Source organism: Sinohyriopsis cumingii, unplaced genomic scaffold (genome assembly GCF_028554795.1).
Source record: "Sinohyriopsis cumingii isolate HCF-2022 unplaced genomic scaffold, ASM2855479v2 utg000426l, whole genome shotgun sequence".
In the NCBI taxonomy this organism is placed as follows: Eukaryota; Metazoa; Mollusca; class Bivalvia; order Unionida; family Unionidae; genus Sinohyriopsis; species Sinohyriopsis cumingii.
This window is the reverse complement of record NW_028315897.1, coordinates 3,861,915-3,934,003: the sequence shown is the minus strand read 5'-3', so window position 1 is coordinate 3,934,003 and position 72,089 is coordinate 3,861,915. Positions and strand designations below refer to the sequence as shown.

Sequence of the window (72,089 nt, the reverse complement as noted above, 5' to 3'; positions counted from 1 at the left end):
TGTGTGATAAAGGTATGGTAGTGAAGTGACCTTGCATCTGATTGGCAGAGTTTCTTATGATTTGCACAACAGTGTTTATGATCCAATTTAGATCTGACTTGTTTAATTATTTGCTTGTATGTCTGAGGCTATAAGCAAAATCTATGCATATAATGTGGTGGTTCTACATCTCACTAGCCATTCTTGCTACTGCTCTTAAAACTATTTCTCATTAATTTCATCAGACTTGGTGAATAGATTTATCTCATCAAGATATAGCAAAAGAGCAATTTTGTAAAAAAAATATTCATTCATATTAAACTCAAATTCTGCATCTGATTGGTTGACCTTGCAAATACTATAAGGGCTCTATTTCTGACAAAAAGATTATTTTGATCTAATGTAGCAGAAATGCTTATATGATCAAAACATTGAACATATTTGATGACAAATAAGAAATAGTTTTTCATGCAAATTTGATAAACATTGATAAATCGGTTCATATCATTAAAAGCTTGGAAGAGTTTGATTACATGTGAGACCATCACATATTAATCATTCTTTATTTAGAGAATTATTTTTGTCAGGATTTAGTAAAATATGTAAAATCAATATGGACTGGTTTTGTTATGTACAGCAACACTAGTTGTTTACTGAGTACTGAGGGAATTGGAGTAAGGCAAGGGTACATTGCAGTAGGTAACCTGGTTGACTTGATAACAGGATTTTAACACAAACATTTTTATCAGGAGTCTAGCATACTAACCATTGATTCACTGCAGATCCTGCCCCCATTAGTTACCTTTTAATACATAAAGCATTTGGGTTTTTTATGTCACAAATCCCATAGGGATTAAAATTAACATCATAGGTCTCACTGGATAGTTTCGTATTTTGACATCCCTCTAATTTTTAAGGTAGAAGGCATGAACCTAATTATCACAAGCCTAGCATTTATAAATTTACACATAAGCTAAATCTATAATGTGGTTCAGATTTACTTTGAGTTAGGCATGGAAATAGGTTGGCTTGTTGGTGACTGCCTGTCACAGTTAGATGAGCATTGGAGATCATATGCGTAACTTAGTCTGCAAATGAGCTGCCGACTTTTATTTGTGTCTGCTACAGAGGTAAATATAAAAAAATCTTCATGGTAGAGGGGTGACGAAAAGTATGCTAATTTGTTATAGTACTAGTGAACTTTATTCATGCATAAGGCACATACTGATTCTTTTAGTTGCCTTGTCACAGAAAAATATTGAAAATAGCTATTTCTAGTAAAAAATGAATGTAAAATGTACCTGCATCCTTTGACCCTACCAGAACCAAACTAAAAGCTCAAATTTGTGCAGCTGCTTTTGCTCATCACAAACATAATTGGGAGTATAACTGCTAACCCTACCCTCTAGCACACATTTCATTCATTCATTGGATTAAAGTCACGTGCACCTTTCGGTATGTGCGACTGTTTAGTTTGTACACGTTTGTGTACTTTTTGAATTTAGCGATTAACTTATACAATGCCCCCAAGCAAGCAAGCCGAAGCCCAGGTGCCCCAAAAGGTCCCGCCCAGGCTCTCATCGCTGCAACCTTCTCCATCGTTGTACTCCGTTGGTGGTCTGTTTCTGCATCCTGCATCTCCTTCCTCTCTCATTTCAGGCAGTAACCGAAGCACACCAGCAGCAGTATTATGAAATTTTCGTTGCAATCAATGCCCAGTTCCCTATATTTATTGGGCTATTCCTGTACTATCTTGCCAAACATGTGATTGTCACATACGCTTCAGATATTCCTGAGTTGTGAATTTTCCTATCTTTTGTAAGGTCTATTAAATTTTGTGTACTTTGCGTACTTGAATTTTCCGAAAAATTTTTCACATCTAGTAGGCTTTTAGTAGCCCTTTATTTTGTTTTGGAGATCTCAATTTGGTTAAGTATTTCGTACGTGTGGCTTTAAACCAATCAGTGTGTTTCAGGGCCAGTAAGTTGTTAGTCAAAAGAGGGCTTTCGTGGGTCAGAATGAAAGCCCTATGTGGTAAAATTTGTTTGTAAAAAAGAAAAAAAAAAAGAAAAGAAAAGAAAAAAAAGGTGGGTAGGGAGTGTGTATGCTATATTTGTGTGATGGCTATAGACATTTTTGTTCGTTTTTCTGCTTTTCCCACATATCCCGACAACACACATTCACGCTCACTTTCTCATTCACACTTATAAGTAGATGTGGGGGGGGGGGTGGCCTTATTTCTTTTGTTTGATTTCGGGAAGGCAATTCTTTTCATACTGGGGGGTGGGGGTGGTTTGATTATTTGAGGCATACTCTTTTCATTGTTTCTGCCTTCATTCCCCAAGGTCTGCAAGTGTCCTGTTCTTTCTTCTTTTACTGCCTTAGGACGTTTAACTTCATCCTGTGCCTTTTCCTGCTCTTCTTTATTTCAGCTCTTTCTGCCTTATCCCGTGTCCGTTTCTATTTTGGTCTTCTCGTCCTTTTGATACTGCCATGTTCGCCGTGAGATGTTTTCTTCGAGGGAAGTGGTTTGATTGCCTTTGTTTCCCTTCGCTTTGACCACTTGGCTATTTACCTGTTATTTTTGTTTAGCTTAGCTATTTGTGATTTATTTTAATGTATATTTTTTTTATTTTTATTTTTTTATATTTTTTTTATTTTTTTTTGATCCTACGGGACCTAGCATGCCGTTATAATTCCGAAACAGTGATTTTGTAATATTTTGTCCTTATCTGGTTTTTATTGTTCGGGTTATGATCGGCTGTGCCAGTCTGTGAACCCACGATACCGAGCCAGCCGTCACAATTCCCAAACAGTGATTTGTAATATTTTGACTGGTCTTTGATTTACTTTTTAATATTTTTTTTTTTTGTTTTTTGTTTTTTTTTGAACCTACGGGGCCTAGCATGCCATTATAATTCCAAAACAGTGATTTTGTAATATTCGTCCTTATCTGGTTTTTATTGTTCGGGTTATGAGCGGCGGTGTCAGTCTGTGAACCCACTAGCCCGAGCCGGCCGTCACAATTCCCAAACAGTGATTTGTAATATTTTGATTGGTTTTTTTCTTTTTTGGTTCGATCTTTTAGGTTTATTGGTTTTAATTTCTTTACATGGTCTCTCTTTATACCCAACCCTTCATTCGGTTTAGATTTGTCCCCTTTTGCCTATTTTGTTAATGAATGTCATGATGTTATTATAGGTCATTCCTATGTTATTGTTTTTTGCCACAAGTAACTCCGGGTATGTCCACCGTTCTCCTATTTGTTCCTGTTGAGATTTTAGTTCGGCCCTTTCCTGGTTGTATTTGGGGCATATATTTATTAAGTGTGCGATTGTTTCTGGAGTTGGGCAGTAGGGGCAGTTTTCGGTTGGTCCCCTTTTTATGTGTTTCCCTGCGCATCCTGCCAATAGTGTTTTACCTGTTCTTATTCTATTTATTATTGTTATATCGTATGGATTTTTGAAGGTCGGACTTTCGACTTTTCTACTTACTTTTTTCATCATCGTGTGTATTAGACTGTTTGCATCCGATTTTTCCCATAGCTCTTGCCACATGTCATTGATCTTGTCCCATGTTATTGATTTCAGTGACGCTGTATGCTATATTTTGGGCTTTTGGTTCGTTTGTGGCGTTTTTTGCTTCTGCATCTGCTTTGTCATTGCCTGGGATTATGGATGTGAGAGGGTATCCATACGAATTCAACGTGTTTGTTGTTTTTTTCAATCTCTTTAAGTAGCGATCTTGCATGATTAATCATATTAGGTCTGCTCTTGGATTGGTCTGTTGCTAACGATTGTAGTACACTGTAAGAGTCGCTTAGAATGACTGCCTTAGTTGTGGGGTATGTTTTGACGTATGTTAATGCCATTAGTATTGCCATGAATTCTACCGTGTATATAGCGCATTGGTCTGGGAGTCTTTTTCCAACGGCGACATCTAATTTTGGGATCACTATCCCTGCTGCAGTTTTATTTGGATTTTTGGTTTTTGATCCATCTGCGAAGATTTGCGTGTATGTCTCGTATTTGTTGTCAATGTACGTTAGTATTGATGCTCTTAGTCCTATCGGGTCATTTTGTTTTTGTCCTAGTTTACGTAAGCTAAGATCTATTTGTGGTGTGGGACAGGTCCACGGGGGGTCTGGGTAGTACCTTATTTTTTCTGGGTTGATATTTGCGATTTGAAATTTCCTTTTTAATTCTATAATTATTTTCCCACTAGGTATTTTATTATTTTTTCCTTTTGTATCGAATGGTTTGTCGCATGCTAAGAGGGCTTGTAGCGTGAGGTGGTTGGGTTGGTGTATTGATATTCGAGTCGAGTATCGCAGCATCAATTCCTTCCGCCTTAGGTCTAGCGGGGGTTCTCCTACTATTATTAAGATATCTTGTGTGGGGGTACCATTTAGGACGCCGGTGCATACCCTTAGCGCTTTTGATTGGACTGTGTCTAGTTTCTTTAGTAACGTGGCGTTCGCCGCTCCATATACCTGGCAACCGTAGTCCAATTTTGCTCTTATAAGTGCTCTATATAGGGTAACGAGTGTTTTTTGATCAACCCCCCAATTCACCCCTCTGAGGTTTCTGTGGAGGTTGATGTCTCGTTTGCACTTCGTTACGAGTTCTTGGATATGAGCTGCCCACGTGAGTTCGTGGTCGAATACCATACTTAGGAGTGTCGCTTGTTTTTCGAATTTGATGGGTACCCCCTTTAGGGTTAAGTTTGGAGTGGGTGGGGGGTGGCCACCTCCCGGATTGAAAACTATGCCTACTGTTTCTAGAGGTGACAATTTAAATCCCCATTTATCTGTCCAATTTCCTATATCATTTAGTCCTTTTTGTAAGTGCTTGGTCGTTTCTCTGCTGGCTGGGTTGCCAGTTTTCCATACGGCGCTGTCATCGGCGAATTGGGATAAGTCAAGGTGGTTGGGTTTTACCGCTGTTTCCAGGTCGTTTATCATTATATTAAATAAAGTTGGGCTGATTACGCTTCATTGTGGCGTGCCATTTTCCAGTTTGTATCGTTCGGAGTAGTCTTGTCCTAGTCTGACTTGTATCTTTCTATCGGTTAGGAAGTTAGCAATAAATTTGTATATATTGCCAGTTATTCCGTATGGTTTAAGTTTACTTATCAGTCCCTTAGTCCACATTAGATCATATGCTTTTTCCATGTCTAAGAAGATGGCTGTAACATATCTGGATTTTTAAAATTTTTCTCTAGATGCTAATTTGACAGCGGTTTCTAGTCTCATGAGTTGGTCTATTGTGCTTCGGTAGTTGCGAAACCCGCTCTGTGTATTAGCTAGTAGTCCTTTGCTTTCTAAATGGTATTTCAGCCTGTTGTTTACCATAGTTTCCATTATTTTACATATATTGTCTGTTAGTGATATGGGCCTGTATGATTTTATATCGCTTGAGGGTTTTCCAGGCTTAAGAATCGGGACCACTACTGCCTTTTTCCATCTTATAGGTATGGTACCGGTTTCCCATATTTTATTAATGAGGTTAAGTGCAATTGTGACAAGTTTTTTGGGTAGGTTCTTGTACATTTCATACCCCAAAGTATCCTCCCCGGGGGATGTGGTCTTTTTGCCGGCGAGGGCCTTTCTCCATTCGGCTTCTGTAAACGGAAGGTTTAGTGGGCCGTCATTATTTCCTGCTTCCTTTATGTTGTCAGAGTTGCTTTCCTCAAATTGCCTTTTATGATTTTTAAACTTATCCTCTAAGTTGGTATTGCTACACATGTTGGCGAAATAGTTTGCGAATAATTCTGCCTTATGTTTGTTGTTTTGTCCAGGTATGTTGGGGGTTATTGATTTAGTTTTGCCTCTCATTTTTTTAATTCTTTGCCACACCTCCTTCGATTTTGTGTTAATATCTAGTTTTGAGCAGAATTCTCTCCATGAGTTTTGTTTAGCTATCATAATAGTTTGTTTGGCAGTTTTTTCCTTTTCCTTGTAGTAGTTAAAGTCCCTATTATTTTTAGTTCTTTTGAATTTGTTTAGAGCTCTTTTTTTCTCTTTAATTGCTATTTTACATTCATTATTCCACCAGGGCACCGTGGGTTTGGGTGCTACTCGTTTAGTTTTAGGAATTGTTTCTTGGGCCATTGTGTTAATGGTTTCTATTAATTTGTCATTAAAGGTGTCAATGTCCCGGTGATATATGGTTTCTGGGTCGATTGAGTCACCTATCTGTTTGAACCTAATCCAGTTGGCCTGTTCGTATTTCCATCTTGGTGTGAAGGACGCTTTATTTTGAGGTATTCTAATTTGTATTTCTATATTTATAAGGTAATGGTCACTTCCCATAGGGTCGCTTTCATCAACTTGCCAATCAGAAATGCCTGTTAATCTTGGTGTGCATAGAGATAGGTCTATTGCTGATGTGTGGCCTGTTCTGTCATCTATCCGGGTGTGCATTCCGTTGTTTAGAAAAACTAAGTTGCATTTTTGTGCCCATTTTTCTACAATTTTTCCTTTAATGTCCGTCTTTTGACTCCCCCATAGTTCATTGTGCGCATTGAAGTCCCCGCATATTACCACCCATTCTCCACAGTCTTTAATCATTTTGATTGTTTCGTCTGCACTTAAATTGCGCTGCTCATTTGTTTCATAGAGGTTAACGATTAGTACCTGCTTAGTTTGAGCGGTTATTTTGACTATCTGTATTTCGAAGTCATTGGGCGGTCTACTATCTGTTAATTTATGCATTTCTGATGTAATTCCATCTCTAACAAAGGTTGCTAACCCCCCTCCTCTTGCTGTGGGGGATCGATGCTTTAGGTATTTGGTGTTGTAGCCTATGATGTTTGGGATACGTGAGGTATCATTTAGGTGGGTTTCCTGTATGCATATAACATCTGGTTTTCTTTCCTGTTCAAGTATTTTGTTATTTAGTTGGTCAGCGTGGGCCCTAAGGCCGCGTGCATTCCATTGCCATATTTTGATTTCTGCTCTGGAATCCATCTCTAGTGCAAAAAGTCTTAATAGTTTGTTTAATTTACTGTTGTTTTCGTTTTATGCGTGTTTCCTACCAGTGAGGGTGCTACCTGTTTATTTTGTTTTTGGTATCCTGATTTTTGTTTTGGCCTGCTTATAGTTTACCCCATGGGAGATCATATATTCGACTATTAGGGCTTCTCTAAGAGCCCTGGGGCATTCTGCGTGGTTTGGTTTGTGGTTACCACTACAGTTAGCGCAGTGCTGATTGGTGGCGCTACATGTTTTCCGGTCTGGGTGGTGAAGACCACATTGATTGCACCGGAATAGGTTTCCGCAACTCTTAGAGTAATGCCCCCAATTTTTGCAGTTGCCACAGAACCGTGGTTTGTTTTTGAAAGCAAAAATTTTTTTAGCCTTGAGTTTTTCGGCTATTTTGATAGTTTCTGGGGTGGCGCCCTTAAAAAAGAGTACCACTGCAGTGCTATCCTTTCCCCTTCTTGTTTTTAGGCGGATTGCTTTCTCTACTTCCTGTCCTTTACTCCTTATGTAGTCTACTATTTCATTGGTTTTATTTTGAGTTGATACGTATATGACTCCTTTGTTGTGTGTTTTTGGGGGGTTTGGGTCTATGTGTTGTTTTGTTCTGTTGTGTCTAGTGACCTGAACATTTATTTGGTCTATTCTTTCAATTTCCATATATTTGGCAATCTGTTGTTCAGTGGTGCATTTGATTATCAGCAAGTCGTCTCTAGTGCTTTTAAGCGTGAATTCTCCTTGGTGATGTTTGTTCAATTGCCATGCTATGGTTTTAAAGGCTAACTTCGTTATTTTGGAATTTACTCCCTTGACGAAGAGAGTCAGTTCAGCGGGGTGTTTCTTGTTTTGGATATTTTGCAGACTGGTCTTTTTTCCCCTGGTGTTTGTCTCTTTAGCTGACTTTCTTTCGTTGTCCATAACCGGCTTGCTGGGTCTTGTATTCTGACAGTTAGTGTGTTCCTTATTCTTTCTAACTGGTATTTGGGATTTGGTTTTCCTATTATTCTTACCTTTTGTTGAGTCGTGTGTGACTGCTTTATTTGTGGTAGGGTGAGGGCGTTCTGTTTCATCTAGTAGGTTCTCAGTTTGAGTCCCCTGGCTGCTAGTGTTTTTAACCAGCGTGGTCTGGGTTGTTTTTGTGCTTGTTGAGTATTGTTCCTCAGTTTGGGTACTCGTGTCGGATGTAGTTTTGCGGTTACTCGGTAGATTGTCCACATTCTCGTTTACGCTTGGTGACAGGTAGAGTCTACTCATCGAGTCAGTTGGGGTCGAGTTGAAAATTGGCGTTAAGAACTGTATCTGTCGTTTTTCTCTTAAGGGGGATGAGACTGCTTCGGAGTAAGTTTGCCTTAGTTTATCTGCCTTTAGGTTGACCAGGCAGCTGAGATAACTATTTGATGATGTGACATTAATTTTGTTGTTATCCACCTTGAGTTTCTTTATTTGATGTAAGGTATATATGACGGGATATTTCTTTAGTTTTAATCCTGGGTTTGTTTTGATTTCTTGCAATTTATTTGAGTTTAATTCTAGCTTAAAGCTATCTGTCTTAACTATACTTTATTCTACTTAGTACTATGAAAAAGCAACAGCTGTAAGGGGATATGCAAATAGCTTTTATTCTGATTTGTGTAATTAATTATTATATTACTATTATCCAATTTAAACTTATTGAAAATTATTTTCTAGCCAAATGGTCAAAGTAAAAGGTTTTACTTACCCCGATCCAATTTTCTTTTTAAGATCTTTAGAGTTTTTAAATACAGCCTTCTAATTATACAAGTTTCATTACATTGGTCAATAATTAGTCACATGTGATGACACTTGTAACTAATCAAACCACAGCAACTGAGAGCAGACTAAGCACTGATATTTATATGGTACAGTGGCAATATACAGTCTGTCTGCCGCAACACATGAAACAAACTGGACAAATCTGAAAGCCTTGAATTTGACTTTATTTATCTGTATGGTAGAACAGAACCTGAGTTGAAAAGCTTTTAAAGAAAGACCTTGATATCAAACCTAATAATAACTGCAGGAGTTATATTATGGATAATTAACCATTCTCTCAGTTTCAAACTGGGCATTCCATCCCATGGGGTTCTAAATGTAAACCAAGTGTAACTGATATCCTAATGAACTGTAAAGACCATAGCAGCACAACAGCAGGGGACCAGGTATGTCCAGATCCAGAAATCACAGACCAGTTTCAAACTGATGATGAACCACATAAAAATTACACATCTGCTAGAACTTATGTTATGAAGATAACTTAAATTGCATTATTATTAATCCTCCTCCTCACATTCATCATAATTGAGATGCATCATATATGTTTTATTGTAAAATAGTTTATGCAACATAATTCAGTGAAGACCTTTGCTGCCAATTTACCAGTGAACCATTTGTTTCAATGAACATATTTTATGTTGTAACAAGGAGCATCATTTAAACATTATGATACACTTATCATACCTGTATATGAAATCTTAATACTAACACTTATACTTGCAATACTACTACTAATAAAAACACCTGCATTGATAATTTGATTATGTTCAATTGGACTTGTATCTAAATGATCACCAGCTGTATGAAAAGACATATTTTAATATATAGATATTGGATGGAATACTAGTTACCACAATTGAATAGTCATATGATAAATGATATATTATTTTAAACAATTTATATTTGCAGTGAAACATACTTTTACATTATTTTCACTTAAATTTCATTTATAGAGCAGTATACTCTGCATTCATTAAATTACTGAAATGGTTATAATACAACAACAAATACTGCAACTTCCAGAATCACAAAAATCAAAAGATATAAACAAAAACTTCCCTACATGTATCAACAGTTGTCACTTAATAGACAGAACTCTGAAGATTTAGAATAGGATGTTAACAAATTAGGTATTCAAGTTAAAAAGAAAAAAACACCAAGTAAGCTTACTACCAAAAAATCAAACAATAACAGTGAATTTTAGTACATTCCCAGGAAACAGAATATATGATTTTTCTTAACTTGATCTGATACATCTTAAATCTATAGAAAATGATTCATATTGTATGACTAAAATATTATGTAAACAAAAATTCCATCACTTTTTTCAGATGCAACATGCATACCCCAACCCATCCTTCTTGATCATAAAGTATACCAGCATTCCACTATAAGATGGGGAGCTGTAGTGGCTCAGTGGTTAGCTTTCTGGACCTGTGAAATAAGGTAGGTTCAAATTCTACCATCAGACCAACCTGGGTTAGCTACCATGGTGTGTCCTTGGGCAAGGCACTATACTTAAAGTGCCTTGGCACTAAATAACTTACTTGTGTTGGTTTACCATAAAAGGCCAAACCAAACACAAAAAAACAACAACTTTAAAATATGAGTTTTGTCAATACTAAGTAATTGAAAATCATACTGAAGAAATGTTTTTGTTAATACAGATTAATGGATCTAAAAAATCTCTTTCTTCTGCAGGAGTTTAAAATGTTAAATTAAAAAGGTCATGGTACACATTGCTTTGTTCGTACACATCAGGCTCCGTAACCCATATCCAACTAAAAATTTTAGTAGAGTCTGAATAAAACATATTTTAATCTGGATGATAATATTCTTTCTCCATTCATATATTACACCACCAAGATTGATCCAAATAAGATTACATTTTACTATAACACTGAGGATGAGTATGCCTCTTAACAACTTACAAATGTGGAGAGAATGGAGTTAAACTGAACTTTGATTTCTTTTCAACCATAGCACAAGATGATCATTTATTATGAAAAAACCTGAATAAAGTTGGAGTTCATAACCATGACAGTCTTGATACAATATAAATTCAATATATTATTGTTGTCTTGAGGTATAGTTCTGTATATTACAATCTCACACAAGATCAGGGTATATTTTAGTACCATACAGTTAATTCGGGATTGTATTAATACCTATTCTGGTGAATGAACATTAAATAAGATTTACTATTTTGGAACCAGTTGCAATAAAGTTTACTAAACAAGAGAAAATATGACTTTACTATAATATCTAAAATGTAAAATCTGCAAACAGAATACTTGCTTGACTTTACACTTCAACTATATCATAATATTTATTTGAAATGAATTTATACAAATGGCATTAAATTTGGTTTCAGGCTGGTAATGACAATGGTAGTAGTGAATAGGGACGGTCTAGGGACTAGGGAACTTCCATGTTAAAAAGGGTATATCCACTCGAAAATCGAACCGAGCCAAACAACGAAATGAAGCAGAACTTCTGTTACAACAAGCATGCCTGTCCAAAGACACATCCTGTGGCATTCCTGAGATGCAAAAATTGCAAGATGCCCTAGCTCCACGATACACCTTGAAAGTGCACCCTCAAGAAGTGCGCGGGTCTCTGTTGTTTCGAGGGAAAGACTTTAAGGATGGAAAATACATTCACCTCTATCATCACGATGACCATTTCGATACCATTACCACTATCACTGGATTCCTGGGATACAAATATTACTGTGAGAAATGTGACTTATGATGGTTATAATAATCGAGAGCAACACAAACATTGTGGATCGAAATGCTCAGGATGTTTGGCCTCTCAACCCTGTCTGAGCGAAGGGCAAGAACCAGTGCATTGTCCTGCTTGTCTGCGCACATTTGTCAGCCCTGCCTGTTACCAACAACATCTGAAGATGCAAGGTTCACAGAAGAAATGTGCTTGTCAACTCCTGAGATTGTGCCCAATGTGTGGACAAGGTCTATGTATCAACAGTACCAAGGCACACGTATGTTCAGGAAAGAAAAAATGTCACATTTGTCACTGCATCGTGGACTTGGAACACCAATGCTACATACAAAAATACCAATCCCAACCAGAGAAAGAGGATGGTCACAAGAAGAAGAAAGGCAATTTCATCTTTTTCGATTTCGAATGCATGCAAGAGATCAGTATTCACATTCCTAATTTCTGCGTGGCTCATCGAGCGTGCGAGAAGTGATTCAAGAACCTATCTTGAGTTATTGCCCTCACTGCAGTAAGATTCCTGGAGGGCGTGAAAAAATCTTTCAAGGACCGAACACACTAGCCGATTTCACACAATGGGTCTTAGACCCCATCGACAAGACGTGGAGCCAAGAGGACATCGAACATTATTATGGAGATTGTCATTGTCATGCCACGGTGATGGCTCACAATTTCTCCGGATATGATGGACAGTTTCTTTTGAGATGTTATACGGAACGTGGCATCGAGCGTCCTAAAATCACTTTGAACGGAGCCAAAATCATTTTCATGCAAGTGGGACAAGTGCAGTTTAAAGATTCGATGAGCTACTTAGCCATGCCTTTGAGTCGAATGCCTAAAATGTTTGGAATGACAGAAATGGCTAAAGGGTACTTTCCACACTTTTTCAATACAGAAGCCAATCAACACGCCGTTCTACCCCATTTGCCTCAGGCTCACTATTACGACCCTGACAACATGCGTACCGAACGAGAAACTTTCTACGCTTGGTACCAGGCTCACGCCTCCGACCCTTTCGACTTTCAGGAAGAAATGCTAAAGTATCGTCGTTCCGACATGGACATTTTACGGCGATGCTGTGGAAAATTTCGAGAACTGTTCATGGAACACGGAGGGGTTGATCATTTAAAAGAGGCTTGCACCATTGCCAAAGCGTGTTCCTTAGTCTACCGACAACGATTCATGCTTGAAAACACTGTGGCTGTCATCAGTCCTCAAACGACCAACTATGTCAAACGTCAATACTCGGTCAAAGCCCCATGCTGGTTGCATTACTTGTGCGACAAGGAAGAAAAATGGATTCAGCATGCCCGCAACGGACAGGGCGAAAGATCATCGGAATGCATTCGGTCAATGGCTGGGACTTAGAAAACCCCAAGATCATGTACGAGTTTAACGGTTGCTTATTTCACGGATGTCCCGTCTGTTACCCTGACCGCGGCACTAAAAATCAGTTCTTACAACGAACCATGGAAGACTTGTACCAGGCCATTTGTCAGCCACGCCTAAAGTTAGAACAGGAAGGATACCAAGTGGTGGAAATGTGGGAACACAAATACAATCACCGTTTGAACACCGATCCCGAGTTTAAACGCCTCATGGAAAGTTACCAGTTCATGGACCCCCTGAACCCAAGTAATAGTTTGTACGGAGGAAGGACCAATGCCACCTGTTTGCTGTACCAAGCTGACGAAGAGAAAGGAGAAGAAATCATATACTTGGACGTGTGTTCACTGTATCCCTACGTGTGCAAATATTGTTGCTTTCCTGCAGGGCACCCACAATTGTTCACCGAACACATCGACCTAAAAAACATTCGACAATACGAAGGCTTGATCAAGTGCAAAGTTTTGCCTCCCACGAACCTATACCATCCCGTCTTACCTCGCCATTGCCAAGGCAAACTTATGTTTCCTTTGTGCCGTACTTGTGCTGAAACGTGCAACCAAGATCAACCTTGTCATCACACCCAGGAAGAACGGGCCTTGACGGGGACATGGGTCAGCGTAGAATTGTTCAAAGCTCTGAACATGGGATACCAACTGTTAGAAGTGTACGAAATTTGCCACTTTCCCAAGACACAATAATTCCACAAGGGTGACCCCACGCAGAAAGGCATTTTCGCAGACTACGTGGATGCCTTTTTGAAACTGAGCAAGAAGCCAGTGGCTATCTGTCCTGGTGTCACACTCCCGAAGACCAAAAGACATTCAGAGAGAAATTCTGGGCACAAGAAGGCATTACTTCAGATCACATTGAGAAAAACGAAGGCAGGCGATCGTTTGCCAAAGTGATGTTAAATTGCTTGTGGGGTAAAATGGCACAATGACCGTGTTTACCCAAGACGGAGTATTTGACCGAACCTTCCCGCTACTTTCAGATGATTCACGACAAAGCCAAATTCATGAAACACGTGGACGTCGTTCGTGAGGATTTGATCTTGGTGAATTACGAAGAAGATCTGAACTTTGTAGAAGATGACCCCTTTGGAAATGTCATCATTGCAGCTTACATGACAGCTCATGCTCGCTTAAAATTGTACGAAGCTTTAGAACTGTTAGGGGAACGTGTCTTGTACTTTGACATGGACAGTTGCATTTATATCGATCACCCGAGTCAACAGCACCCTGACATCGAAGGAGACCGTTTAGGAGCCTGGACAGACAAGCACCCCGATGACAAGATTCTAAGTTTCGTTAGTGGTGGTCCCAAAAATTACGGCTACGAATACTGGGCCAAACAAGGAGAAGTGCACACGAAGTGTAAAGTGAAAGGACTTACTCTGAATTATCGTACCAGTCGAGTGGTCAACTTTGGCATATTGAAAGAAGCCTTGCAGTCTAGAGATAGTGACCACCTATCAACCCAACAAGATTGTACGTTTACCCACACACCACATCGTCAGTCGACCCTTGGAAAAAGTCTATCAAATCGTGTAGCAGAAGCGAGTGCGGCTTCCCACCCACTTTACTTTGCCGTATGGACATGTCGGTATAAAACATTGGTTGTAAGAGGATAGCCACCCACCAGAAGGATGACTTCGCCGCAGCAAGAATCGAGTGAGAAATCCAGTGAGAACTCCAAGTTCAAACCCTACCATTTTCCAGTCTTCTTACCTGACTATTGTGATTGTGCCCGTCGATTGGACATGTTTCAAAAATGGCCTACGGATAGGGAAGGATTACCTTCTTCGTATGTTTTAGCTAGAACAGGATTTGTCTACTTCGGACCCGAGTCAGGATTGGGATACGAAGTACAGTGTTTCGCTTGCGGACTGAAGTTACGAATGGATCTATGTATCTACAAAGATTCAGCTATTCTGGAACATACTCGATGGTCTCCGCACTGCCCTTACCTTTCAATGGCCTTTCCACCCATTAAACTACGGTACAATTATGACGGTACCTTAGAGACGGTACCTTCCAAAACTAGACATAAACACATTGCATCCTATTTCATTGTTGTTTCTTTTCCACATAATAGCTTATTTTTTATAAAATGTTAAACTTTACTAATCTTTTTTCAAGATCACTTTAGTTTGCAAAAATACATCTTGTCATTTATTGGCATTCTACATTGAATTTTGTAAACTAGCTATAAACCTGACCTAATTACTCAACTTAACTGCTGACAGAAACAGTCTACAGTAAATGTATTTCATTTCTATAGCTCGATGGATAAACATTACATCTTTTAAAGCTGTGCACAGAATAGGCCGACATATCACGAGTCAGGAAAACATGGGGGTGGTATCCCCTGTGTCCAAAATTAATATCATTTTGAATAGAATATTCTAGTGACAATTGCCTCTTTTCAAATGGTAAGCATTGCTTTTTTTTATTTTCATCAATCTGTCAAATTCGGTATGCATTTTGCTTTAATATTTGAGATGGAAACCTTAGGTGCATAGAAATGTCAGACAGCATTGTACATCATGGATGGTGTCCAACATACTTTTATGATCATAAAACAAAATCCCATTTTTTAGTTATGGCCACTGATTTAAAAAATATTCATCCAAGCTAAATATAATAATAATGAGGACTTTGTATAGCGCCTAATCTTTAGAAGCTCTAAGCGCTTTGCAACATTAGACAACATAAAAACATACACAATGATATGATTACAAAAACAAACACCATGAAATTAGAAAACATAAAAAAACATGCTGAGAATATTTAAGGTAGTTAACATTATTAAGTCATTAAGTTTGTTTTTGTAGTCAGAATAAGTAGTTTTGAGAGCACTCTTGAATGGGATCACTGCGTCTTTGTGTCTAAGTTCAGTGGGCAATTCATTCCATGTTGCTGGGCCCTGGTATGCAAAAGAATGCTGTCCATGTGACTTTGTTTTCATAGTGAGAATAATGAGTATATGATTGTCGGAAGAGGAGTGTAAGTATCTTGCTTGTGTGTACACATAGGTGAGGTCGGATAGGTATGTTGGACTAGAGTCTGTCAGTGAAACGTAGCACAGAGAACTAATGTTGTGTTTGATTCTGGATCGAATGGATAGCCAGTGTTGGGTACAGAGCAGCGGGGAGGTGTGCTCTGATTGTGGTACTCTAAGTATGATCCAAGCAGCTATGTTTTGAACTTTCTGAAGTCTCTGCAGTAGATATTAAGATGAACCAGACAGAATTGAGTTACCATAGTCCAGTCTTGAAAGCAGTAATGAACACACAAGTGTTTTAGTGGCATCAACTGAAAGATATCTGAGAATGGAGCTGATGCGTCTCAGCTCAAGATACGCAGCCTTGCATATGTTCATGACATGTTGGTGCAATGTGAGAGTACTGTCCAGAGTAACACATAGGTTTTGTACTGATTGTGTGAATTTAATGTTGGTGTTGCTGATATTTATTGTGTGAGGTAAAGGATGTGAATGAGAAAGTCTTTGATAAGTAAGTATGGCTTGATTTAAATTGTGTTTTTCATGTGACTTGCCAGAGATTTTTAAATGAATTGATAAAGTAACTTGAGACACATTTCAAAGTACATGTTTTAAAAATATTCCATTGATTATTGCTGGCATTTAGAAAAATGCAATGCATCCTTTGTTGTGAAACTTATTTTAAAACATTGTATTACTCATGCAGAAGCCTGCTTGAAAACTAATGGCAAAGCAAAGGCAAATGGAATGGAAGAGACCATATCAGAGACCCTCAAATATGCACCCAACCAACGCAGAATGATAAAAAACAAGGTAATCCAAATGACTCTTATTTCATCAATATTGGATTCAGTTTCGTCTTTTAAAGCATAGTATTTGCAAAGCGGATGCATTTCTAAACTGATAACAAAATCAGCTTATCCTATTGCCCAGGACTATCAGAGCTAGAGTCCAGCTAACTACAATATGCATATATCTTGTCTGATCGGACAAGTGCCTCCATTTGGAATTTTTATTCACATGAAATATTTGGATGAAATAAATTCATCTTTGTGCAAATTGATTGCACCATCCACTTGCCAGAAATGACAAGTAAGTGCAAAGTTATCTTGTATCATGGCTTAACGATAGTAAGGGAAGCACAAGTGCAGTGAAGAAAATTTCATACATTTTTATAATGCTGATTAACATGACTTCTGCATATGTAACTAGTGCTGAGATGATATGACTTTATTTAAGCATTACAATTTTGTTTTAATTTGCAGGTGCCTGAGCAGAAGAAGTAATAGATAAACTTTACAGTGGAGTTGGAGACTGATTCTGATTCATAATCTTAATTAAATCTAGAAAATAAACATTAAAGTCATATTAAAATATCTGTTGTATTGTTTCCTTCTTTCATTTTTCTCTTAAAAACAAATGTCTGAACCTTTAGTCTGTAAATTCAGTGGATTTCTTATCAGCCCATCTACTTTTACTTTACACCATGCTACTTTAAAAAAAAAATGAATTATCCCCATTGGGGTAGGTCCCCCCAACCCCCCACCCTACTTTGTCAACTTACCTGCCACATTTAAATCTAATGGAAGGCCCTGCTGTAAAGCCTGTTAGTAAAACTACCCAACAAGAGGATTTCATACATTTGCAACTCCTAGATGGATGGTAATGTTTTCATTTTTGTAATGTAGATTTGGACATTCTTGCCACCAGTATGGAATATGTGTTTCAGAAACACAAGCAGCTTTCATCAGATTTGCATATAGGTTTTATATGTTGTGAGTATGTTGTAGGAAGTTTTTTTAAATAACATCATATGAGATGATGCCAGTGGAAATGGCAGAAAAGTGTCTGTATTGTTCACCAACTACACCTTGTTCTTACAAAATGTGGCTGTTACACATTCCCATGATGATGTCACTGACAGCCATCAGTGAGGAATGCCCCAACAAGCATAATACAAATTGCTTCCATTGTAATTGTTACAATTCCATTCTGACCACTCCGGTGTCCTAGTGGTTAGAGCGTCCGCCTCAGAAGCGGGAGGTCATGGGTTCAAACCCCAGCCAAGTCATACCAAAGACTTACAAAAATGGTATTAACAGCTACCTCGCTAGACGCTCAGCATTAAGAGGTTAGTGTTAGGACTGATCGGCCTGGTGTCAGGATAATGTGACTGGGTGCAACATCATACTACATGTTTGCAGCATGATGCCCCAGTGCTATACATCACTATAAACTGCCACACTGCAGACATCGTAGCAATATGACTGAAAAATTATTCAAGCTACGTTAAAAATCCAATCACACACACACAATTCCATTCTACGATCCAGAACCAACACTAATTCCGTACTACAGTTCTTGCATTTCAATCCAATTTTGCTTTTGAAATGTAGTGCCACTCAATTCATAATGAACCCATTCATTTCAAACACTCGCAAATGCTTATTATTCCTGTCTACAACTGAAAAATATCTATATAAAAAAACGTGTAACTGTGTTTTATGCAAGGGCATGGAGATGCACAAAAACTTGCACCTGAAGCTTGAATAAAACCCCGACTGTGGATAAGACTTTACCCATCGATTACCCCAGCTTGGGGATAAATTCCGACCGTGGCGATTTATTATATATCCTATGACTGCTCCAGCTTGAGGGCAAAATCCAAGCACATCCCTAAAAAGATAACAAGTATAGCGGCTCTTTACCTTCTGTAAATGCCACTTGAGCTTCCTGATGCTGTTGTATCTGCCATTTGACAGAATCACGAATGTGGATATATTTCTTAATTGCCTCTAGTTGTTGAGCTAGTTTAGCTGTATGAAATTCCTTTGTGCAGACTCACTCATTATTAATATTACAACAGTGATTTAATTACACATCACCTGTCAGCACACCGATGATAAGTCAGTTATTTTATAACACACCAACAAGCTTGCCCCTTGCACCCCCCCCCCTTTTTTTTTTATTTGGGCACCTGTGGACATGAATCTGCAAGGCTCAAATTGTCATTTTTAATATAAGATCTCAACATTTTTAAGGCCTTAATTTTAAAGACATCCTTAAAACCCCCAAAAGGTTATCAACTGGATCACCAGCCTTCGTTTAGAGTAACAGCAAGTATATATATATATTTAGGTCTAAGGAAACACAATAAAAATGTTTGATTTAACAATGACATATTTGCCTCAGGTCTGTGATCCTGAAGTGAATATTAACTGTCCATTTATTTTCTTGGCTTTTCTTTACTAGGAAATTGATTATAGAGATTTCTGCAATGGTGAAGGCAATGTAAAAATTGGTTACTATAACATACTTTTTATGCCATGTTTGAAAAAATAAATCCAATGGAAAGGTTATAGTCTGAAAATCTTCATTAAATTAAGTTAATATAGGGGAAAAAACTTTAAGAGTTCATAAATATTTTTCAGTGCTGAATAAAGATATAACATAACACTTTCTGCTGTGATTTTAATAGTTTCTGAGAGCATGAAAAATTTCTAGAACTATAATGTATAAATGTTTTCAAAAGATTATATTAATATGAGGGAAAAATCTGTTATGAAATAAACTGACAAGATCTTGTATGAATTCATGTTATCTTTAAATATGATATTTGTGTGAAAATATCTGGAAGAAAAAACAAGATGGTGCCACTCACACATACAATGTGGTTGCCACAGTAGCCATATTAAGAAACTTTTTATCGCTACTTCTGAATGGATAATTGTGTCAGCGTGTCAACATGTGTACAAAATACTTATGTTGATGTCTAGCAGGTCCTGAATGAGAATTATGGTGCTGTACAGACATCCTATAAGGCCACCAATGTGGCCATCCTGAAAATCTTGGTATAACTACTTCTCCTGAATGAATCGTCATATCAGTGAAAGACTTCTTATGTCTAGTTGGACATAAATGAAAATAGTGCCAATCTAACCTCCAATATGGCTGTTTTAATGGGCATCTGGAAAACCCCTTCCTTGCTACTTCTCCTAGATGGCTGGTCATTTTGACATTGTGCTTTCACTAGATGACCTATTTGATGTCTGGTTGGCCGTAAATGGAACTATGCATATGGTTTTGATGTCTAGTTGGTCCTAAATGTGGTTTTTGCTGCTCATAAACTTCTAATGGTATTATAGTTGGTTCCTTAATGAAACTGCTGTACAAAATTAAAAGGCCTTCTGACTTTCTATCAAGTTGGATACAATTGTCTTTACCAGCTAGGATTTCTTGATCCTCTTTTTTATACATCAACCCTTCGCATATGTAGTTAGCTAAAACAGTATTTTGAACAATTAATTGCCCTCTTGCAAATACAATCCCAATTGCATGCTTTTACCAGTGTGAGAGCTCCTTATATAAGTAGCTAAGTATTCAGTAACTGAATTTCCACATCCACATGCATCAACTCGGAATTAAAAGTTGCAAAACATATACAAATTTGAAAATCTTGAGACATGTGTCACTTTGCATGGTGGGTGTTATGATTTAAATGCAACAAGGAAATTGAATTAGGGTTAATTTCTTTAAGCTGTATTCAATCATCATGGGGCCCTGGATTATAGAATGGTCTAGGCATACACATCACTAATCAACTCTCTCTAGTCCAACCAATGTGTGTATATGAGAAAGCTTGCCAGTAGCGTTATGTGTGATGATTTCTTCCAATAAATATGTTGGCTGCCATGTAAAGTCTATGATGTCCTGAAAAATGGTGTTAAGCTCCATACAAGCAAGCTAAACAATCAATGATATAATGGAACAGTAGACACCATTTTAGCTAAACATGCCAAGAATTGATTTAGAGACTTGGTTAGTGATGATGACTTAAAATTGGCAAGGGATTAAAAAGATAAAAGAAATGACCTTTCATGGCACTGTAATATAACAAATGAGGAAAAACAAAAGTTTATTGCATTTGAACCTTTTGTTTTTTCACAGTTTCAATTTAAGTCATAAGGCCCCTTATTTTGCCTTACCAAACATATAGCAAGTTATTACCTCAAGCCCTAGCACTAATAATGCCTCACAAGTAAGCAGTCTTTTATGAAGTCTCAGGTCTGAGTATATGTCTAGCAATACTTATGTCCAGTTTGTTTATAAAATTCTTTCTCACATGGTACAGTTTTCAGAGAGACACGATAAATTCAACAAGTGTGGTAATGAAGGGACAGGCATTCTTTATTTATGCACACATCCCAAAGGGACATTGCTATGTTTGAATCAACACTGAACTGAAGAATGGAGCATCAGCTGCATCAATTAAAATATTGTGGCCCACACAAAATACTGCAAGGACTATAATCAATTTATGAGTGCAATGGGCATGAATTACTGTAGCAGACTGGAGGAAGTAATCCGAATTTATTAATATCTTGAAGCTAAATATAGTAAAGTTTTCATCTATAATCTGTGGAATCATTTTTGCACACAGTTTGCAGGATTTGTCTTTGGGTCATCGTTTTTCTTTTTCTTCATCTTTCTAGCTTATGGTATCTTGATAAGTCTTATGGTGCCGTGCAACTGCACTTGATGATTACCACAGCCAGTGACATTGTATCAAATCTTCTGGGATCAGATGATTCAATGCAAATTCCACATAACCTATCACCATCCTCATGTTTGCCATCTGACTTACTAAGTTATTTTGCCTAAATAATAATAAAAACAATCTGGTCTGATGTATTGATAGCGTTCTGAATAACCATAATATATTCTCTGTATCTATCCTAGAAAATCCTGAGTGGATTGCTGTTTGGTTTTAATAAACCAAAGTAATCCAATGAAAGGCATTTTACAGACACAAGTGTCTGTTTCCTGTATGCAGTGATTAAATGATAGTATTATGTCTTTATTTTTTTAAAACTGATGATACATATGATCACCTTCAATGTGCAATATTAGTTATGTTAATTAACGAGTGGGCAATATTTGAATTTCAAAGATAAAAGTGTATGCCATGATCACTTTAGTAGGATGATTTGTCAAGTGAGGTTATCTTTTCTGTTTGAATAAATATTGTTAACTAAACTATTTTCGCAAGTTATGCCATAAGAATGATTCAAAGAAAGAAAATTCATTAAATTGAACATATAAAATGTAATACTGCAACAGAGTCTAGATGAACTATTTCTTCAGAGACACAATCCAGACTCTGTGGCAGCAAAATTATCAAATAGGACACAACTAAGAGACAATCACATTTTCAGTCACAATGGTTTGACAATTATCAATGGCTTGAATTCATTGACTGTGAAGGCAAAGTGATTTGCAGTTACTGCAAAAAAAGTTCCCAAACTGTCACAGATTTTAAATTCTACCAGTGGACTTGTAAGTGTAACTGACAAATTCAGGATTTAATCAAGCAAGTCTCATGATAGTATTATACCTAATAAAGCAAAATGTAGCACAGTATATTCATGACACTTAGGCCAGCATGTACAAAATATTCCTCAAGTTACAGTTGCTAGCACTCCACTAAGAAATGTCATTTTATAATAAATAAAAATGTAATGGAAAAAAAAATCGATAAAGTGATTGCACTCTTTAACATAGCCTACTACCTAACTCAATAATGAAAATGATTTGGTTCATTATATCTTTGTGTTTTATGGAATAAATGCATACATCTGATTGAATTTTAGGCAAGAGACTGAACTTTTGGGTTAAGTTAAAATGTATGTGGAACAAATGCATTTTCTAAAACTACTTGTATCAGTGTGCATTGTGACTTTTCTTTAAGATAACTCTAAATGATACTGGGTATATATCATTTTCTTCAACTGCACACTGTTGTCTTCCATTTGATTTGATGACTTACAGCTATACTGTCTACACAGTAGGCCTCAACGTCAGGAAAAATTCTGTATACTTCAGTTACAGCTGAAATAAGTTTTGCATTAGTACCTGAATCAGACAAAAAAGGTTGTGTTCTGGTGTGTGAATAGAAATGGCTAAAAGTAATATAGACAAAAGCCATAAGAGTACACAAGTTACATATGAAAACCACCAATTCACTTGCATGTGTGGCATACAAGTTCAAAGATTTGCTTCATGTTTATTTCTGTACACACATTGTTCAACTCATAAGATATTTTAAGAGCTATTTCTCTATTGTATGCATAATTCATTTACAAATGTGATTAGTGGGCCACACCGAAGGCCATACTATTAGTTCACTTGGCAATATGGTAACGTCAGCTGAAAAGCATAATCATCCATTAAAAGAGCATTATGATATGAACATTAGGTATTTAGGACATATAGATTTTTCTTTTCCAAATGGAGTCCAAGTAATTATTGCCCAATCCAGGTATAATTTTGTACACAAGTAAAGAACAAAATAAGATAAATCTTCATTTATTTGCAATTGACAATACACTTCTTAATGAATATACACTTTTGCATTTATTTTGTATCACTTGAATAAACAATATTTCTTTCAGTTCATTTTAAACTTTTATTTTATATCACTTGAGTAAACAATATCTCTTTCGTTTCATTTAACACTTAGAAACAGGTTCTTCCAGTTACAATAATCAACTCTGGAAACAATAAACAAACTGGAACTTTTGACCTAATTATATTACATTTACTAGGGTTAAAACAATAAATTCCTTAACATAATAAATTAACAGTTCCAGTTAATCAAACACAAAATCACCTTTTATACAGGGTGTGAACTGTTAATATTTACAGGATAAAGCTTATAGTTTCCAAATTGATTGAAGCTTACATGTTGCAGTTGCTGGCACATATCTATTTCCAGCATGGTTTGCATACATTCCACCTTTAATAATTTTGTTACTTCCGTACCCCACCCCATTCAGTAACAAGTATCAAAAATCAGGCTCATTCTAAGGCAAAGTCTGTAACTTGTGTACCACAGTCATCAGAGAGACAAAGATGCAAAACTTTATGATGCCTGTCAAAGGAAGAAAACAGTTTGTTGTTTACCCAAGTTTTGAACCAGTTAACTTGAATTCTCAGACCATCAATTGCTACAGCCCCACTAATTACAATTGTTAGGGAATAATGAGAACTCACCTTCAGTTATCTGTGTATATATATAATTTTAATAACCAAGAATACCGGATGTCTGGGAACATTATAGCATTCAATGGTAACGTCAGAACTGAGATGAGAGAATTAAACAAGCATAGTACATGACATAATATATCCATAAACTATTGACTGGGAAAAATACTACAGAACACCATTTCTGCTGGCAGTAAGATGTTGAACCTATATGTCATAAATATCAGGTTGGACATCTAGGACCAGTAATATTCATAATGGGCAGTACCCACCCCCCACCCCCCCCAAGTGAGAAGGGCCTGATTTGTAATCTAAGCCACCCAACCTATCACAGCCTTTATAGTACTTGAAACAAATATTGAGTAATAGTAAAACAAACTCTGAAAGTTATTAAAACCAATTTGTTATATTTCCATAACTCTGCATAGTTAACTGTGCAAGCAGACTTAAACATATCAGTGTATGACAGTTAAATTGAGCTATAGCATCGATTAACAGAAGCTACGAATTCATCAACAAGCAGTGAACAATCATCTTCACAATAAATGTCAAACATTAGCATCCATAAGCTGTCAAGACAAGTTGTTACACTGGATATATAATCATCCATTTATTTCAAACAAGCTGTGAAAAACGAACCTCACGTCCGCTATATGTACGCTGGCCATTGCAAAGGATGCTTTAATAGATTAATGTTTATCGTCGTGTCTTGACAACCATTTTGCGCGCGCACACCGGAAAGTCATGCTATATATGTGTTACTTGTGAACGTATTCGTGGGCAGTACGCTATATATTGTTCCCGTGACCGTATTCACGGGCAGAATGCTATATGTTTGTCTTCGTGAACGTATTTTTGGGCAGTTACTTTGTCATCTTCAACCTAAAGGTCAAAACTGCCCATGAAATATATATATCTGCCCACGAACCGAAAACATGAATAGGACTATAACATAAGTGTATATACTTATTTTCAACATATACATAATTACTATGTAAGAAATACAACCTATGTATATGTATTTTGATTTGAAATGTAAACTATATCATGTCCTTCCCGTAAACCCACTTTCGGGATGACTGCCCACAACGCACCTAAAACGTGTATATATATATATATATATATATATATGTGTGTGTGTGTGTGTGTGTGTGTGTGTGTGTGTAAATGTATATATATATATATATGTCATTGTGTTTATTTGACCTCGTATAGTTAATAATGCGGAGGGTCTTTTTCCGTTGGAACGTCATTGCGCTGGCTATGTTGGAATTAAATCCACTAATTGATGATCGGCACACAAATTAACTTAATTTATGTCTCCCCCAGAACGCAGATGTAAAGATTTGGGCCTTCCACAGTCAATAACCTAACATCGGCACCGAATAGACGTATACTGTATTGAATATCAATGACAATCGGAAAAATCATACCTACCCATAGCAAAGTGCGTCTTGATACTGATCTAGCACAAATTGTATATTTTACTTCATTTCAGATGGTAAGTATCTACATTCATGACATAGCACTAATTGTATGACTTACTTCATTTCAGATGGTAAGTGTCCACATTTATGATCAACATTCGTCCTGACATAAAGTAAGTAAATATACCTGATCTTCACAATCATTCAGACAGTATCGGAGCAAAACATGAAACTTTGGTAAGATATTGCTGAAATTCAATTCGTCCTTTATAATGTGATATAAGACGGAGACGAAGATTCATTGCTATTTTCTAATATTTGACATGCTATACTATTTAGACATGTGTATGGTATGAACAGAAGTAACGTTTGACGCCTATCTAGAGGAATTTGTGTGTTTCTTTCGTCGTCGAGAGGAATACTCACATACACAAAGAGTACCATGGAACATTTTGTTCCCGCGGTGTGCAGATTTATACATATTTGTTTCAAAATACTCCGCGATATATTCGACAATTACATTAAGAATCTTGGATTTCATTTGCTGAGATAGATGTCAGATTCTTTGTAAAAATATTCCGGGTCTCAAATAGCAATAAGAAACATTGCTTTAATTCAAACAAAATATCAGTACTTTATTTCTATTAACTGAATCGAGACAAATGTCAGCTCGAAAGAAATCGGTGCGCCAATCACCTTTAAATGAAGTGTCAGTACATTCTATAACAATAATTTGCTATATTTATATTAAATGTTGTTTACGTTGTAATCGAAAACTGTAACTAAACCGGGATGATTAAGCTTACACTATAATTGATACCCTGTAAAAATAAGGCTTGGAACTGAAGTCTAAGATTTACTGACTACGCTATTTATATAATTGGCTGGAAAACCTTGGGTAAGATGCTAATATGTGTGCAAGATGTTTATCAGATAGGGCCGGTAAACAAAACGAACCAGCTCATGGAACAATACAATATTTGGTAGACTAGTGAAAAGACGTATAATTCAAACATAAGACAGTCGTTCTCTTGAAAATCTAAAGTGATTCTAGGTTTTACAGAATAATACATGTATTCACTAAACGACTACGAACTAGCAAATAACTTTAACAGATAATGAGATATTTCTCCTTTCTGATCTCAAAATTTTTCAAAATGTTGGATTTCTCTCATATATCGTTAATAACATCCCATTCGGTATCAATATTGACAAAGTAACGCGAATCAAATCTATCATTAATGGTGCGCACATATGATCACCTTTGTACGTATGATTCAAATTTAAAAAGTATGAGTATATTTCCAAAACATTTAAAATTAAACTATAACAAATGCAGATGTGTTGTAAAGCCAACAAAATAATATATTAGTTTGTGATGGAAAATGAAAACATCTTATGCGACAAAAATTGTCTTAGTCAATGTACATATATACTTTGCTGACATAAATTACCGAATTAACGATACCATAAATATACCGTTGTGGTTACCACAGAAAAATGACGCGGAAAAACGGTATACCTGTAATACCACGTACCTCTAATATATATATATATATATATATATATATATATATATATATATATATATATATATATATATATATATGGAATACAAATCAAGTGGAGAAGAAGAGTCCTTTACAATGCATTGAACCCTGCATCGTATGTACAGAATCTGAATATCGTCGGTGCCAGGCTTAGCCCTTTGTGTTACCTCCGCTATCATGTCTTTGTCTTAGCCTTGTTGCCAAAACAAACTTAATATAGTCATCTACTCAAAACCAACTCATAAACACCAGTATCATCACCACCCAGTTGTCATAAAAAAACACCGCATTCGGAACATTCCTATAACCAGGCTCTTGGGATACAAAGAATTTGCTCCGACGATGAAACATTTCAAAAAAGATCGGAGGTGTTATCTGAACCGCTGCTCAACCGTGTCTACGAAACAAAGACAAATAATTGGAGCAGCCCAAAGGGCTAAACAAACGAACCGGAATGACATACAAAAATACTATGGAAAGAACTCGGTTGATCGGATGCAATTTATCTTGACCTACCATCCGTACAATCCCAAAGCAAGGAAATCATTCGGAAACACTGGCCCATCGTAAATTCGTTTTCCACACTCAAGTTAATCATCCCGAACAAACCTATATTGGGATTCCGGAGACCAAAACACCTCAAATACATCTAAGTCAGGGGAAAACTAAAGTCAATCACTAACCAAGAACACTCTAGTAATCATGGTCCCTGTGACGATAAAAGGTGGAAGACCTGTCAGCATCAAGTTGAAGCCAGCAACTTGAAATATAAAAATGTCACGTTTTTATCCCTGTAGTAATAATCGTGTACAATTGTGTAACCTCAACGCGTTTTCCGTTTATTTATTTGTTTGACGTTTGTTTGTTTGTCTTTTCCTGCTTTGTATTTGCCTTTGATAAAGATCAATTTAGATTTGAAAACGCTTAGGATTGTTAGGAACTGGATTTGCGCTGTTCTTTGTCAGTTCATTGCATTTATTTATGTAATCTAATCGGAGGAATTCACCAAGAAAGCATTCGTGTTAGGTAGCTCGTGTCTTTTTACTTTCTTGTGTCTCTTTACTGTAGCAGAATATAAAGCCTCATCTCCGATAGCCAAACATCTTCAATTCTTTATAAAGTAGCATAATATTATAGTTTCAAAGCGGGTCATGCCAGTTATCATGTAGAATGTCTTATGATCATTTTAATTAAAATGGTTGTTACATAAGCTAATCTTCTTTTTATCATTAATATTGTGAGTGGCACTTATCATAGCTTTCGTTGTTCTCGCCTTCTTCCTACTTCGTTCTTTCAACAGCAGAATCGCGTTTAGTTTTAGTGAAGTCTTATGCTCGTCATATGACCCTATCCTATAATAGCAGCTGGTGGAATAACGATTGTTTGATTCAGTGATTTCAAATCTGGCAATAGAGTGTAGATTCCGAAAGCGAGATGTATGTAAGAAGGTGCTAAATAAGATCAATAATGTATAAACAATGGTGACGCTTTCTTCCAAATTGATTAAAAGCAATGCCATTATCCAAATTGAATTTGTCAGCAATGCTATCATGACGTTATTTAACAGTGCACATTGTTCCATCGATGGAAAGGAAATACAATCAATTATTGACAACGTAGAGATAGCCACAATGATTCTTGGACTCGCCAGATACAGTACTTATTACTCGAGAACAGCTGGCCAAACAACGATGTTTTGCCAAACATACAACTGGTCATGCAGATAATAGACCATACAACTGTCATCATATTGGTATGGTTACCAGACCTGCTGCCGCCGCCCTTTGATGTCTAGACCCAACCGAAATCTCAATCTTGGTTTTGTTCAGCGTCGATCAAAACTCATTGGTGGTTCATTTAGGTTTTCGTGTACAATTCCTCTCCTTCACATATTTAGGTTTAGTAGAAATGTTTTCTATGTTATTTGTTCAGCTAAACATATGGACACCTTATTACTTAAGACCAACCCAAACGATGACATTTGACGTACGGGATGTGTTAATTACAAATATCTCAGCATTGAATTTGTGGATGCCTCCGGTAACCCTTTCACTGACTAGAGAATCATGTCGTTATCGTTGATGCAGTCAGGAACTACATCAACACTGGCACATACCAGGACATTAGAGCCAGCAAATCATATTAGGGACAATCTAAATGACAAATAATCACACAACATGGTCTTACTGCACAGCAACACGTGTTCATTACTTTCCAAAGTATAACTCTATAAAAAGAGCTGACTGGACGGTCATGAGGAACGTTGTGAAGAAATTCAGCTTAACTATATGGATGCCTGTCATATTTCATGTGCATATCCAAATCCGATCGTATCTGAACCGGTACCAAAACAGCGACTTTTGTCTACAGATTTCGTAACAAAGAGTTTAATACATTGTACCTCATTTATTACTTTTCTTTAGTGCATCTAGAGTTGTTCGGGCACTGCGCTGTTTAAATGTACTTCAGTACTAGTGTTGGTGCACTTCCACATGGCGTTATTATTTCGAGACGTTATGCTGCGATACATATCAACAATACTCTTACAGGAGGGGGCTGATCACCGAATGAAGGCCATTTATGTATGTGTGTAAACTACGTAATATTAATAATGAAACATGCTACATATTTAAGCAGTACATAATCAAGAATTAAAAGTAAATCTTGGTGACATTCACCTTGAAAAAAACAACAAAGAATTCAAATAAAAATGATTGTGGGATCACACTAACACGTTCTTCAGCAAAATTAACTGGAAATGTCCTCGAGTGGTTGAACCAAACACAACTCGCTCACTTTAATGAATCAACCAAAACATTACCTCATTAACAATAAAACATCTAAATCTGAGGTGACACAAATGCAAGAGATTGGTGGAATATTTATATGTCGTGCAGCAAGCATTGTTGGCAGCCTCGGCTTCTGAGGTAGCAAAGTTGCGACCTCAGATGCTGTCATGACTGCATCTTGGATGGCGCTAAAAAAAAGCGTTTGGTGGTCGTATGGAAAAGATTAAGCCTTTGATTACCAGGATGTACTCTTGATGGTAACATCAAACATTTTCGCGGTGTATTTGTTCGAAATGAGCTCACATCGATGCTGCCACACATACGTTCAACCGATAATTTCAACCGGAATTAGGCAAAATGACCTGGCGCACACTGGGATGCATACGTGGTAACACCTCGAAATCGTTTATATTTTGAATCGTATGGACTGGCACCACCAGATGAAGCTTTTAATTATTAAACGAAGAATGGTTAACAACCGCTGTTTTATTCAGCTATGACAGTACAAACACGGTTGGACAGGTCAATGTGTAGTCATCTTGTGGTTGTAGCGTTAAATGCACTTGAATACACTCAGCAGTCACTTATCGATTCCACATTAAAGTATGTTAATTATTATACAAAATTAATATTACCATTTACGGTCGTTACTCTGTTCGATGGTGTGGGTCTGAACAGACTTGCCGCCAATGCGGATTTGTCTGACTTTTCTGGTCGTGTTGTTGTAGGTCCTGATCCAGGAAAGATTACACTGGCAAACTTAAAACGTTTAAGGTGGACATTCAAAATATTATTGGTCAACTTAAAAGGCGCTGTCGTATACAACCTGGCTGAAGTCACTGAAAAAGGTGGAATCAATGACTCTTCCATGTCGATTGTTTATATCAAAAAATATGTTGATGATACTAATGCTACAGCAAAGCAATACGTGCATCAACAAATTGCTAACATGACAGCATCTACAGGTATGGTAGGTTCATTTATGTTTAACGGTAAACTTCTGACGATGTAAGAACAGGACAAAACTTTAATTTAAATCAGCAACAAGTCGAATCATTAATAATGTAGATGATTTGAATATACTTGAATTTCACATGTTAACGACGCTATCGTCTGGATCGTATATAGTTATCATAGCCTGATATTATAATGGATGATAAAACCTCTTTTACCTATATGAAATATTTATCATTGTTAGGCAAAGAGGAAATTCAGTTTACGGTAAACTGCTGTGAGGTAAGAAGAGGACCAAAACTGAATTAAAATCAACTTGTTAATAATGTAGATGGTTTGAATAAAACCTGAATTTCACATCTTAACGACGCACGAGTCTGTATCGTAAATATTTATCATAGCCTGTTATTATAATGGATGGAGTCCAGTACCAGCATTGATAAATAATAGGCCTGACCTAAGAATACTAATTCGTTAAGAAACCAACATCGGTGCTACATCCTTTTTACCTATACAAATTATTTATCATTGTAAGCTGAAGATGAAATTCAGTTTGAAGTAACATTTCACACTTGTTCATTTGGCTACTTAACATTATTTGGTATTTCTGCTTAATATTAGAATTATCTTTCTATATAAGTAATGGATTCAGACCGAGGTGATGGGGTTGAGGAATTTACCGACAAAGTGATTGATGACGTAACATTATCATGCTAATTTTGATGATAATTTTGTTCCACTGCGACAGAATGGGGTTATCAGGTCCTCGAATACAATGAAATATAATCATGTTAAGAATCGAATAGAAATTGACCCTTGGGATCGCCATGGTATAGAACTACCATATCCAGACAAGACTGTAATCATTGCATTAGCACCTCAAAATGATTAATCGTTATCTGTGTCACAATGTGCGAAAATCTCCGGGATTTTTTATACAATGGTGAAGTAGTATTTACTGCTGTATCCACCCAGATATGTTTAAAGACGAGTGTCTTAAGCCAACATTGATTCATTTAAGAAGCCAATGATAAAGGTTGTTGTTCAACAAGGACGCACTTGTTCTGGTAACAAATATTTGACAAAAATTATCATAAATGCAAAAGTTACAGGTGTGCTTTCTAAATGAGGGGGTGCTAAACCGACAGAACGCATAATTGCTATAGATTTAAATATTTCCCAAGAAGAGATTTTCTATAACTTTTGACTGTTATAACAGTGGGGAAAAAAAAACAAAACACGAATAATTGGCTAGAAGAGCGTGTGCGTATTGTACTTGGGTGTGCTGTGTCTGGAGATGGTCGTGAAGTACGGGATTATATTATTATTAAAAATAATTATGATGGACCCTTAATGTTGCTGATGTACAAAAAAGTAATCGGAGTGGAAAAACAGCTGCGAGATGAAATAACCAAAAGAACCACGCTATCTATTAAGTAGAAATGTAATTATTGGTTGTAGATGCTGATTGCTGTCTTGCTGAAACAGAAACTCTTTTACTTGATGTTGCTCTACTAACACAAACATCAATTGCTCTATGTGAGCCAATCAAAATTTTTGTCGGGGTTTCTCGATTGTAACCGGTGACTAATTTATTTCAATACGATTACATTCACTAGCATGTGTCTATGAAAACCTACTTCCAGTAGCACATGGTTGTCTCAACACGATTAGTTAATTGTATTCGGTGGATATTGAGGCTCACATAATTAGCATGGGTGAGTTCGATGCTGTATTAGCGGAAATAAAAATCACGGACAACTCCAATCATAAATAAGGAACCGTGCGATAAGGGATTCACATAAAATGAAAGTCGAATAAAACAGACATCACTTTCGTGGATCAAACATGGTAATTATCCACTGTTTGCAAATTGGATATAGCTTATTGGCCAAGTCATGACATATAAACAAGGAACTTGGAGTAGTCTGCAGAAGTTACCATTGCACAAAACTCACATGACTGTTTATAACCAATTAGGTTGTAGGAAACTCAGTCATGGTTAGCTCATAACAATTATAAATCTCTCTAGCCATCTCTTTCTCTTTATATATATATATATATATATATATATATATATATATATATATATATATATATATATATTTACCAAATATCGATAATATAAATGACATGTATTTCAGTGTATGGTTGGCAGGCACGGATAGTCTCATAAACGCTTATCAAACATAATGTGTTTGCGTCTGTCTTCATGTTGTGGAACTTTTCATACACTGTATTTGTCGTTTCTCATCTTTACTTGAAATATTCCTATGAAACACCATAATTAGGAAAATTAAAATTATATTGCTTTCCAAATTTGCTAGTTATAGTTCTATTCAATGCTAGTGTTTATATTCACTATTTAATATTAGCATTACTGCTGAAGACAAGAACACATGAATGTGGTGTGTCCACTGCAATGACTCGTATATACTGTTCCGATGAGATAAGTTATTGCTCTAACATTACCATGCCATGTATTCTCACAAGCGTACACTTCTTTTCTCCACACTGAAAGTATCAGTGATTGTGGTTCGACCATTACACGTCCGAACGCTTGTCAGATTTGCGATATGTATGTTGTGTCACAAAGCCATGATGACAAGTATATCATAATTACAAGTTTTTGGGTACATTAGTGCGTGTATTGCCTTGATGGGATCATGACATTAATCAACCTGTCTTTTCTTGCAACGTTGAAATAAGTAATAAATGTCTGTGCACCAAAGCACGTGTTTTGGGGGGTTCACAATATGGCTCGGGGTAACGGCCAAGAGATGTATATGAAAGTGATATTAGATAAGTTATGAGTGTCGAAAGTTTCATTACTACTCTCATATATATATATATATATATATATATATATATATATATATATATATATATATATATAATTCATAAGGAATGCTTGACCTTTGTCCGTGATTGCGGGTACAGTTGATGCCTACTTGACCATAGGTATTTTTTGTCTACATGGCTTTTGCAGTGATTACGTGTGGTAAACAAAATGTTTACTGTTTACTAACATTTAAATTCAAGGCATAGCCTTATGTATGAATTAGTGATTTTTATTTTCTATTACAAATGCTCAGGTTTCCAAAACATTCTGCTGCGTTGTAGGTTAGGTGACAGTTTGTGTATAAAAAAGATTTTGTAAACATATATTTAATTGTTGCTTAATATCGTTACTTGGGAATATGTTAGCAAAGTTAAATTGTGCTCAGATATAATTTGACTAGAACTATTTATTTAAATTATTTATTAGATAATTCCAAAATGCTGATTTACGTTTGGATTTAAGAACTACCGTTATGATTATTGGGACATTGTACATCAAATCATTGAGCCTTATCTGAACATTCAATACTACTTGACTTCATTCGGATCGTTTTTGATTTCTGACTTGAGATAAAACATTTAGAATTATTTAGGACTTAATTCACAATAATGTTTTTTTTTTCGATTCTTCACTATGCATTATTTGGGCAATACATTATTTTTGTTAGTTTGCTACAACTGTTGGTTTTGCATGTTTCTATTACAGAGTTAATGATCATAGAGTTGTAACATTGCTAAATGATCATCAGGAACACATCAAATAAATGGTCGCCTGACTTCGAAATAAATCATGGCATATCAGAAAATGACATGCTGTGGTCGTATATCAATTATACACTACTGCTGCAGGTTTCGTGTGATCGGATGTGATTAATTGATGCGCCATTCTAAACCTGGTTATGTTTTCCAAATTTTAAATGTTTTTACAAATTCGTATTTATAAAGTACATTTAGATACAATGCTAAATCACAAAGTTTCTTTTGACCTTAGCCAAAACCAGTTTGCAAAGATGAAGAGAGCAATAAGAAATATATGTTGTGTCACAGTGAAACATTCTTCGCTAAAGTTAACTAGAGATGGCCAGCCGTTATAATTTCAGAGACAGGTTAATCGATTCGGTGCAACCTGACATTACAAAACACATCTCAATAATATTAAAGTTATCAAAGTCACAGGTGACTTAAATGCAAAAGAGAAGTCATAGACTTCAGTGCCGTTGGCTATGATGATTGCAAAAACTGCATTCAGAACCATCGGAATCCAATCCTGAATGGATCGGAAAAAATGTGTTTCGTTGCGTGCCTTTACACAGATGAGAATTGCGTACCAAAAATGAAAAGGTCCTCAATTATCCAGCTGTCATAGCAAATTTTATCTAGAGTAGAGCCTCATCCATTGTCCAGTTTTGATTTACTCATGATGACAAAGCCAACCTAGCGCTTCCTTGGCATCCTCAAGTTGGAAGAACATAAAGGCTTGTTCCGCCAGATACAGTTGTTCATTTTTGAAATGATAGCTTTGACTGTGTATTTTATCGTCGCTTTATTAAAGGGGAAATACGAGGACCTGCCGGATATGTGGCATATCGCGGTTGAAGCGCTGTGTGTATTCGAGCGTTTTCCCACATCTAAATGGGTTATCGACTCTGCCTTTCAATTAAAAACTACTCTTCCAGTTATACTACGCCTGTCAGCATTAACGGACAAACTCTCTCTCTATAACACATACACACACCCACACACATACACACAGATACTCATAGGTAAAATCAACAATGTTAGACCTATTAAGGTCTGTGTTAGAAACTATTCCCTTTCTTGTTTCAGTGTACCAAGTGTCAGGGATGGAATCATTCACACTGGAGTTTCGGCTATCGCTGCAAATGTGGTGGAAGTAAATGAAATCATGCATGTATAATGGTAATATAATGCATTGTGGGATTGGAAACAATTATAAAATCTACATAAAAAGCATATTCTCAAATAATAACAAACACATCTGCATTGATGAAATATTTATGATTCTATTCGCATGATTGGTCAACTCTGTTTCGTTAGTTGATAGGCTTGTCATTGTGACCTATCTTTTCAATATCTTATGAAAATACTAATAAAATAAATATGACCAATCCTGCCTTAGAAAATTATACATCTAAAGGAGCTAAATATACACAAACATGAAAAAGACAACATGTCATACTCTGTCTTACATAATCAAATAACTTCCATACGCACAAAATATGATTATTTGGGTTGTATGGGCATATAAAATAACTTTTCAAAGTCGTTCCAATATAATAAGACAGACAAATTGTATTTGTGCTTTTGTAGTTGTTAAATGGGAATAATAACTATTTTATGATTTGTCATACTCTTGAATATGTATTCTCCTTTTTTTCAGTTTTTCTGGATGGTTCATACAGAGTGAAGAGATCATTACAAAATTGGACGAGACAATTCCCCAAATAAAATATGTGCATGATGTAAATAAAATAAATGAAATATTAAACTGTTTATTTTAGAAGCTCATATTGTTAGAAAGTATGCTTATTTAAGATTTCTTGTTTGTTGCAGTTCTTAGTATTGATGGAATCTGTACTTTAATAATTAGTAGTTAGATTGCATTACATTATTAATTAGGGGTTTTATGGTGTTGAAAAGTGATTTTGTTAGTTTAGAAAACTGACACAAACTTAAAGGTTGATATTTAAGAAGTGACTTTATAATGTGTAACATTAATAAATTGTAGTGTAGTGGTGGAAAATGTGGATACATTCTAATTACATAAACATGTCTGATTATGATTGAAATGCTTGACAATAGTAGCACCCTTTGTTCAATTTAAATATAATTTGTTATTAACGTATACTGCAGTGTATCTACAACTGATCACAGCCAATGTGTTGTACTTAAATCTAGATAATATTACCGTCGTGCATATATTATTCATATTTTACAATCCATACATACAAGTTTGCTGAATGTGACGTCATGGATCAACAAGTCCAAAAAAATACCAGCTGAAACATGGGACTATAATGATTGGTCATATTTGTACATGGTGTTACGGGTGTCTTAACTTCATGCAGTGTGTATTATTCCACCAAATTATATACTCCTATATTATATGATAACCCTATTTTTGAGTGTCTGAAATCTGTATTATATTTACTGAACTGTGCTATTTATAATGAACATACAATTGTGATACCAAAAGGTATGAATGTGTAATTGATAAAAAAAAATTCCATTCCGGTTAATACTTTAAATAGGGAATCTGTATTTTATGAATACTTGTAACATTCATGTACCCTGAAATGCTTCCTATGGTATGTGCATGTGTGTGTGTGTGTGATTTGGATTTGTAATGTAGGTTTAACAATTGTTCAGTCATATCGCTCCGATGTCTGCAGTGTGGCAGTTTATAGTGATGCCTAGCACTGGGGCATCATGCCGCAGATGTGTAGTATGATGTCCCACCCAGTCAAATAATCCTGACACCATCCTGACCAGTCCTAACACTAGCCTCTTAATGCTGAGTGCCAAGCGAGGCAGCTGTTAGTACCATTTTTATACGAATTTGGCATGACTTGACCGGGAATCGAACCCACGACCTCCCGCATCCGATGCGGACGTTCTAACCACTAGACCACCGGAGCGGTCCCTATGTTATGCTTGACATTCAAAGTGAATCAATTATATTATAATGAATATATAATTAAGTAAATCAGAAATTAGACTGCATACGCAAACACAAGTAACACATAATTAATTCTATTGTAATTAACATATTCAAATAAGCCATAGGACTTATTTGATTACGGTGTTTTTTATAATCTGTCCTGCTGGATTGCCTTATGCAGGCATACCTTCAGAGGCCCAGCAGTAAATTGTCTACAAATCATTCTACTTAAGCCCGATTTTGTCGCAATGACTGGTGTCAAAAAATGAATGTTTGTTTTTAAAAAATTTTAACCAATGATTTATTTTTTTTTTAAATTGTAACCATACACAGGATTACATCTAGTTAGTTAAGTTATAAATATTTACTTTTCACCTATTATCTTCAGAAGAAATACACAGACCCACGAACGCACACAAGTACACTCACACATGTACAAGCACACACACACAAAGACATACACATATATATATATATATATATATATATATATATATATATATATATATATATATATGCACAGATATATTGGCAGGCAGACTGACAGAGACACCAACAGATAGATAGATCAGGAGTCATTACCATGAGAATATTTGGGAGGTGCAACTTGCCTGTATATATATATATATATATATATATATATATATATATATATATATATATATGAAATATCATCATGTCGTTGAATAAGATACTTGGTGATAATGTTACTTGCCCTGTACACCAATAACGTGTAATGCATTAAGATACAGAACATCTTGAAGTAAACATAGCTCTGATAACTGTACATGCAGGATATAAATTAGCGGTTTCAATATCGATTTAATTAAGTTTATGTTCCAACCAGACTTTTCAGTTACAGGTGAATTAAACACGACCTAATACCCATTTAGACCATTGCCTTTTAATATATGAATTCCTTAGATTGGTAAAGAGGTCGCTGTTCTGACAGTCATTGGTTCTGAGATTAAGTCTGATGACAGGTTTTGACAATGGATAGGATCGTTAATAATGTTGCACTCTTCCCAAATGAATAATAAGATTTCGCTAGAAGAAGAGTATTATTCAGACACAGTCAGAGTACCTATTAACAAAGACTTTGAGTAGCTTCTGTGTACATTACAATTTTAATGGGGATACCTTGGCATGATCGCCAGTAAGTGATACTGAATCTTCTGAAATGAACGTTTAATGTGTTTCCAAAATAAAATCAGACCAGGGTTTATCAGACCCAACAAAGATATTGATCTCAATGCACATTCCTGACCTTGACTTCTTTGAAAAAAGAGCTTGGAATAGCTCTGTCAGTTTTATATTCTTGATGTTTCAACATGGAGCAATAAAAAAATGCCTTGGTCATTTTTTACACTAAGTGCACCGAGGAAAAGATAATGACCTCTCATCAGTCGAATGAAGTCACATATCCTCACTTCAGCACCGAAAAATTATTATGCTTTTTACTCAGAGATATGCGTGGTCAATTATCGTGGCAAGCATTGATTTACAACTTTGTGTTCGCTATGATGAGTAGAAGCAGAGAGTGCTGCTAAAATAAAAAATATTAAATTATTTTGTCAAATAGATAAACAGTAGTAAATAGGAAGTACATGGTATTGGAAGGCAAACGCATCGTGGTATTGGGACGCAACAAATTCAAAGCAACCTTCTTTGGAAAATGCAATATCTGCAGCAGATAATGCCAATGCGAGTACTGCAGAATACACACGCACATACTACCTGAAGGTCTGTGGTCACCATCCGACCTGAAATTTGGCATCGGATCAAATTATGTAACCAGCCTTGCCAACCTTGTGGATCTGTTTGGTAATATTATTAATTTACTAAGACAGAAATTAAAACCACATAAACATGTTGCCGCCCATGTACCTTCACAAAGGGATATCAAAACAAAATAACAATAGAACAGAAATAGATAAATATAATCATCAGGAATGAAGTGATCACAGTTCTTGATTCTGACACAATACCAAAAGTCAAACAAGCCATCTACACAATATCCTAATTAGGAAAGCACTTGTCCCTGCCCTTCACATAAGCACGCCTGCCGCATTGCAGCTAAGAAACCTCGCACAGCAGCATGGTATACATATACATGCTAGTATTATTGAGTCACACCTTTGTGCTGAATCAATAACTATTACTGGCACCACCATCACCAATGATATAAATATCTAAAAAATGTGCGTGCAAGAACAATACTCGAATACCCTAGAAATGTCAAGATTATGATAGTGTTCGTGCTGATGAAGAACAAACTGGTTGTCCTGCATCTGCTATCAGCACAAACGCGACTGAATATATTCGGGCAGGATCACAACAATCACGAGTGACCGAATTCAAATTTCAGAAGCAAACTGGTGAGTTGGAAAATCATTTGGCCATTATTCCGTTTACCTACAAACCAGCGAAAGAATCTCAGTAACTGCTAACAGACTCAATTCCCGGAATATCAGCATTTTTGTTAAACTTTGGTCATACTGGGGTCAAAGCAGACAATGATCTCAAAGCTCGTAGTTATGCTCTTTAGTCGTGACAAAGATGGATTCAAAACTGCTACTCCGTGGACTCACATTGGTGTCCGTGTGATCCTGAAACGCAAAGAGAGCAGCGCCATCAGCTATGAAATTGGCAGAGGCATTGAAAAGGTTCTTGAAATGTTGGAGAAATACACCAATGCAGGATAGGGTTGGACTCTTGAAAGATGTGGCCAGGTCAATGTTTATCTCTCTCCCTCTCTATCACCCATTTATTGGATCCAGTTACATAGCAACACAAAAATGGCCACCTCCCAGGTCAGTGATCAACGTGAAGAATCTTGAAAATCGTTGGTTTGAGTGGGCAATCTTGTTTGCTCTATAACTGGTGCGTGACAATCAATACTTGCCCCAAAAATAGCATCTGGACAAACAATACAATTAATTTTACTATATGTTCTCTACATTTTTCTCTCAATACTGAGTCAGTGACCTTTCCTTTGTGTGACAATCAATACAAATCATATGTTAATCTAAAATACCTTTAAAGATGACTTCACGGTGAAGTTCTCGCCAAAGGATAACCTGCATTTTTTTGAGACGCTGGACTGTCAACAGAGCAGCATGTAAACAGAACACATATTTCACTTCCTGATAATCACCAAGGCCTTATTACTCACTGTGCACTGTCGCCAATACTCATATAAAATAACAACCTAAGCTCATATTCTCAAGAATAAACAAAAACCTTTAAATCCCTACCAAAACTTCATAAATGTACCTTATCTATCACCATCAAAATAAGAGAAGAAAAAATGCTCTAAAAATGCTATAAAAATACACTAGAACTTCATTCATGGGTACTGAATGGAAGTACTAATTGTGACCTGACTCCCGACAGGCTCACATTGTATGGTCAATTTTAGTCAAACTTATATTTGCATGCCACATCTATTTCAACTTTATACATGAAGTATTTTTGAATTTCCTTGCAAACAAGACACGTGACATCTGTCAGAATGTGTGTAGTGCTGGTGAACCACAGGGTGCCAGTTTTGATCCAAGTGCTCTTGAGAAACCAAAACTAAATTTGCTATATCTTCCTTAATTATTGGAATTTTTCAATGCAGTCAAAATACAATTGTAACACAAGATAAGGCCTGTCAGGAAATGCGTTTGAATTCTAAAATTGTTGATAAATTAAATTTTATTGAAAATTTAAAAAAAACATTACAATTTTAAAAACTAAATATTATTGAAAAACTGATTTTTCATGCAAGTTTTAAACTCAGTTTGACAATTTTAGACAGCAAAGTTGATCAATAAATAGTATCTAAAACAAATGATAGTCTGGGTCTGTACAACCGATAACATTTTTCCCAGGGGTAATGGAGCAACACAGCTCATAGTGATTTTGGCAGCAAACCACACTATGCCTGTCAAGATGCATCCAGGTTTACACACTAAAAAAACAATGGCATGTGCTATGTGTCAGGTACTTAGGCAGTTGCTTGTATAACTGATAGCGCACTCAGATTTAAAGTTCTGATTGGACCACTCCATGTTTTATAGCAAAAATGCATTCCATTTCAATGTCATTAACTTGAAAAGGCAACAATGGGATAGGAAAATACATTTTCTAGAAAGGCTCTATCTTAATGAAAAATGATGCTAATCTCTCTCATGAAGACCTAAGCCATGTCTTTGAGGTGCTATATATCAGTGTAGTGATATGAACTAATCTTGGTCACTTATGGCAGTACACTGTACATGTCCTTATGAAACCTTGATAACACCATCAGGCTACTGGAGAGCTTCCAAGCTGATCAAACTATAACATTTTGTTCCAGATACCAAGTTAGACCTGAAAAGACAGAACATGTCTCACTTAATTCTAGAAAACAGTAAGATGTAGGTAAAACTGAAGTTAAAATGTGTTAGACATGGTGATTTCAAAATAACATTAAGGTTACAAGCATGGACAAAAATATTGAACTTAAGAGAGTGGCACTCAGAAATGTGAAGCAATGACCATCTATTAAAGTGATAAATTCATCCTAAAAATAAATCAGGTTTCTAGACGTATATGTATCCATTTACAGGTTAAATAACTAATCAGGTAGACTATGTATCATACAGTTTAAGGCAATGTTGGGGAGGTGAGGTTTGATCATTGGTGCGAACATTAGTACATACCAGTATACAGGAAAGTCAAGCGACAATGTACTAAATACAAATATATGACTATAAGCAATCTTATTCATGAGGGGAAAACATATTTGGATATTGCAAGTGAATAGAGCCAAATGTGGTCACACGGATCGACTATAGGTACAAAAAAAACTATATCATCAACTAAATATGAAATTCTGATCCCCAAAACTAGTAAACAAGGATGGAAATTTGCATTTGTGAGACATATGCAATGTACTTGTTAAGATCAAATGTGCAGACATAATTTAAATGATTTGTTTAAACATTTATAGTGCATTTTTAAGGAACATTTATAGTGCATTTTTAAGAGTGTTGGTTACCAATTATTAAGCTCAATGTTTCATTGGAATCAAATATCAGCTGATGCTAACACTCTGAAAAAGTATTAAATTGAAATGTTGCCATAAATAGGCATATTCATGATGAAAATAACATTCTGCCTTACACATTCACTACAGGTACAATTTCAGCCTATATGATGTACTGAATGTGAACTTGTGATCCCAAACATTCTAAAATATATGGATATGTGTTCATGTGGGATATGTAATCAGTTGCACAAAGTTACATTGAAATAATCTGTTTGAATATTTATTATGTAATCTTAAGAGTGTCAGTTAACAAATATTATTAGTAATTAATAATGCATAAAGCAAGATGGACCATTAGAATCCCCATAACATCATACAGGCCACAATGCTGCACTACACCAATCAATCTTAACCAAACTGAACAATAAATTGGAATGCATTTTGTGTTCAACTTGCATCATTTTGGTGTTTTTTTTACATCCAAGGATAGATATACCTGGAGAAAGTATATTTTATCCCTTTGACCTGTATTTCATTCTTGGACAGTTTAAAATGATTTAGTAGAGAACTTGATTAGCTATTAGTATAAAGTTTTCATCTCTGTCCTCTCACTAAATACCTTATAACCATGTTTATAAAGAATTACTGAAGGCTATACAAGCAGCAGATGTGTTACTCAGGAAGTGACCCCATCATAAACACATAAATTAACTGCTTGGACCCCTAATAAATAGTTTGAATGACCAATACAAACTAGAATTTTGTCTTCATGTATTTTAAATGAAGGTCTCATTTTGACTTACAAAGATATTTTCTCTGACAAAATGTGACAAATATCCAACACTGGAGCTTGTATATGGTGTAGGAATATATACGTGCTGATATCATTTAATATCATTCCAAAAAATATTGTATATGTACATGGGAGGGGATTTTTATTTTCTTATTTTTTAAAAAAAATTTCATTATTATTTTTTCAAAGTCAATATACATAACATATTCAAATATCATGTGTCTGTCATTAATAATATAGATTTTATACCAATTTAAACTTTACTCCAATACTGCACTGACAGGCCATAGAACACAATTAATTTTCCTATATGTTCTCTATATATAGTTCTCAATACTGACCTTTCCATTGTGTGACAATCAATAAAAATCATATCTTAATCTAAAATACTTTCAAAGATGACTTCACAGTGAAAATTCTTGTCAAAGGTTGACCTGCATTTTTTGGAGACGCTGGACTGTCAACAGAGCAGCATGTAAACAGAACACATATTTCACTTCCAGTTCATCACCAAAGCCTTATTACTCATTATGCCCTGTCGCTGAAATACACATGGAAAACCACACCCTGAGCTCATTTTCTCAACAATAAACAAAAAACTTTAAATCCCTAACAAAAATTCATAAATGTACCTTTTATATGACCATCAAAATGAGAAAGGAAAAAATGTCCTAAAAACAGGCAAGAACTACATTCGTGGGTACTGAACTGGAAGTACTAATTGTGACCTGATTCCATCTGGGTAAACTCGGGTTTGGATAAATCTAGTGTCCAGTGTCCATTGCAAGTGACCAAAGCCGCACTTAAGAAATTTGAAACTCTTGAACTAGGTATCGTTGTTAACGTGTTCATGTGCTACGAACTGCCAAACGCAAAATTAACTCTTTAGTGAAATGAAAGACTTAGATTCTGTATCACACAATATATGGATCTAAGATGATGGTGGGCTGCTTAAACGACACAGGAAATACAAGGGTATAAAAAAAACAAAAAACATCTATGTATTTAACACAAGATATGCCCAGCAGTCATGTTGTTGTTGTTGTTGAGTTTAATGCCATATTTTAGCACATGATAGGCTATGCATGGCGGCCAGTATCAATGGTGGAGGAAGAACCAGGGAAAACCCTGGGAAGAACCACCGACCCACGAGAAGCTACTGGCAAGCTTTCTCACAAACCCACGTTAGCCGAATCCTAGACTCAAACCCACGCAGACAGAGGTGAGATGGCAGTGATCCGTAACGGAGAGCGCTCTAGACCACTCGGCCACTCGCCCCCCCCCCCAAGCAGTCAAGACTTTTGAGGTATCAGTGAGAAACTACAGAGCATAATCATGCCCGAACCTGGCAAAAACACCGTCAAATTTACCTCTGTGCAGCGAAAGATGAAAGTCCTGAATATCATCTACGTGGATCTGGAGTGCTCGAGTGTTGTAGTGGAGAGATGCTATGCTGGTAAAGACACAAATGCGCCTGTCATCGACCAGATGGTGCTGTTTTTTATGGTTCAATGTGATTGGAAATCGGAGTCGCCAGACCTTTTATCGTGCTAAGAGTGTGAATGTTAAAGACATAGTGGATGCATTCCTCAAATTGGCGGAAGTCACATCAAACTATATTCTAGGTTTGTCTTTTTGATTACTATTAGCAATCTGCATAAACTCAGATCTGTTTGCACATTATGTTATTGCATATCTGGGTCTGTGTTTGTCTTACTGATTACTCCAAACAATCTGCATAAACACAGATCTGCTTGCACATTATGTTATGGCATATCTGGGTCTGTTGTCTTACCAATTAATCCAAACAATGTGCATAGACCCAGATCTGGTAGCACATTATGTTATGGCACATCAGGTTCTGCGATTGTCTTACTGATTACTCCAAACAATCTAAATACACAGATCTGCTGGCACATTATGTTATGGCATATCTGGGTCTGTTGTCTTACAAATTAATCCAAACAATATGCATAGACCCAGATCTGCTGGCACATTATGTTATGGCACATCAGGGTCTGTGATTGTCTTACTGATTACTCCAAACAATGTGCATAGACTGTGATCTGCTGGCATATTATGTTATGGCACATCAGGATCTGTGATTGTCTTACTGATTGCTCCAAACAATCTAAATACACAGATCTGCTGGCACATTATGTTATGGTATATCTGGGTCTGTGTTTGTCTTATTACTCCAAACAATCTGCATAGACTGTGATCTGCTGGCACATTATGTTATGGTATATCTGGGTCTGTGCAGTTTGTTGTTAGATTTGACATGTGAGTATATAGGGTATATGTAAGACTATTTAGGGTGACTGTTTAGGACCATTTAAAGTGACTTTTCAGGACCAGCTAGGGTGGTTATTTAGGACCAATTAGGGTGCAATGGCAAATCTGGGTTTGTCTGATGATGGATATGACTTACATATGAATGTAGATGGTATGTTTGGATGTTTGGGACTATTTATTGTGACAGTTTATGACCATTTACAGGATCCTTATGGTCTTTGAAGGTTCTTTGACAGTTTGGGAAAAATGAGGTAGCATTTTCAAGGCCATGAAAGTTTGAGAAAATTGAGCAGATCATCCTGGGGTCTTTAAAAGTCTTTGAAAATCGAAATAAACCAAACATTTTAATTTCTTTCCACAATCACAAATAAAATTGTCCAAGGTTGTTAGATTTGAATGTGTTCAAGTTTTCATGGTTTCTTTCATTTGATTAATTATTGTTTGAATTTCATCAGTAAAAGATATTGTAGTATTCTGCATTCATTGTTTTCTCATATAACATAACTTGTATACAAAATGTTAGCAAAACTAGGTCTGGTAATCTAAGTTTGTCATCTTTGAAAGTTTGGGAAAAGTCTTTCAATTTATCATTCAGAATTCTGTATAAACCCTGATTTAGTGTGACTGTTTAGGGCCATTTAGGCTGACTATATAGGACCATTTCAGGTGACCATAAGCAAAACTGGGTACGGGTCTATATAGCATACAAGATATGACTTGGTTAATTGGGTCCCTGAGTGGCCGAGTGGTCTAAAGTGCTGAATGTTATGGATCACTATCATCTCACCTCTGTCTGTGTGGGTTCGAGTCTCAGGCTTGGCTAACATGGGTAAGTGAGAAAGCCTTCCAGTAGCTTCTTGTGGGTCAGTGGTTCTTCCCAGAGTATTCCAGAGGTCTTCCTCCACCAGTTATACTGGCCGCCATGTATAGCCTATTTTGTGCTGAAAATTGGTATATAACCCTACAACAACAACAGCAATAATTTGGTTAATTTGTCTGGTATGAACAGGTGATATTTATACAGAGGTGACTGCTTATACATTTTTGACATTATTCAGGTACATATATAAGCACAACATGGGAACCATATGCAGCATCTACCAGAATATTAACAGTCTAAAAAAATACTACTTACTGGCCAAATTATACCACTGTAGTTATATACAGACCATATAGGTTACATCATTGAACTCAATACTGTAATAATAATAAGAATAACTGTACTTAGGACCAACATGTATTAAAAAATAAGGAGACATGTACTTATTAAAAAACCTAAATACTGGACATCTGACACAGCACACACATAAGACATCTACAATACAAACATCAAATACATCATGTGAGACAGCACACACATACGACAACTATAATGCATATACAACACAACATGTGACACAGAACACACATAAGACAACTATAATACAAACATCAAATACATTATGTGAGACAGCATGGATAAGACAACTATAATGCATATACAACACAACATGTGACACAGCACACGTCACATAAGACAACTATAATACAAACATCAAACACAACATGTGACACAGCATGGATAAGACAACTATAATGCAGACATCAACCACAACATGTGACACAGCACACACAAGACAAATATAATACTGACAAAACACAGCATGTGACACAAGACAACTATAATGCAGACGTAAAACACATGTGACACACCACACACACAAGACAACTATAATATGGATAGACAAAACCCATCTGACACACCACACACACAAGACAACTATAATAGAGATAGACAAAACATATGTGACACACCACACACAGGAGAACTATAATAGAGACATACATGACACCTGTGACACAGCATGCATAAGACAACTATAATCAAATAATACAGATATAAAATATGACAATGTGACACACACACACATGACAACTATAATTGAGATGGACATAAAACATAACATGCATAAGACACCTATAATAGAGACAGACATGACACATGTGACACAGCTTGCATAAGACAACTGTAATCAAATAATACAGATAAAAACACAGCATGGGACACACACACATGACAACTATAATAGAGACAGACATGACGCATGTGACACAGCATGCATAAGACAACTATAATCAAATAATACAGATATAAAACATGACATGTGACACACACACACATGACAACTATAATCGAGAAGGACATAAAACATAACAAGCATAAAGACAACTGTAATACTGAGTGACATAAAACACAACAATTTTGAAACACACACATAAGACAACTATAATACAAACAAAACACCTGCAAGACTAAAGCAAAGCATTACATAAAAACTACAACACATACACCAGCAATATGGACAGGTGACATGTATACAGAGGTGGCTGCTAATACGGGTTTGACACTTTTTCAGGTTACAGAAATGCAAACACAACACAGGTGCTCTCTACCAAAAATGGCAACAGCCTCAACATATATGAATTACTGACCAAATGTTATCAACACAACTACACATAGACAGTGTAAAATTTTTCATAGTACTACTACTACTACTACTACTAATAATAATAATAAGAATAATAATAATTGTTTTAGGGCAATATCAACATAAGGCAAAAAATGAGAACATATTCATTTCATAAAATATTATGAAAACATGTTGTTAGGGACGATGATTTTGAGGAGGGCACATGCTGCAAACTAAGAATTCTATATTAGACTTCAATTTATAATTTGATATTAGACTAGCTTAAAATTTTATATTAGACACAAAGTAAACACATTCTATATTAGACTGAAATAAAAAATTCTACATTAGACTAAAATTAAAAATTCTATATTAGATAAAAAATTAAGAATTCTATATTAGACTAAATATACATGTTTTACATTGGACAAAAATGCAAAAATTTGTGATCAGCTAAAATTGAAAAATCCTATATTATACTAAATTAAAAATATATTTTACTAAGATGCAAAAAGAAAATCGATCAGCTCAATTAAAAATTATATATTAGACTAAAATTAAAAATTATGTGTAAGACAAATATTACAAATTTTGTGTTAGTCTAAAATATAAATAAATAATCTAAAATCAAAAAATAGCAAAGTCTGTGTTAGACTAAAAGTTTTTAAAAAATCTACATCAATTAAAATTAAAATTTATATATTAGACTAAAATTATAAATCTTATAACAAACTGACAAATAATGTAGTAAAAAAATATTGGAAAACTTCTATAATTAACTAAAATTTTAAAAAATTGTATTAGACTAAAATAAAATCTTCTTATTATATAAAAATAAACAAATTCCATATTAGACTAAAATTACAAATAATAAATTTTTCCAAAATTCAAAATTATGTTAGACTTCTTAAAAAGTCTATATTACAATAAAATTAAAAGTTCTATATTGGACTAAAGTTTAAATTCTATACTAAGCTAAATTAAAAACTATACATTGGATTAAATTACATAATCTATTGAGAAAATAAAATACAAATTATAAATTAGATTAAAAATAAAATTATATATCAGCCTAATTAATTATATATTAAACTAAGGACTAAAAATTGGATATTAGACTACTTTTAAAATTGCTTTATTAGACTAAATTACAATTCTATATTAGACTAAAATTAAAATTCTATATTAGACAAACATTACAAATTATATACAAGACTAAAATGAAAGATTGTAAATTATACTAATTTTAAAAATGCTTTATTAAACTAAATTAAAAAGTATAAATCAGGATACCATTTTAAAATTGTATTAGACTAAAAATAAACCTTATATTCAACTAAAATTAAAAAATCTATATTAGACTAAATTAAAAATTATATACTTGACTAAAGTTATAAATTCTATATTAGACTAAATTCTATATTAAAATTAAATCCTATATTAGAATAAATTTAAAGAACCTGTATTTGACTAAGATGTAGAAAATACTTAATTAGCTAAAATTAAAAATGCTATATTAGACCAAATACAAAATTGTATGTAAGTGTCACAGAATTGTATAAATCCTTTTATTTATTAAATACTTGTACTTGGATTTCATACTTTTGTGTACAATGATACCCGAGGGTAATTTATGTATATTGTACAATATTTCAAAAACAGTGAGTTCGGTTCATTCTATGCCGCACGTGCGAAGTGCTTTCAATGGTACTGGTAGACTAAATTATAAATTCTATATTTAACTAAGTTAACATTTTTATATTAGGCTAAAATTAAAATTTCTGTATTAGGCTAAATTATAAATTCTGTATTAGACTAAATTATAAATTCTATATTAGACTAAATTATACATTTTTTTTATAAGACTAAAGATATTACATTTTATTTCAGAAATAAACACATCACTAAGAACCGAATCAAGCTATGAAACTTATTTCATAATAATAACATATTACTGAAAACAAATTCAAACTAGTAAAATCTTATTTCAGAAATAGGCAGAATAACAAAAAACAGTTGAAGCAACAGTCTAATTACAGTACTGAACATATCACTAAAACCAATACAAACATTTAAAATCTTTCTTCAGAATTAAACATATCACTAAAAACCCACTCTGACAAGTAATAAATCATTGAATTTGGTGCTGTTTTGATACTAAAGGTGAGACTTAACAGTAAGTTTAAAAAGATTGATATCACAATAACCTTGATAATACTAGGTACCATATATACTCGCGTATAAGCCAAATAATGTAGGAAAAAATAAAGGCCTGGAAGAAGGAGATCGGCTTATCCACAGGCCAGTGTCTAAATTTGACAGTTTTTAGGTCTTTTTGTTGATAACTGTCATTGCTGTAAATCTTGGGACATTAAACAATATTTTTTTTCTGTGTTCTAAGACAATGGCATGTAAAAAAAAGTAACTTCCGGTGACCCGACAAATATTAAACTGTTATAAAGTACTATGATTGATCTTGTTATTATTTTGCATGTACATATTTTCTGATTTCTCCAACATGATGTTAAATAAAGGTAAATACAGACTTCATGATTTGCAGGCTGGTTGAGCTTACCAAGGAGAACTATAATGTACAGTGTACATGCACAGTGCAAAGCGTGTATAGCGTCACTTAAATCCTTACTTAATCCCAAGCATATTAGATGCCAATTTTGCTTTATTCATTGTTTTGACCAAATTGTGTTCTTCCAGATAACATTTCAGCTAGTCCTTAATAGCTGTTTCATTTACGTTGAATCACACGCTCATGAGCTACTCATTTTCAATGATATAAGCGATCCTACAAACTGAGGTAATATTTTTAAAAAGGAATGCAAGTTTAATTGCACAAGACATATAACCATCTTAATTTACCAACCTGGAGATAAGTATACATGTAATATTTTTAAATACAAGTTTGCCTAAATAAATGCATTTAGAACTTATCTTGTGCATCTTGAAATGTCTTCGAGTTGTAGGTTGGCTTATACACGTGTCATGTACCTTTTAGTGTTTATACCTGTTCAGTTTGGGGGGCAGCATATATGCGAACAGGCTTATATATGAGTATTATATGAGATTATATGGTAATAGGCTCCAATCTTGTATGGTGTTATATACGAAGTCTTTGAAGCTATTCCACTAACACATGGAGTAATAAAATAGTGATATTCACAAAATTAAATTGGATCTCATATTATATGTATCCTTTCTTTTCTTAAGTAACAGTCAGTGATGTTCCATTTAGTTTTTGCAAAATCCATTAAAAATAAAAAAATTTTGATTGGTTGAAGGAAAAGATGTGATGGAAAGGGCAGAGCCATTTCCTGATTAACGATACAATTGAACAATGTCCATAAAAAGAATTATTCTGCCTGAACATCATGTCTGAACTGTGCTCAAGGAGAAATGGTTGTTTGACTACACTGGGTGGTAGGTAAAAGTGGAAACTGTGCTCAAAGAGAAGTGGTTGTTTGACTACACTGGGTGATATCTACAAGTGGAAACTGTGTTCAAAGAGAAGTGGTTGTCTAATTACACAAGGTGTTACTATGTACGTACAAGTGGAAACTGTGTTCAAGGAGAAGTTGTTGTCTGACAACAAAGAGTGAGAGGTACAAGTGGAAACTGCTCAAGCAGAAATGGTTGTCTGACTGCATAGAAAGTGTTCTCAAGGAGTTGTTATATGACTAAATAGGGTGATACGTACAAGTGGGATAGTGTGCTCAAGAAGTGGTTGTCTGACTATATAGAGTGATATGTACAAAGCATAAAGTGTGCATTGTCATAATATTGTATATCATGGGGAAAATTGTTGAATGTGCTGAAATAATATTCAAAAAGTGTGAAGCACAAACACTTGCAAAATATTTGGAATCACTAACCTTCTGATTTTACTTTATTATGAAAAAGTTTCTATTCAGTTACAGGGGAAATGAAAACCTGGAATGTAGTTGAGTGCAAAATGGAAACAAATAATACATCATCAAATTTAAGTGACTCTGTGTACATTTAACCCCACTCATTCCACCAACCAGCCCTTGTACCTCTTCAGCAATATGAAAGGTATTGCTGAATTTGCCAAAATAAATTAAAGGAAATCAACATTGCTGGCCAATTTTCATGTGGTAAGAGAAAGACTTCTTATTGATGTGTTTTGGTGAACCAAAATACAAAGAAACACAGTGGAAATTGATACGATTATTTGGCTTATAAAATGTTTGATGAGATCCTGAAAAGTCTTTAAATTTCAGTTTGAGATCATAAAGATAGCACTATAATGATGGGCTTTATAGTGAGGTGTCACATTATCATATCAATGTTATAAAAGAGACATCAGTATACCGATTGGCTTTACGCAATGACGTATCACATGACCATGTCCATGTTATGATTGACAGCAGTATACTGATTGGCATTACAGTGAGGTATCACAAGAACATGTCCATGACAGAGACATCATTAATCTGATGGACTGTATAGTGAGATATTGCATGTCATAATAGAGACAGCAGTATAATGATCAGCTATGCAGTGAGGTTTCACCTGACCATATTCATGTTATAATGATGGCAGTAGCATAATTTTGGGCTTTACTTTGAGGCATCACATGACTGTGTCCCTGTTATAATAGCAACAGCAGCACATTGGTGGGCTTCACAGTGAGGTATCACATGACCATATCCCTCTTATAATAGAGACAGCAGTATACTGGTGGACTTTATATTGAGTTATCACATGACCATATCCATGTTATAATAATGACAGCAATATACTGGTGGGCTTAGCAGCAAGATATCACATAACCTTATCCATGTTATAATAATGACAGCACTAAACTGGTGGACTTTACAGTGAGTTATCACATGACCATATTCATGTGATAATAATGATGGCAGTATACTGATGGACTTTACAGTGAGGTATAACTGCACCCACTAAAAAGTATATTGATTCATTAACTATTATTAACAATATTCAAAAGTTAAGATTCATGTCATATTTGCAGAATTTAATCTCACACCCATGCAATCACAGGTAGGCATTCTCTTTGTAGAAAAGACTTGAATAAAACAATTTTATGTTTAAAAGACTTGAATAAACAACTTTTCCCCAATAATTTCCTTTCATCTGGTTAGAGTGCATTTTCCTACATGTAATTTTCAAATCATTTAAAAGATGTCCCACAAGTTATGATTCAAGAAAAAACAATGGGTCCCAGAATATAAAGTGCACACAAAATTAATTTATGGTGTACCAATAATTAAAGTGTCCCAACATATATGGTAGGTATGGCACTATAAATAAAACATGTACAAAGCAATTACACTTTGGTGTTGACTGAAAGGACAACATACCAAAGATAAGACTGTTACAAAAAATTTACTCTGTATAGCATGATCCTCTGTATGCTCTTATATCTCCAGGTTAACTCAGACACGATGATGACACAGACACGATGATGACTCAAACATGACAATGACTTTGACACAATGATGACTCAGAAACGATGGTGACTACGACATGATGGTGACAATTTTTGTCCCTGTCTTTTACTTCAGCTCAGTTTTGGTAGAGCTCTGTGCAAAATAACAGAAGGTGTGAGGAATGATCGGAAGAATCTGGTCCAAATAGTACCCCCAAAACAGAATAAAATGGCAAAAACAAAATATAGCATGAATGAAATGAATGAACTTGAATTCTGTAATACACCTAAAGAGATTAGTACTGAATCATAGCATACAAATACGAGATTTAAACATAATAAATGTGATTATAGTTATCAAATTCTAATTCTGAAGAGAAAAAAAAAGACTAAAATTGATGTGCGGAGTCTTAAATAAATAATGATGGCAATTCTGAAATTAGTTAATGGTACAGAAATTGACCTAGAGAATTTAGATATAGAAAATTTGAACCTCACTATTGTAGCAAAGTTACAATTACAAGATCCAATTTTAGAAACTGTACTTCACTGGATTCTTCTGGTAAGCCTTAGGAAGAAATGTACAGAACTGCCAAAAGAACAGTACAAATTGTGGCTCAATTAAAAGTTTCTAAATGAAGGTACAGATATGTGTTTTTTACCAAAAACCAAGCAGTGCATAAAGTATCTAATGGTAGAATCAGATTATTTTACAAAATGGACTTAAGCCATTCCTATATCAAGTATATATATCAAACACAGACTGCAGACTTAAGCCATTCCTATATCAAGTATATATATCAAGCACAGACTGCAGACTTAAGCCATTCCTATATCAAGTATATATATCAAACACAGACTGCAGACTTAAGCCATTCCTATACCAAGTATATATATCAAACACAGACTGCAGACTTAAGCCATTCCTATATCAAGTATATATATCAAACACAGACTGCAGACTTAAGCCATTCCTATACCAAGTATATATATCAAACACAGACTGCAGACTTAAGCCATTCCTATACCAAGTATATATATCAAACACAGACTGCAGACTTAAGCCATTCCTATACCAAGTATATATATCAAGCACAGACTGCAGACTTTAGCCATTCCTATACCAAGTATATATATCAAACACAGACTGCAGACTTAAGCCATTCCTATACCAAGTATATATATCAAACACAGACTGCAGACTTAAGCCATTCCTATACCAAGTATATATATCAAACACAGACTGCAGACTTAAGCCATTCCTATACCAAGTATATATATCAAACACAGACTGCAGACTTAAGCCATTCCTATACCAAGTATATATATCAAACACAGACTGCAGACTTAAGCCATTCCTATACCAAGTATATATATCAAACACAGACTGCAGACTTAAGCCATTCCTATATCAAGTATATATATCAAGCACAGACTGCAGACTTAAGCCATTCCTATATCAAGTATATATATCAAGCACAGACTGCAGACTTAAGCCATTCCTATGGCAAGCATATATATCAAACACAGACTGCAGATTTAAGCCATTCCTATATCAAGCATATATATCAAACACAGACTGCAGACTTAAGCCATTCCTATATCAAATATATACCAGGAACAGACTGTAGACAAAGCATTAAGGCCAATAATATATGTGATTCTTACTGCAATGGTTTTGGCAGTTTTTCTTTTTATTCTTAAATTATATTTAATATGATTTTTTTTTATCTTTTGTTTTTAACATGGTGAAGAAAGTGCTAGGATCAGCAGTGAGGAACAGGAATGGCTGGCTGATTGGAAACACACATATTCTATTTGGCCTAATTCAAAACTTCATATCCAGATCTGGGGTTATATTGCTCATATACACTATTATCACTCTATGGTCCAAAAATATGTAACTGAAAGAAGTAAAACCACAAGTGTAGTCAAATAAAAATACAATGAATTTCTCTAAGTTACAAAGTGAAAATTAAAGAGGAACTTCCAGCATTGTGAATTATATGTGAAATAATTCCAAGTATGGAATGTTCTGAACTAATTCAAAGTCTTGAATGTCCTGATGAACCAAGAGTGTGGAATGTCCTGATGTAGCACATTGATATAATCCAGAATGTCTTTGAGTTCTCAATAATCCTAAAAGTAGTATCTTTGTTCAAAAAATCAATGAGCACTTTGCAATTCCAATGAATTTATACAATTTGGCTCAAAAAATATCTGAAAACAGCTCTAAGTGATTCAACAGATGGATCATAAAATTGTAGTGAATAGTTGTTTACCAAATCCCATTTTATATAAGACTGTCATCTGACCTATATCACAAAATAATGCTCAAGAAAACTAATCAAGTCTAATGGAAAAATTCACTAACTTGTACATAAGGTTAGGTCTTGAACTTAATTTTTAGTCAACACTTGTTTATTTCTTACAATCATGACAAAAATCAGGTGAGCACAACCCTCAAGCAAGCCAAATATCAGGTACACAAAATAAATACACATAACAACACGGATCCACAGATCAGGGATCAAATATTTCAGTTTGTGGTTGTCAAGAAAACCTGAACGACCATTACAAGACCCCAATCAAATATCATGGTTAAAAAAGCCAACTGTACAATACTGAATTTGCTTTCACCTTTTGTTTCTGAGTATTGAACAGACTGGGATGAATATTTACCTTTTGCAATGATAGCCTAAATGTTTACAGTTCAAAAGACTACTGGAACAATTCCACCTTTAGTGATCTTTGAAAGGGAGATAACTTTGCCTGAAGACCTCATGTTAGGTTGCCCTGAGAAACAACAATTTGAAAGTTAGAAATATACAACAGATTATGCAAAAGAATTTCCCAAAACAAAAATACAACTTCCTGGTGAAAACATGAAAAAGAATTATGATGTGAAAATCGATATCTGTAAACACAATATTGGTGAAAGGTATGGTATTTTGATCCCAAACAAATAAGTGGGATTGAATTCAACACTGCAAAGACCCTTGAGAGGTACATTTCAAATCATTTTAAAACTAAATGTGCTATTCAGAATACAAGAAATTACCAGGGCAATTAAATAATTTCATGGAGAAGTTACTTCCCTTGGATCAGTATTAATAATTACTGGGAAAACTGAAGTGCCACCAGGCCTACAATTTCTCAGAATTAACATGGACAATTCAATCTGCTTATGTTAGTAAAAAATTATTATTTAAAAAAAAATTCTGAATGAAATTTATTGAAGAGAAATTTTTTCTTTGCATCTGTCGAAATAACTTTAATGGCTATGCAGTGCTTGTAAAATAAAATGTGGTTAGGATATATTTATTACATACATGAATTCAACATATACTTATTTTAACAAGAGGTATATTAAATAAGTATAGATTTGTGGGTGTGCATACAGGCAAAATTGTCAAGGATACAAATTTATTGCCCATATATGTACAATAATTTCAAAATTATGTCATGCCTTTCAAAATACGCTGAATGTACAATATCTTCTGAAGTAATTTTGAGCTTGATATAAGTCAATGTCAATATATTTTTGTTTGAATGTTCATGTTAAGATAACGAATGAAATTTGTAATTTTGTATTAGCTTTATTTCTTAAAATAAATTAATATTACACAAAAAATGGTGAAAAAAGGTTGTGTTGTTGTTGCTGTTGTTGTGATATTGATTTTTAAGGTAGCTTTAACAATTTTTCAGTCATATCGCTACAATGTCTGCACTGGGCATCATGCCGCAGACATGTAGCATGATGTCCCACCCAGTCACATTATCCTGACACCAGTCCTAACACTAACCTCTTAATGCTGAGCGCCAAGCGAGGCAGCTGTTAGTACCATTTTGTAAGTCTTTGGTATGACTCGGCCTGGGATTGAAGCCACGACCTCCCGCATCCAAGGCAGATGCTCTAACCACTAGGCCACGAGAGCGGTCTGTGAAAAAAGGTGATGGTAGTTATCTTTCTGGGAGAATTAGATGGATTTGAATCCCACCAGGCTGACTTCAGTCAGTCACAGTATTATGACACATGGACTGGAAAGGTACAGCTTGTACATATAATGGAAAATGGTTTTATACAATTCTATTTTCTTTTTTAAGTATGAATTTTCAGATAATGTATATAGTAGAAATATCCAACAGAAAGACAACTTTTAGAAGCAAATATTTCCAGAATCCATTTTCAGTGCATAATTTATGTGTAAACATCCCCTCTTCTACCTAATGACTTGTATCAAAATGCATGATTGGATAGAAAAAAATACCAATGATGAAACTAGAGAGTGATTCTAATACCAATGATGAAACTAGAGATGTGATTCTAATATACCTTTGATCCATTCTTAATTTTGAGGTTGAGGCATATTTTCTCACATCACCAAAATATTCTTAAAAATGATTAAATTAGTTATATGCAGGGTATATTAATTATTCATATATTATTTTAACGAGTGTAGATATAAATTAATATCATCTAATTTTAGGTTAAAAGCAGAAATTAATTAATGTTTGGCGATGCAAAGGCAAAACCTGAAGTGTGTATTACAAGACTTTACCAATGTAACCCATACATGTTGTAAGTCTCTCCTTTATCTTCTATCATGATTTAACTGTCTCCTTATTCTGCCCATTATTTTCATTTGATTGGCTGATTGATATTTCAATTGAATGCTTGATATTCTAAATGCCTGATTAACATTCTAATTGGTTGATTGAGATTCTAATTGACTCAATGACTTTCTAGCTGGCTGATTGAAATTAGTTTCATATTTTATTTGACTGATTGATATTTTAACTGGCTTATTGAAATTCTAATTAGCTGATTGATATTCTAACTGGCTAATTTGTACATGTCATACCACTGAAGTGGAAAAGATAATCAGGGAGGGTACATTAGTTACCGTAGAAAACATGTTCCGTCAATAGTAAAAGTGCAATCTGAAATATGAGAAGAAAGGTTATGATAAACATTTATTTAATAAAAAGGTTGAATGAGGTAAAAATACACAACAAATAATGTAACTTTTGCACATTAAACAAATTCATCAACTGACTGGCATGATATGTACAAATTAGCTAGTTAGAATGCCCGCTGTAAAGTTTTGTTATGTTTACAATACGTGTAAATGTATACCTTGTGTCCAGTCATTTTCCAGTTATGATTACACACTCTTGAGACGGTCCCTCGTCAAAAGCACGGTTTTGGACGATATCGATCGGCATACATTTTATCAATTGTGCTGAATTTTTTAAACCGTCACTACATTGCGATTATCTGTTAGGCTGGCATTTCTTACGGAATGACAAAGTTGTACGTTGTCCTGGCTGTTTAATGTGTATTGGTCGTATTTACTACCTCTCCGGAACGGTATTGAGAGCGAGGTGGTACACTTCCGTTTCTAACTCAATAATCGGATTATTTTGGTTGTCTACTTTATGTATGTATGTGTAAACATTCTGAGGTTTTACGAGGGTGCACAGATTATAAACAGGGCCCGGTCAGTTTAGACAGAAACCACTTAAATAATAAATATAGGCTTAAAATAAAAACATTCGGAATTGCAACAAAATTTAGATCTTTACCTTTTTGAAACTGACACAACTATGACTCAAATCAGGTAAAATCATTTCTAAAATTTAAACTGATTTATTATTATTCCTCTTTTTGGGTTTACCCATATTTTGAGTTGCAGAGAAATTCTAACTTGGACAAAATAATTATAAGAAATATTATTGATAAATACAAGTACAAGTAATAAAAAAATGTATTATTCATTTCCCAAATTTAATTTAGAAATATAAATTTGGTAAATACTTTCTTAACCTGTTAATGCTTATAATAAGAAAATCGTATGCTAAAGCACACATCAAATCGTGTTGCATTGTGAAAGCACTGCTTCATGAAGTTTGCAATATGGTAATGTATTAAAATCATTAACATTTATGTAAATGAATTCGTGAATATACAAACAACCGAAAAGGATGAGAGAGCATAATTAAAGGAAAACATGATTTATAACTTATTTATTTATAACATCATAAATATCATACATTTTTTTCTTTCTAATCTGTGTGAACTCTTCTGTCTTTCTAGACTTTATTCATAATACAAGGTATCATCACCAACACCACTTGCATATATCTACCTGACTTTTCACCCTAAAACAGTGTTATGCCTGCAAGAAACCTGACAAATGGTTATATATATATATATATATATATATATATATATATATATATATATATATATATATATATATATATATATTTGTTTATTTACTTATGCCTACAAGAAACCTGACATATATATATATATATATATATATATATATATATATATATATATATATATATATATATATGCTAGGGATTGAACTCAAGTTGTGGAGCAAGTACCATTCCCAGGGTTCATATTGGATGTCATTTTGATGTGATCTTATGTCCTTCAACCAAATTTTTTTTAGAAGGCAGGATCTTAACTCTTGCCAAGTTATGATCTTGTGACAAGTCCACATCCTAAGGGGAATGACTCTTGCTTTGCTTTGGATATACCAGTATATGTCTGTTACTGTCTTGTTTCCTTCAGACTAATATATAGTTATAGAGTAGGGGATCTCAACAACATCCTCACACTAATCCTACCCTGGACCAAGACCAGAGATTGTAACCATAAATTCTATTACATATGTTAAACCCCTGACTTTGCTTTTATTCTCTGCCTTGGCATGGTCCTTGTCTCCCTTGACATTTTACTTGTCTGCCTTGGCATGCTTTTTTTCTGCCTTGCCATGTTATTTGTCTTCCCTGTCATGGTAGTTGAACGCCTTGCCATGGTATGTGAATGCTTTGACACATTACATGTCTGTCCTCACATAGTCTTGTCTGCCTTGACATTGCACATGTCTGCCTAAGCATTGCACTTGTCTGCCTTGGCATGGTTCTTGTCTACCTTGGAATTGTCCTTGTCTCCTTTGCTGTGTTACTTCTCTCCATTGCCATGTTACATATATACATATCTGCCTTGGCATGGTCCTTGGCTGCCTTTACATGGCCTACCTTTGCCTTGGCATTGTACTTGTCAGCCTGACATGGTCCTTGTCTGCTCTGGCATTGCAGTTGCACCAATGTGGGCATGTGAGAAAGCCTGCCAGTAGCTTCTCGTGGGTCGGTGGTTCTTTCCGGGGTTTTCCGGGTTCTTCCTCCACCATTAATACTGGCCGCCATGTATAGCCTATCGTGCTGAAAAATGGCGTTAAACCCCACAACAACAACAACATTGCAGTTGCCTGCCTTGGCATGTGTCTGATCTGTTCTGACATGTTAGTTGTCTGCCTTGGCATGTTGCTTGTCTGCCTTGGTTGGTACTAAATTCTGCCTTGGCATGTTACTTGTTATGTTTAGTAACATCATTAAATTTTGTTTCATTAGCACAATGAGCAACATGACCAAAGTTTTATTACAAGCGTGTGCAGGATGTCAGTTCTACTTGTGTTGAGTAAATGCATCTAGCAATGCAAGTAAGTACTTTATTAACAAAAGAGTTAGTCTTAATGCACTTTGCAGACCAGGAATAAATGGTAACTATTTATATGATGTCATTTTCTTTGTCAATCAGTGGAGTTTCTATACACAGTCCAGCTGCCATTGTCCATTCCTTGACCTTTGACTGCAATTTACATAATCAGCCTTGTACTGATGCAGTTGCCACACCAATGATTTAAAAAAAATATAAATTGTGCAGAATATATATATATATATATATATATATATATATATATATATATATATATATATATATATATGGTTCTCATCACCTGAAAATTTCCTGCAGATGCCTGTTGGTTTAGTTTCTTTCATTTATATCATATGGTTGACTATTATGATTACATATGGTAGTTTCTTTCATTTATACTATATGGTTAACAATTATAAGTACACATTGTACAGTTTTTGAGTTTAAATCACATGCCATGGCTATGATTGATTGAAAAAAATCAATATAGAGGTGAAAACACATGTACAGAAGGGAGGTAAATGATGTTGCTTGATTACTATAATTATTTCCCTTACTAAAGTCTCTGTATTCTCTATTACTACATTTATACCTGGAAAGGTCCAGTAAATGTTTACTTTCTTAATATTCATATTACTGGCATGAGATGGTGTTATTAGAGATGGAAGGTATTGCTGAATACAATTAACCTTGCATGAGTCAATTCATGCAGTCCTGATGCTATGTAAAAGAAAAATTGCAGCAAACTAATTTATTGATTAGTGCTGTATTATTATTATTATTATTATTATTATTTTTATTATTATTATTATTATTATTATTATTATTATTTCTTTCAAATTATTAGTGAGACATCTAAAATACTGGCTTGATAACCTGCTGGGATCTTATTATTATTATTTATGTTGGGTTATTATTATTATTATTATTATTATTAGTGTTGTTGTTGATGTTATTATTATTATTATTATTGTTGTTGTTGTTGTTGATGTTATTATTATTATTATTATTATTATTATGCTTTGCTTAAATTATTGACACCGCCAGTGAAATGTTGGAGCTGATATCCATCTGGTGAATACAACAATATACATGAAAGATATGGTGGACATTATAATTGTTTAGTTAGAACAAAGGATTTGGATTGTACACATTTTATATGTACAAGTATATGCATTATATATTATCATACCACAGGTTATTGATTTGGTCAGTTACTAATTAGGGAATCAAGCATTACTCAGGAAGTCAGGCACTAATAAGGGCATTATTTTATTCTGTCTACTGATAAAACATTTACTACATTATTACACTATTATTATATTTAACTTACATATGCTATAAAAATATATACATTCCAAGGTTTTGAAAGAAAATTAAAAACAATGTTTTTAGGTTTTATTTGATTCAGAATCAACATTTTTTAGAATTGTTTTGAGAATCATACTTTTATATTCACAGTTGTATTTTATCAGCTTCTCCACTTATTTTTACATAGATTGTATGTCCTTTTATTTGACATTTTATATTGTTGTATATGTATTACTGTACCCCAATGTTCTCACATTACCTGCATTATTTTTAACATGGCTCTCATAAACAGAGATAGCAATTGTTTGTATTAAATATCTAGTGTTTACATCAGCAGTTAAATTTGCCTAACATGTACCTAGATTGTACAATTTGACTTATATACACTTCCCTTACAGGTCCAAGGAATATACAATGTGACTGCCCTAGATTGTCATAGGGACCATCCATTTAGTATGTAATGCATGGAGTGGGTTAACCCAAATGTATACATTTGCATATGGGGGGAGGATCCTGGTAGACTATCAGTTTTTTTTAAACACAATACGAACATTACTACTTTATTGTTTCTGCGTGGATTAAATATAGGCACTTCTATAGAATTGGGGGTTTGCAGGGGTCAAGCTTTGCCAGATTTTTGCATTCATAATAAATGGATCCAAAAATAGTCCTGGTCTACAGGTACATATATTGTTCAGCCTGTCTGTCCTAAATTAGCCTTACAGCTGTCATGGTTGTACAGACGATCGATTAAAGCACCCAAATACCTGACTTGTGACATTTATTTTGTAAACACCATAATACATAACTAATATTTTTATATTATTATAGATTATACATTTAGATCATTATTATTGTAAATAAACATTTATTTGAATCTGGGTCTAGGTCACTAGAAGTTCAATTGGAAATTCCTTAAATTGTTGGCAACGTTTTATGCTTTTGAAAGGAAACTGAATACATCCTGGCTCTATTATTAGGTCTTAACTTTTTATATCAGTGTGATTTAACTTGAAAAATTACTCATTCCTACCTTAACATTCAAGGTATAATCAGTCTTATTGTTGTGTTCAGTTATTGTTTGGGTTGATTTGTTGATTTAAATTATTCATTGTAACTACAAAGTGCTCATTTATGCTTCTTGAACTAAATCATTAATTTGAACTTTTAGAGAATTCAGTCAAGGACATTTTTTATTTTATTATTGCAACACATCAAAATACTGCTATGACATGACCACATTCCAGGTAATTGGCACATTAGCAAAACTGAGACCAGTCATATCAACAGTCTCATTATTAGAATTTATTTGGAACATGAATGGAATTAAATTGGAACTATATATCAGGATTTGTGTTGGCACTTCTAGGATTGTTTGGGATAGCTATTGCCATTTATGTCTTGCCACTCAATGCTGTAAGTTCAGTTCTTTTTAAATGTTCACTTTGTACTCATCACTTAATGCATCAATATATCAGTTTATATAGTGTTTGCTTTTATGATTTCCAATGAATATCATAAACCCAGAACTACCATTGCACAATGTGCCAGCAGATCAGCGTCAGGGCTGTTTGATTTGGAGCTGGATGTAGTGCATGACTGACCTTGCAAACTCCAAAAAATCTTATTGTTTGCAGTGGACCACCATGAATACAATGTACATGTACATGTTATGGTCATCATCAGAAGATTCACATATTGACAAATTATGTTTGTTGTCCGAGTTATTGCTATTTAGGTCTTGCCACTCAATGATATGAATGCAATTCATTGCATTGTTTTGACATATTTATGTTATGGTCATCATATGAAGATGCACATATTGTCAAATTCTAGTTTTTGTCAGGAATATTGCTATTTTTCTCTTGCCACTGAATATTATTAATGCAATATGTCTCAGTGTCTTGACATATTGATGTTATGGTTGCCATCAGGAGATGCACATACTGATATATCAAATGACTTCTTTTATATTTGTAGTGACATATCAAATGATTTATGTTATACTTGTACTGACATATCAAATGACTTATGTTATACTTGTAAGAATGTTGTAACTTGGTACTGTCTGTATTGTATGATGGAATTTAATGAATGGAAAACATATCTCAGTTTTAAGTGGATTGCAATAAAAGTATGTACATATAAATGAGTACATATCAGAATAATCAGCTAATAATATATAAAATCAATTATTATATTGACACTGTTTTCAGAAGAGTTATGTGCTATTTTACTATGGATTCATCTCATTCATGGGGGTAGGGTTGGTAAGCAAAGCCAGGGAGAGGCAGGGGTATATTTACATGGGAAAACTCTAGTTTGTATAAAGACATTATTTTTGGTACTTAAATTTGTTAAGGGGTTAAGTGGTTCTTTTGTTTGTACAGAAGCAATATTTGGGTCCTGCATTGTACTGTACATATAGTAATAACCATTCCATCTGTCCATGTTTTATGAAGCTCTTACACATATTTGGATGCCATTTGTTAGTGGAATTACCAATTACAGTCAGTGTTGTCAAGAGTGACCACCCAAGAAAAAAGTCTTAATTGATGTTTGCACTGAGATGACCTATGGATGCAGGTCCACCATTTGAACTTTTTAAAGCAACTACCATGCCATGCACAAACTATCATTATTGTTATTATCATTATCATTATTTTTATTACATGTATTATTATTATTATTAACATTTTGTCAAGAAATTTATATTAGTGCATTATTCAATAAAATTGTAAATAATATATATGTTGTTATCTTTCAAAAACCTATGTTCCACACAAGATTATTTGATCCTGTCCATTTAGTCCATCCTATACATTAAATCATCACCAACTGTAAAACCCTGATCCAGTAACCTAGTGGTAATAGAGCATCTGACTTGGATGTGGGAGGTCATGGGTTAGAACTCTGGCTGAGTCATACCAAAGACATACAAATGGTACTTGCAGCTGCCTCACATGGCGCTCAGCATTAAGAGGTTAGTATTTGGACTGGTCAGCCTGGTGTCAAAATAATGTGACTGGTTGGGACATCGTGCTACATGTCTGTGTTTATGATGTCCCTTCCATCACATAATGCACCAATATGTCAGTAGTGTCAATGCTGTTTGATTTTGGAGCTGGATAACTGATCTTGCAAACTCCAAAAAATCTCATTGTTTGCGGTGGACCACCATGAATACAATGTACATGTTATGGTCATATCAGATGATTCACATATTGACAAATTATGTTTGGTGTCAGAGTTATTGCTATTTATGTCTTGCAGTCTCATTAATATGAATGAAATTCATTGCAGTGTTTTCACAGATTTCTGTTATGGTCATCATATGAAGATCACATATTGTCAAATTATAGTTTTTGTCAGAAATATTGCTATTTTTCTCTTGCCACTGAATATTATTAATGCAATTTGTCTCAGTGTTTTGACAGATTGATGTTATTGTCACTATCAGGAGATCAGGTTCCAATGTCAATACGACTTTCCATTTTCTCACAGACAGGTTCCAATGTCAATAAAACTTTCCATTTTATCACCGACAGGTTCCCATGTCAATATGACTTTCCCTTTTATCAGACAGGTTCCAATGTCAATATGACTTTCCCTTTTATCAGACAGGTTCCAATGTCAATATGACTTTCCCTTTTATCAGACAGGTTCCAATGTCAATTCAACTCAGTTTTAAGACAGGTTCCAATGTCAATAAAACTTTCCTTTTTTGTCATAGGTTCCAATGCTGGAACAGATCATATAAGTACTCTGAGTAACTAAAGACACATGGTATGATTTATTTCCCTTTAGGCTATTGATTTTTTTTTTCTACATTCAGATTGCATGAGTCACTTGTGCTGGCACTCATATCAGCATTTGTGCTAATGTATTTTTCCCATCACTAAGTTGTGAGTGGAATGTCATTGCTGGATATTCAAGAAAAATGTTGAGCATTCAAAAATAATGACTGTGTTGAGCATTCAAGAAGTGTGACTGTGTTGAGCATTCAAGAAGAATGACTGTGTTGAGCATTCAAGAAGTGTGACTGTGTTGAGCATTCAAGAAGAGTCATGGTGTTTAGTACTTAAGTGTAATGACAATGTTGAATTATGGTATGTAATGACATTTTTGAGTATTCAAGAATAATCAAAATACAGTACACCCTCATAAGAGGCAATAATGGTGACCACCTTATAGGTCAAGTTACCTTTATTTTTAGGTATTTATGTACAATATTTACATTGATTAGTGAAAGGGAATCCTGCATAAATATACATAATATATTATATACCATATTGCCAAAGATAATGAAATGGAATCCATGATTATTCATAATGTTTTATACAGATAATGTCATTAGATAATAAAATGAAATCCATGATTATTCAAAATGTTTTATACAGATAATGTCATTAGATAATGAAATGAAATCCATGATTATTCATAATGTTTTATACAGTTAATGCTATTAGATAATGAAATGAAATCCATGATTATTCATAATGTTTTATACAGATAATGTTATTAGATAATGAAATGTAATCCGTGATTATTCATAATGTTTTATACAGATATTGTTATTAGATAATGAAATGGAATCCATGATTTTTCATAATGTTCTATACAGATAATGTTATTAAATAATTAATTGATATCAGATAACATTCCTGTCTTATAAACAGGTCAAATTTATTCTGAGTTGTCTTAAAGTGAGGGTATACTGTATTTTGTACTATTAAACATGTTTAGAGTAATCACTGTGCTAATGTCCAAAAGTGACCTATATAGATAAGTAGCATTTATTAAATGTCAATAAAGGAAACAATCAATCTGTTTTGTTTATATGCTGCACTAAAACCCATAAACTCTGAAATTTATATGTTGAAAACATGAACTAATTGACAAAGGTGACAATTACATAAATAAATCATATAATGTACATACTGGCCTATAAGGTATAACGGTACCAATTGCGCAAGTCCAGGTGGGCGGAGCTTAAGGTGTATGGAACATTGTATTCAGAATTAAAGAACAACTCTAGCTGTGATTGGTGCATTATGTAAGAGTTGTACTTTCTGTTTGGCTTAAAAAAAATGTTGAGCCTCTTGGCAACATGTGAGTTTGTGTTAATTTCTATCTAGATCATATTTTGTATTTTTTATGATTTTTTTTAAATATGGTACACATGGCTGAAAATGTGCTTGTTGTGACTAGATAACTCTAACCACTGTCTAGTTCCAGTAGAGTTATCTCTCTTAAATGCAATGGAGTACCTGGTTATGTCATTGTCAAATTGACAATCTAGCATTGTTCTATATGGCAGTGTGTGACATGCATGCCCAAGTAGGACAGAAAGTATACTTATTTCACAGAACATTAGCATTGAGGTATATGGAGAAACAATTGGTACCGTGATACCTAAAGGAAAGAATAGCCTCACAGTGTATCCAGAAACGCATAAATGTGGGCGGCATTTATGAACTATACTAGTTTGATGTAGGAAAACAAATGTGTGCTGAACAGTTTTGGTCAAATATTGAAAGTTCTTTAAGAATAAAATGTATGAAATCTTCAGAAAATAGCACAGGTTGGCTTTGGATGGGGACTTTTGATAACTATAGCTATGATAGATATAGACTTGTGTTACCTGATGCCTTTATGTATGTGCTGTTACCTCCTAGATTGGAATGCATGCAACAAAATAAGTTATGGAAACATAATATAGTTGATTTTGGCCAAATATTGGCTATTTTACCTGCAAAAGATGAAAAATCATGTGTACAAAAACAGCTATCTTGTTCTTGTAAGGCATGCCATAAACCAGGATAGAGAACACTCTAAGTACAGTTGTAGAGAGATCACTTGTACCATGTGGGATGTTCTGGCATGAGTAATTTTTAGGTAATTTATTAAGGATATGGTATTCCTTCACACTTTGATTTGAATCGTCCTGCTCTAATTGTCCTTTTTTTTTTTTACACTTTCCTGCTTTGAAATTGTTCATGTAGTTAGTTCAGTTCTCTTGCATTCCCTTTTGTTGAAGTAGCAGTGAATACCAACAAACAAGAACAGTTTCCTTAAGTCATCATTTCCCATTGGCACTTGTATAAGCCCAATTATAATCTACTATTGACTTTCAATTAATCCTATTTCTTTCTGTCAAGCTGCTCTTGTGGAATTTCCATGTTTGGTCCAACATTACAGAATGATAACCATTTTAGTCACACAGTGCGTATTCATTCCATTCAAATCCACACTGTTCTTGAAACTTTGCATCCCATCGCAAGAATCCAAATTGGTTATGGAAGGCTGCACTCTACATGCCAGCATTGTAGAAAATATGAACTATGTGATATGAAAGAGCTGCGTCATCTTAGAAATTAAAATTACATGACTCTTGAGGTCTCCTCTAAATATAGGAGTCTAAATGTTAGGTTCTCACTTTATCAGTAATGTATTTTGAGATAATTTAATTGCAATGAAGTTAATACAGGTTGTTGATGAACTCATCTATATTACATGGATACTGTATTAGAGGTTACCACACCTTATGTATATCATTCAGTTATCTCCCTTACACCAGTCATAACATTTCAAGGAAATAAAATCTCACATTTTCAGTGACTGGTTATGAAAATAAAGAGAAGATTTGTGAAGTATTATATTAGCCCTCAATCTTGATGCAAATGTAAGTAGAAGCAATTTAATAATTTCTCACAGTAAAGTTTACAAGTTTAAAAACTGATAAGGTATGTTCTGCTTGGATCTGAGATAAGTTTATCTCTATCTTATGCCAATTATTATTAAATTCTTATGTAGAAGAAATATACTTTATATGCATCTATATTATCTAAATTATTCACCCTTTTATATTAGATGGAAATGAACACAACTTCACTTGAAATTTGGGTACCTGTAAGGGATGTTATAGCACAGTTGCCTTTGGGCTGTCCTTGGACCTGTTGGGCCCTGCCCCACATATTTGTCCAAGGTAAGGTCATCAAACTTTCACTTCTCATTTCTCGCATTGCTGATTTTGCCTCCTTTAATTCCTTTATCATAAGCTACCTCTCCCTTTTAGATAAACACATTCCTCCTGTTTTTAACTCCATTTGATGTGCTATACTTAGTGTTTATATTTGGCATTTTTCTGTATTTTATTCCCCTAATTTCACCCCCCAATCCAACATAACCACTTATAAGCTGTGATTTACTATATCTGGTGACTGACTGGCTTATTGAAACAATTTTATTCACATTACAAAGGAGGAAAGCTTACTATTTGTGTTACAATGAGGATGGATAGGTGGACCTTTGTGTGAGGACTGGTGGTTAGTGACCTCTTGTATCTGCAGATAGTGTAAAGTGGTCAAAGCTTATACTTTATAATAAGATTGGGTCATGTCCACCGGTCTCTGATGTTAAGTTCTGCACCTACCAAACAAATATAAATTCCTTTCTTTTAGGTGAATTGTACATTTTGAAGTAGGACAGGTACATACTATTTGGTACATTGACCTTTGACCTAGTTATTACATAATATGACATAATGTGATTTATCCCATATCACCTATGTGAAGTTCAATAAGTGCTGATATGAATAAGATACAACTCATAGTTGAAAGAATTCATTTTATTTCAAAAGATGATTTTGATGGTGAAGTAAAAGTATGAAAACAATAGTTCAAACAGCTCAATGACATTTCTATACACATTCATATAAGACATAGGCTAGTACCTCATCAAATTGTTTTTCACAAGTGAGACTAAGTATATTTGTTACTTATACATTCCCGAACTATTTCACAGATTATTGAAAAAAATAAGGTTTGCTATAGGTATAACGGTACCAATTGCGCAAGTCCAGGTGGGCGGAGCTTAAGGTGTATGGAACATTGTATTCAGAATTAAAGAACAACTCTAGCTGTGATTGGTGCATTATGTAAGAGTTGTACTTTCTGTTTGGCTTAAAAAAAATGTTGAGCCTCTTGGCAACATGTGAGTTTGTGTTAATTTCTATCTAGATCATATTTTGTATTTTTTATGATTTTTTTAAAATATGGTACACATGGCTGAAAATGTGCTTGTTGTGACTAGATAACTCTAACCACTGTCTAGTTCCAGTAGAGTTATCTCTCTTAAATGCAATGGAGTACCTGGTTATGTCATTGTCAAATTGACAATCTAGCATTGTTCTATATGAGCAGCAGAGAGGGTGAACAGACCATATAATTCCGACAAAACAAATAAAACAAACAAATAAATCATCTCGTAGAAAGGTCAAGATTTTACAAATAAACTTTTCCTTGAGATGTTTTATTTCTGTAATGACCGATTGTGCTAATAAAACCTCAGTTTGAAATAGTAGCTGAAAAAATAAAGTACTCTACGTGTTTATTTATTTCTTGTTTATTTTTTTGACGACCAACGTTGGTAGGTACCCTCTCTGCTGCTATTAATTTACCACCATACCAAGTTTGATGAATATTTTTCAACGCGTTCTCGCTGTCCTTTCTCCTCATCTGTTTCATCTTCATCTGAATCTTCGGAATTTGTTCTATGTTTCAAGTAATATTCAAGTTTTGATGGTGGTTTTTCTATTTTGGGATTTATGTTTTTTCTGTGTTTATAATATATCATCAAACTTCTGTATTCCTCTTCTGCTGATATTAATTAAATTATTATGTTATAATAAAATGATACATCCAGAATCTCATACTGCAAGAACAGCACGAGAACGATTAGAAACAATTAAAAAATTTCTTCCTGTCAGAGACTCATTTAGAAAAAATCTGCAAGCGCAGCAAGAATCAAAGGTTGAGTACGAAGAAGACACTAAAAAACTATTTAAACCCGTCACTGCAGCTACTAAGAAAGCTGCAGCGGCTGTTGAAAAAACTATATGGGGAGATATTAAAGAGGAAGATGAGAAGAGGAAAAAGGGTATTTTTCCGGTATTAGAACAAACTGCGGCGCAGGCTGAAAAAATAGCAAGAAGAACCAAACAAACAAAGAAGATTTTACGAGACCTTCCAACTGACATAGCTGCAGCTCAACCTCCACCTGTTGGTGAGGAAATACTTGAAGGTATTGGAGAACTTCGTACTGAAGTCGCCGATGTGAGAAAAAAACTTGCATCTAAATCCAAACCAGCAGGAGAAAACGTAGAATTAATTGCAAAATTTAACGAAGGAGTTGTTGAGGAAATTAGAAAAACTGAAAGAGAGAGATTACCTGAGATGATATTAGATAATATATCTAATAAATCTAGTATTTTAAAACCCCGTCATGAAAAAACAAATGATGATAATTTCATTAAATGGATATATCGCGTATATTACAACAAAAAACAAGCTAGAGGTCTAGAATACGAAAGACTTAAAGAAGAAGTAAAAAGACTTTATAGAGAGAGATGGGAACAACTAGAACAAGGACAGTCCTCCCAGTATCAGCTTCCTCCACCTCTGCAACAAATAGAACAACAACAATCTTCTTCGCCGCAGCAAAGGTTGAAGTCGGAAATTAAAAGGACTAAAGAGCTAATTAAATTACTCCCCTCGAAGAAAATTTCTGCACCGAAAATGACATTTACACCGACAGGTTCACCACATGGATTTCGAGAAGGTGACTCACCCCCGGCCACCACTGAAGTACTTACTTCGGTAATGCAACCACCAGTATTTAAAACACCTCAAGATGAACCTAAAACAGGATCTGGTTTATGTCCTGATAATATCATCAATGACGTATCACGGTTAGAAGTTCTCATAGGAGGAAAACGAGCTGGAAATAATTCACCAGAAATAACCAATGAAGCAGCTGATATTTGTCGGCGACTATTTCAAGGTGGTATCATGGATATTGGCGTTTACCGAGAACTTATTGATGAGCTCGTTGATGACTAGTTGTTAGATAAATGGTAAATAAAATAAGATGATTGTGCATGATAATCATCGTAAACCCACACAGGTTAGAGCGGTAAACTCACGATTACCAATCTATAGTGTTATTTACGGAGATGGACTTGGTGATGTCATTCGAGGATTATTCACGAGGATAGCTCCAAAAGTAGCACCAGTTGCAAAACAATTATCAATGAAGGCT

At 34.8% G+C, this 72,089-nt stretch overlaps 3 long non-coding RNA genes across 3 annotated transcripts in view; 2 read left to right on the top strand and 1 right to left on the bottom strand.

Moving 5' to 3' along the window:
* The window catches only part of LOC149774092 (uncharacterized), an 18,301-nt gene extending 730 nt beyond the window's left edge, over positions 1-17,571 (top strand). Inside the window, exons 2-4 of the long non-coding RNA XR_016416960.1 lie at positions 10,087-10,201; positions 16,596-16,702; positions 17,155-17,571. This is a non-coding gene — a long non-coding RNA (uncharacterized LOC149774092). The remainder of the gene's footprint in view (positions 1-10,086; positions 10,202-16,595; positions 16,703-17,154) is intronic.
* A 17,383-nt stretch (positions 17,572-34,954) lies between these two features.
* Positions 34,955-38,416, top strand: LOC149774091 (uncharacterized). The gene is made up of 2 exons (XR_016416989.1): positions 34,955-35,413; positions 35,895-38,416. It is a non-coding gene; the product is annotated as an uncharacterized LOC149774091 (long non-coding RNA).
* A 2,443-nt stretch (positions 38,417-40,859) lies between these two features.
* LOC149774090 (uncharacterized) lies at positions 40,860-58,709 on the bottom strand. The gene is made up of 4 exons (XR_016416988.1): positions 58,299-58,709; positions 55,841-55,954; positions 43,379-43,529; positions 40,860-41,534 (listed from the first exon to the last, which is right to left on the bottom strand). It is a non-coding gene; the product is annotated as an uncharacterized LOC149774090 (long non-coding RNA).
* Positions 58,710-72,089: the final 13,380 nt, after the last annotated feature.